This window comes from Saimiri boliviensis, chromosome 19, assembly GCF_048565385.1.
Source record: "Saimiri boliviensis isolate mSaiBol1 chromosome 19, mSaiBol1.pri, whole genome shotgun sequence".
Taxonomy (NCBI): Eukaryota; Metazoa; Chordata; class Mammalia; order Primates; family Cebidae; genus Saimiri; species Saimiri boliviensis.
Window position 1 is genome coordinate 45,024,356 of NC_133467.1, and position 60,948 is coordinate 45,085,303.

General features: G+C 44.9%; 1 protein-coding gene and 1 long non-coding RNA gene across 2 annotated transcripts; both read right to left on the reverse strand.

Annotated features, from left to right (window-relative positions):
• Window positions 1–12,537: 12,537 nt before the first annotated feature.
• On the reverse strand, window positions 12,538–17,663 carry LOC141582283 (uncharacterized). The gene is made up of 4 exons (XR_012515118.1): window positions 17,607–17,663; window positions 16,207–16,256; window positions 15,684–15,708; window positions 12,538–12,588 (listed from the first exon to the last, which is right to left on the reverse strand). It is a non-coding gene; the product is annotated as an uncharacterized LOC141582283 (long non-coding RNA).
• Window positions 17,664–18,077: 414 nt separating this feature from the next.
• Window positions 18,078–49,798, reverse strand: LOC141582188 (uncharacterized). Its single transcript, XM_074389761.1, has 8 exons — window positions 49,623–49,798; window positions 49,395–49,528; window positions 28,702–28,797; window positions 26,268–26,402; window positions 22,919–23,053; window positions 20,516–20,565; window positions 19,796–19,820; window positions 18,078–18,172 (listed from the first exon to the last, which is right to left on the reverse strand). The coding sequence occupies exons 1-8, from the start codon at window positions 49,796–49,798 to the stop codon at window positions 18,078–18,080; spliced, it is 846 nt and encodes a 281-aa protein (XP_074245862.1).
• Window positions 49,799–60,948: the final 11,150 nt, after the last annotated feature.

Sequence of the window (60,948 nt, forward strand, 5' to 3'; positions counted from 1 at the left end):
AGCTGTGCAGAAGAATCTAGCTACATCACGACCACCTGTCAGGTGACCACCAGAAGCTACTCTTTGTGCCACCACAGGGAGCTCAAGCTGGACAACTACCCTTAAGTGTCTGGTCTGACCCTCAAGTTCATCCCTACTGATCATGTCATCTCTCAGCCAACCTGAAGCATTTCAAGAACACACCTCTGTTCACTGTCTTACTAATTGTTGGTGGGGAACCTGCCATCAACACACAGAAACATGGAGAAGACAAGAAACAAAGCTGTTCCTCTGTCCCTGCTTTTAGACTGATGGCCGATATTCAGGCGAGCCATGAAGTCAGAGCCCATCTCCACCTTCAGGTGAGGATTGAACATTCCGTGATGGTGCAGAACTCACTCTCCTGATGTTGCACCTTGGTTTCCCCTCCACCTTCATGGCTTTGCTGCCCTCACTCCTTCCTTCTATTCCCCTAAATCATGTTTCCTGGCAGGCCCAGGCAAGGCCACAGCCTGCTCTCTCTCTCACAGAGAAAGCTGGGCAGCTGTCTATGAATTCTTAGAGCCTCAATGTTGCTAACGCTAATCTCAACCTTGAATCACTCACAGCAGAAAGCCCACTGGGTGTCAAACAACAACATCAACAAAAACAACAAAATGTAACAAAAGCAAAGAATTTTCTAGGGATTAAAGATGAATAGGAGGCCTGGATAATGAGGAGATGGCTTCTGAAGTTAGTGAGAAACATTTTAAAATCACAAATGCCTCAGTGTTTTAAAATGTGGGATAAATACTCATCCCTACACAGCTAACAAATCCAATTTATAGTAAATTAGGTTCCACCAAATGCATATTCCTAGAAGAAACTCAAGCTATACTTTGGCTCTGCAGATACTCATATTTAACCAAAGCCCACTGCTTTCCCTTGTTGTTTGCAAGGGCCTTCAGAGGAAAGCAAGGACATTTCTCAAGAGTGGGTGCAACGGGGACCTCATGGAGCCTCTGCAGTTCCACAGCCATGTATCTTTTTCTAAACCTGCAAGGCATGACCACTGTCCATCCTCCTAGAAAGGCAAGTACTCACCCTGCCTCTCAGGCCGCGCACAAACCACGTGGCTGTCTTTTCTCTGCTATGTTCTTGAGCCTAGCACACAGAAACCAGGACTAGGCTGAGAAAGAAAAGGCTGAACCTCCACATATCCCTAACACTCTCTATTCTTGGCCACATTAACCGATGGGCAGTATAAGGCCTCAATGAAGAAAGTTGGGGTGATTTCACCCTAACCCTGCTTGCAGGCTCCACTCTTCTCAGTTTCCCAACAGAACTGGCCATAGCATGAGGCTGTACCAGAGCCTAAATGCACAGAGTGGAGCCCCGTCCAATCTCCCTGCTCAAGATGGGCTATGGATGATCAATTCTGAGGGCTTTGGTGGAAAAGGCTTGTGAAGAATGAAAATGGCTAGAGTGATCCACTCCAGTGACAGGAGGAAACAGGAAAGCCTGTAATTGGATGAGGTTTATTTGAAAACCAAGCACAGCAGGAAATCGGGAATGAAATAATTAAAATAAGCAGGGATCCTCACACCATTTTATTCTTTTACTGCACCTTGAGAATTGGCCTGGGCATGGACAGAACATTTTCTGGGTTAAGTAAACCGTCTTTTGCATGCAATCAACTACACACATTGGAAGCTCCCAAGTTGACCTTTTCCTGTGACTATAGTAAGAATACAGTGCTGATAAAAATCCCTGTACAGAATGTGAATACTAGACAATCTGGGAATCTGTTATGTATGGAAACCAAAACACACACCCTGAGACACACTGAGCATGGCACTGCATGAATTCACAAAAGACCTGGGCCGGTCCCATGCACAGGATCCCACCCCATGTTCAGAGAACGCAGGTGCACCCAGGGACTGCAGAATGTGACTGCTGTCCATTATCTGGTAAAAATCATTTCTCCCATGGCTGCCTACGTCCACTTTCACAACAGAAAGCTCAAATCAGCCTGCCTGTCTACAGAAAAGCCAGCGACACATTGCCACATTCCTCATCTGGATTACTCACCGCTATGACAGGGGTTCCCCAACACTTACCGGCTTGCTGCAGTGCCACAGCTTCCTGTAATGACAGAGAATAAATTGTTATGAGCATCAGACCATGCAGTGTCCTGACTTTCCTGCACTCAAAAAATCCCAAAGAACAGAGCACACCAACTCATGCTAAAGACAAGGTTTCTTGGACGATGTTTCTTTCCAACAATATTGCTTGGACACTAAGTGATTGGTGTCCCAAAAAGAAAACAGACTTGCTAAGGCAAAAAGCTTGTGACCACACAGTGTGTGGTCGATGCTGTCATTTTCTCCCACTGTCTTAAATCGAGTCTCAGTCAAGAAAGGACTCTCACTGAAATCACCCTCAACCAAGGGAATTTTGTAAGTCATCTACAGTTTATATGGCAAAATTATTATATCCTATATAAGATTCTCTAATCCCAACTGTTCCACTCAGACACATCCTGTGGCCTGACAGTCACATCCCAGTTTACCTGGTCCTCTGCAGCGTCCATGGAGGTGTCTTCCTGCTGAAGAGCAGGCCCTAGAAGGATGCAAAGTGACCATCAGCAACTTGGAGGAATTGCTCGTTGACAATTCAGAGACATGCATGATTTGGGTGAGGGAAGAGGGTGGCAGGCAAATTTCAGGAGCAGAAAAGAAAGGGAATCAGGGCCTTTGGGTTTGTAGCTCCAGGCCACCACAAGGTGAAACAGTCCATCTCAAACATGGCACACCACCCAGGGCAGGCAATGTTACCCTGCAGCTTCTCAGGACTATCTGACCTGAGCCATCTTGCCTTCCCTTCTTCATCCCTTGCAAAGTCCTGTCCTCTCACAGGTGGTGCTGCTCTGGCCATCACCCACCTACAAGATTGTGTACTTGATAAGTAACAACCTTGCTTCACAGACAATATTATAATCAGGCCAACATATGCTATGGTATTTATTTTTTTGCTTACTTGATTATTTATATTTCCTTTCCAATAATTTTTATAAGATAATAGTGCTATAGTATTTACTTATCCTAAGTAAAAAGTTAAACCAAAATATGAAAATGCTCAAAGATCCTATCATTTCAAGAATATCCCTAATCAGCATGTGGTATTTGTCTTTCCACTCTTTATTTTCATCGCGTCATGTGTTTTACATAAGGTCTGTGGCTGATCATACACACAAAGGCTCCAGGACTGGGACAGCCTTTCTTGAGTAGCACAAGGTGGGATGCTGATCCTCACTAACCCAGCTGTGCAGAAGAGTCTAGCTACACAAGGACCACCTGTCAGCTGAATGCCAGAAGCTACTCTTTGTGCCACCACAGGGAGATCAAGCCAGGCAACTACCCTCAAGTGTCTGGCATGACCCTCAAGTTCGTCCCGACTGATCATGTCGTCTCTGGGCCAAGCTGTGCATTTCAAGAACACACCTCTGTTCACTGTCTCACTAATTGTTGGTGGGGAACCTGCCATCAACACACAGAAACATGGAGAAGACAAGAAACAAAGCTGCTCCTCTGTCCCTGCTTTTAGAATGATGGCCGATATTCAGGCCAGCCATGAAGTCACAGCCCATCTCCACCTTCAGATGAGGCTTGAACATTCCAGTCATGCCCATGTGATGGTGTAGAACTCAACTCTCCTGATGTTGCACCTTGGTTTCCCCTCCACCTTCATGGCTTTGCTGCCCTCACTCCTTCCTTCTATTCCCCTAAATCATGTTTCCTGGCAGGCTCAGGCTAGGCCACAGCCTGCTCTCTCTCTTTCTCACAGAGAAAGCTGGGCAGCTGTCTATGAATTCTTAGAGCCTCAATGTTGCTAACGCTCATCTCAACCTTGAATCACTCAGCAGAAAGCTTACTGGGTGCCAAACAACAACATCAAAAACAACAACAACAAACAACAAAATGTAACAAAAGCAAAGAATTTTCTAGGGATTAAAGAGGAATAGGAGGACTGGGTAATGAGGAGATGGTTTCTGAGGTTAGTGAGAAACATTTTAAAATCACAAATGCCTCAGGGTTTTAAAATGTGGAATACTTTTTCCTACACAGCTATCAAATCCAATTTATATAAAATAAGTTTCCACCAAATGCATATTCCTAGAAGAAACTCAAGCTATACTTTGGCTCTGCAGATGCTCATATTTAACCAAAGCCCACTGCTTTCCCTTGTTGTTTGTAAGGGTCTTCAGAGGAAAGCAAGGACATTTCTCGAGAGTGGGTGCAACGGAGACGTCATGGAGACTCTGTGGTTCCACAGTCATGTTTCTTTTTCTAAACTTGCAAGGCATGACGACCGTCCATCTGGCAAGGAAGGCAAGTACTCACCCTGCCTCTCAGACCGTGCACAAACCACGTGGCTGTCTTTTCTCTTTGCTGTGTTCCTGAGCCGAGCACACAGCAACCAGGACTAGGCTGAGTGAGGAAAGGCTGGAACTCCACATATCCCTGGCACTCTCTATTCTTGGCCACATTAGCCGATGGGCAGTATGAGGTCTCAATGAAGAAAGTGGGGGTGATTTCACCGTAATCCTGTTTGCAGGCCCTCTCTTCTCAGTTTCCCACCAGAACTGGCCATAGCATGAGGCTGTACCATAGTCTAAATGCACAGTGAGGAGCCCTGCCTACTCTCCCTGCTCAATATGGGCTGTGGACAATTAATCAATTCTGAGGGCTTTGGTGGAAAAGGATTGTGAAGAATGAAAATGGCTAGAGTGAGCCACTCCAGTGACAGGAGGAAACAGGAAAGCCTGTAAATGGATGAGGTTTATTTGAAAACCAAGCAAAGCAGGAAATTGGGAATGAAAAAAATTAAAATAAGCAGGGATCCTCCCACCATTCTGTTCTTTTGGTATGCCTTGAGAATTGGCCTGGGCATGGACAGAACATTTTCTGGGTTAAAGTGTCTTTTGCATGCAATCAAATGCACACATCGTAAGCTCCCAAGTTGATCTTTTCCTGTAACTATAGTAAGAATACAGTGCTGATAAAATCCCTGTGGAGAACGTGAATACTAGAAAATCTGGGGATCTATATGTATGGAAACCAAAACACACACCCCGAGACACAGTGACCATGGTTCTGAATGAATTCACAGAAGACCTGGGCCCGTCCCATGCACAGGATCCCACCCCACATTCAGAGAACACAGGTGCACCCAGGGACTGTAGAATGGGACCGTTGTTCCTTATCTCATAAAATCATTTCTTCCATGGCTGCCTACGTCTGCTTTCACAACAGAAAGCTCAACTCAGCCTGCCTGTCTACAGAAAAGCCAGCGACACAGTGCCACATTCCTCATCTTCTGGATTACTCACCGCTATGACAGGGGTTCCCCAACACTTACCGGCTTGCTGCAGTGCCACAGCTTCCTGTAATGACAGAAAATAAATTGTTATGAGCATCAGACCATGCTGTGTCCTGAGTTTTCTGCAGTCAAAGAAACTCAAAAGAACAGAGCACACTGACTCATGATGAAGACAAGTTTTCTTGAACGATGTTTCTTTCCAACAATGTCACTTGGACATTAAGTGATTTTTGTCCCAAAACACACTTGCTAAGGCAAAAAGCTTGTGACCACACAGTGTGTGGTCCATGCTGTCATTTTTCTTCCACTGTCTTAAATCGAGTCTTAGTCAAGAAGGAACTCTCACTTAAAACTCGCTCGACCAAGGGAATTCTGTAAGTCACCTACAGTTTATATGGCAAAATTCTCATATATTTTATATAAAATTCTCTGATCCCAATTCAAGAAGATAAAGTCAAGAAAGCAACTGTTCCATTCAGACACATCCTGTGGCCTGACAATCACATCCCAGTTTACCTGGTCCTCTGCAGCGTCCATGGAGGTGTCTTCCTGCTGAAGAGCAGGCCCTGGAAGGATGCAAAGTGACCATCAGCAACTTGGCAGCATTGCTCGTTGACAATTCAGGGACATGCCATGATTTGGGTGAGGGAGGATGGTGGCAGGAAAATTACAGGAGCAGAAAAGAAAGAAAATCAGGGCCTTTGGGTTTGTAGCTCCAGGCCACCACAATGTAAAACAGTCCATCTCAAACATGGCACACCACCCAGGGCAGGAGATGTTTCCCTGCAGCTTCTCAGGACCATCTGACCTGAGCCATCTTGCCCTCCCTTCTTCATCCCTTGCAAAGTCATTTCCTGTCACAATTCACAAGTAGTGCTGGTCTGGCCGTCACCCCACCTACAAGATTGTATACTTGATAAGTAACAACCTTTCTTTCAGAGAAATATTACATTCTGGGCAACATATGCTATGGTATTTAACAATTTACTTACTTACTTATTTATTTATATTTCCTTTCTAACAATCTTTATTTTATAAGATAATAGTGCTATTATATTTACTACTCCTAAGTAAAAATTAAGCCAAAATATGAAAATGCTCAATGATTCTATCACTTCAAGAATATCCCTAATCAGCATGTGATATTTGTCTTTCCAGATTTTATTTTCATCACTTCGTGTGTGTTACACGGGGTCTGTTGCTGATCATACTCACACAGGCTCCAGGACTGGGACAGCCCTTCTTGAGTGGCACAAGGTGGATGCTGATCCGCTCTAACCCAGCTGTGCAGAGAAATCTAGCTACACAAGGACCACTGTCAGATGACCGCCAGAAGGTATTCATTCTGCCACCACAGTGAGATCAAGCCAGGCAACTACCCTCAAGTGTCTGGCCTAACCCTCAACTTCATCCCTGCTGATCATGTCCTCTCTGGGCCTAGTTGAACATTTCAGGAACACACTCCTGTTCACTGTCTCATTACTTTCCACTGGTGCCCCTAAGATCAACACACAGAAACATGGAGAAGAAAAGACACAAAGCAACTCCTTTTTCCAGGCTTTTAGGATGATGTCCACCATTAAGGCCAGCCATGAAGTCGGAGCTCAACTCTGCCTTCACCTGCGGCTGGAACATTCTGGCAGTGCCCAGATGATGGTGTAGAACTCACTCTCCTGATGTTGCACCTTGGTTTCCCCTCCACCTTCATGGCTTGCTGCCCTCACTCCTTCCTTCTGTTCTTCTAAATCATCTTTCCTGGCAGGCTCAGGCAAGGCCACAGCCTGCTCTCTCTCTTTGTCACAGAGAAAGCTGGGCAGCTGTCTATGAATTCTTAGAGCCTCAATGTTGCTAACGCTCATCTCAACCTTGAATCACTCACAGCAGAAAGCCCACTGGGTATCAAACAACATCATCAAAAACAACAACAAAATGTAACAAAAGCAGAGAATCTTCTAGGGATTAAACAAGAATAGGGGAATGAGGTAATGAGGAGATGGCTTCTGAGGTTAATGAGAAACACTTTAAAATCACAAATGCCTCAGTGTTTTAAAATGTGAGGTAAGTACTGACACCTACATAGCTATCAAATTTGATTTAAATACAGTATGTTTCCACTAATTGCATGTTCCAAGAAAAAACACAATTTATAATTTGGCTCAGCAGATATTCATATTTAAACAAAACCCACTGCTTTCTCTTGTCTGCATGGACCTTCAGAGGAAAGCAAGAACATTTCTCAAGAGTGGATTCAATGGGAACCTCATGGAGCCTCTGCGGTTCCACAGCCATGCTTCTTTTTCTAAACCTGCATGGGATGACCACCTCCATCCTGCTAGGAAGGCAAGTGCTCGCCCTGTCTCTCAGACCATGTGCAAACTACGTAGCTGTCTTTTTGCTGTGTTCCTGAGCCGAGCACACAGCAACCAAGACTAGGCTGAGGGACAAAAGGCTGGAACCCCACATATCCCTGGCACTCTCTATTCTTGGCCACATTAGCCGATGGGCAGTATAAGGCCTCAGTGAAGAAAGTTGGGGTGATTTCACCCTATCACTGCTTGAAGGCTTTTCTCTTCTCAGTTTCCCACTAGAACTGGCCATAGCATGAGGCTGTACCAGGGTCTAAATGCATAGAAAAGAGCCCTGGCCCACTCTCCCTGCTGAAGATGGGCTATGGACAATCAATTCTGAGGGCTTTGGTGGAAAAGGCTTGTGAAGAATGGAAATGGCTAGAGTGAGCCACTCCAGTGACAGGAGGAAACAGGAAAGCCTGTAAATGGATGAGGTTTACTTGAAAACCAAGCACAGCAGGGAATTTTCAATGAAAAAAATAAAATGAGCAGAGATCCTCACACAGTTCTGTTCTTTTGGTACGCCTTGAGAATTGGCCTGGGCATGGACGGAACATTTTTCTGGGTTAATTAAAGTGTCTTTTGCATGCAATCGACTGCACACATTGTTAAGTTCCCAAGTTGACTTTTTCCTGTGCCTATAATAAGAATGGACTGCAGATAAAATCCCTGTGGAGAAGGTGAATACTAGACAATCTGGGGATCTGTATGTATGGAAACCAAAACACATATCCCAAGACACAGTGACCATGGCTCTGCATGAATTCCAAAAAGACCTGGGCCAGTCCCATGCACAGGATCCCACCCCACGTTCAGAGAACGCAGGTGCACTGTAAGACTGCAGAATGTGACCATTGTCCTTTATCTGGTAAAATCATTTCTCCCATGGCTGCCTACATCCGCTTTCACAACAGGAAGCTCAACTCAGCCTGCTTGTCTACAGAAAAGCCAGTGACAAGAGTGCCACATTCCTCATCTTCTGGATTACTCACCACTATGACAGGGGTTCCCCAACACTTACCGGCTTGCTGCAGTGCCACAGCTTCCTGTAATGACAGAAAATAAATTGTTATGAGCATCAGACCATGTTGTATTCTGACTTTACTGCACTCAAAGAAACCCAAAAGAAGAACAGAGCATACTGACTCATGCTAAAGACAAGGTTTCTTGCACGATGTTTCTTTCCAACAATGTTGCATGGACATTAAGTGATTTTTGTCCCAAAAAGAAAACAGACTTGCTAAGGCAAAAAGCTTGTGACCACACAGTGTGTGGTTGATGCTGTCATTTTCTCCCACCGTCTTAAATCGAGTCTCAGTCAAGAACAGACTCTCACTCAAAACTCTCTCAACCAAGGGAATTCTGTAAGTCATCTACAGTTTATATGGCAAAATTCTCATATCTTATATAAGATTCTCTAATCCCAATTGAAGAAGATAAAGTCAAGAAAGCAACTGTTCCACTCAGACACATCCTGTGGCCTGACAATCATATCCCATTGTACCTCATCCTCCGCAGCATCCACGGAAGTGTCTTCCTGCTGAAGAGCAGGCCCTAGAAGGATGCAAAGTGACCATCAGCAACTTGGTGGCATTGTTCATTGACAATTCAGGGACATGCCATGATTTGGGTGAGGGAGGAGGGTGGAAGAAAAATGACAGGAGCAGAAAAGAAAGAAAATTAGGGCCTTTGGGTTTGTAGCTCTAGGCCACCACAATGTAAAATAGTCCATCTCAAACATGGCACACCACCCAGGGCAGGCACTGCTTTCCTGCAGCTTCTCAGGACCATCTGACCTGAGCCATCTTGCCCTCCCTTCTTCATCCCTCGCAAAGTCATTTTCTCTCACAATTCACAAGTGGTGCTGCTCTGGCCATCACCCCACCTACAAGATTGTGTACTTGATAAGGAACAACCTTGCTTCAGAGACAATATTACATTCTGGCCAACATATGGTACAGTATTTATTTATATATTCATTTACTTATTCATATTTCCTTTCTAACAATTTTATTTTGTAAGATAATAGTGCTATTGTATTTACTAATCCTAAGTAAAAAGTTAATCTGAAATATGAAAATGCTCAATGATCCTATCACTTCAAGAATATCCCTAATCAGCATGTGGTATTTGTCTTTCCACTCTTTATTTCATCAGCTCATGGGTGTTCCAAGGGGTGTGTGGCTGATCATTCTGTTCTTTTTGTACACAGGCTCCAAGACTGGAACCTTTCTTGAGTGGCACAAGGTGAGACAGTGATCCTTTCTAACCCAGCTGTGCTGAAGAATCTAGCTACACAAGGATGACCAGTCAGGTCACCGCCAGAAGCTACTCTTTGTGCCACCACAGGGAGATCAAGCCAGGCAACTACCCTCAAGTGTCTGGCATGACCCTCAAGTTTGTCCCTACTGATCATGTCGTCTCTGGGCCAAGCTGTCCATTTCAAGAACACACTTCTGTTCACTGTCTCACTAATTATTGGCCGGGACTCTGCCATCAACACACAGAAACATGGAGAAGACAAGACACAAAGCTGCTCCTCTGTCCCTGCTTTTAGAATGATGGCTGAAATTCAGACTGGCCACAAAGTCAGAGCCCATCTCCGCCTTCAGATGAGGATTGAACATTCCGGCAGGGTCCAGGTGATGGTGTAGAACTCACTCTCCTGATGTTGCACCTTGGCCTCCCCTCCACCTTCATGGCTTTGCTGCCCTCACTCCTTCCTTCTATTCCTCTAAATCATGTTTCCTGGCAGGCTCAGGCCAAGGCCACAGCCTGCTCTCTCCCTTTCTCACAGAGAAAGCTGGGCAGCTGTCTATGAATTCTTAGAGCCTCAATGTTGCTGACGCTCATCTCAACCTTGAATCACTCACAGCAGAAAGCCCACTGGGTGTCAAACAACAACATCCACAATAACAACAACAACAACAACACGTAACGAAAGCAAAGGATTTTCTACGGATTAAAGAGGAATAGGGAAATGAGGTAATGAGGAGATGGCTTCTGAGGTTAGTGAGAAACATTTTAAAATCACAAATGCCTCAGGGTTTTAAAATGTAGAGTAAATACTTATCCCTACACAGCTATCAAATCCAATTTACAGAAAATAAGTTTCCACCAAATGCATATTCCTAGAAGAAACTCAAGCTATACTTTGGCTCTGCAGATACTCATATTTAACCAAAGCCCACTGCTTCCCCTTGTTGTTTGCAAGGGCCTTCAGAGGAAAGCACGAACATTTCTCAAGAGTGCGTGCAATGGGTACCTCATGGAGCCTCTGCGGTTCCACAGCCATGTTTCTTTTTCTAAACCTGCAAGGCATGACCACCGTCCATCCTGATAGGAAGGTAAGTGCTCACCCTGCCTCTCAGACCCTCTGCAAACCACATGGCTGTCACTTCTCTTTCCTGTGTTTCTGAGCTGAGCAGAGCAACCAGGACTAGGCTGAGGGAGAAAAGTCTGGACCTCCACATATCCCTGGCACTCTCAATTCTTGGCCACATTAGCCGATGGGCAGTATAAGGTCTCAATGAAGAAAGTTGGGGTGAATGCACCCTCACCCTGCTTGCAGGCTCCACTCTTCCCCATTTCTCACCAGAACTGGCCATAGCATGAGGCTGTACCATGGTCTAACTGCACAGAAATGAGCCCCGGCCCACTCTCCCTGCTCAAGATGGGCTGTGGACAATCAATCAATTCTGAGGGCTTTGGTGGAAAAGGCTTGAGAAGAATGGAAATGGCTGGAGTGAGCCACTCCAGTGACAGGAGGAAACAGAAAAGCCTGTAAATGGATGAGGTTTATTTGAAAACCAAGCACAGCAGGAAATTGGGAATGAAAAAATTAAAATGAGCGGAGATCCTCACATCATTCTGTTCTTTTCGTATGCCTTGAGAATTGGCCTGGGCATGGACAGAACATTTTCTGGGTTAATTAAAGTGTCTTTTGCATGCAATCAACTGCACACATCATAAGCTCCCAAGTTGACCTTTTTCTGTGACTATAGTAAGAATACGGTGCTGATAAAATCCCTGTAAAGAACACGAACACCAGAAAATCAGGAGATCTATATGTATGGAAACCAAAACACACACCCCGAGACACACTGACCATGGCTCTGCATGAATTCACAAAAGACCTGGGCCGGTCCCATGCACAGGATCCCACCCCACATTCAGAGAACACAGGTGCACCCAGGGACTGTAGAATGGGACCGTTGTTCCTTATCTCATAATATCATTTCTTCCATGGCTGCCTACATCCGCTTTCACAACAGGAAGCTCAACTCAGCCTGCCTGTCTACAGACAAGCCAGAGACACAGTGCCACATTCCTCATCTTCTGGATTACTCACCGCTATGACAGGGGTTCCCCAACACTTACCGGCTTGCTGCAGTGCCACAGCTTCCTGTAATGACAGAAACTTAATTGTTATGAGCATCAGACCATGCTGTGTCCTGAGTTTTCTGCAGTCAAAGAAACCCAAAAGAACAGAGCACACCGACTCATGCTGAAGACAAGGTTTCTTGGACGATGTTTCTTTCCAACAATATTGCTTGGCCATTAAGTGATTTTTGTCCCAAAAAGAAAACGGACTTACTAAGGCAAAAAGCTTGTGACCACACAGTGTGTGGTTCATGCTGTCATTTTCTCTCACTGTCTTAAATCGAGTCTCTGTCAAGAAGAGACTGTCGCTCAAAACTCCCCTAACCAAGGAAATTCTGTAAATCTTCTGCCATTTATATGGCAAAAATCTCATATCTTATATAAGATTTTCTGATCCTAATTCTCGAAGACAAAGTCAAGAAAGTAACTGTTTCACTGAGACCCCTTAGATTCATATCCCATTTTACCTGGTTCTCTGCAGAGTCCCCAGAAGGTTCTTCCTGCTGAACAGCAGGCCCTACAAGGATGCAAAGTGACCATCAGCTCCTTGATGGTGTTGCTCATTAACAATTCAGGGGGCCGGGCGCAGTGGCTCAAGACTGTTATCCCAGCACTTTGGGAGGCCGAGGCAGGTGGATCATGAGGTCAAGAGATCGAGACCATCCTGGTCAACATGGTGAAACCCCGTCTCTACTAAAAATACAAAAAATTAGCTGGGCATGGTGGTGTGTGCCTGTAATCCCAGCTACTCAGGAGGCTGAGGCAGGAGAATTGACTGAACCCAGGAGGCAGAGGTTGCGGTGAGCCGAGATTGCGCCATTGCACTCCAGCCTGGGTAACAAGAGTGAAACTCTGTCTCAAAAAAAAAAAAAAAACAATTCAGGGGCATGCCATGATGTGGGTGAAGAAGGAGGGTCACAGGGAAAGGACAAGAGCAGAAAAGAAAGGGAATCAGAGCCTTTGGGTTTGTAGCTCCAGGCCACCACAATGTGAAATAGTCCATCTCAAACATGGCACACCACCCAGGGCAGGTGATGTTTCCCAGCAGCTTCTCAGGGCTCCTCCTTTCTAATCTGAACTGAGCCATCTTGCCCTCCCTTATTCATTTCTTCCAAAGTCATTTCCTCCCACAATTCACAAGTAGTGTGACTCTGGCTATGACTCCATCTCTAACGTTTTGTACTTGATAAGGAACAACCTTGATTCAGAGGCAATACGACATTCTGGCCAACATATGCTATGGTATTTATTTATTTATTTATACTTTCTAACAATTTTTAAGAGATAACAGTGATATATTTATTAATCCTTATTAAAAAGTTAAAACAAAATATGAAAATATTCAACGATCCTATCATTTGAAGAAAACCCCTACTTAGCATGTAATATTTGTCTTTCCACTCTTTATTTCCATCAACTCATGTGTGTTACATGAGGTCCGTTGCTGATCATACTCACACTGGTTCCAGGACTAGGACAGCCTTTCGTGAGGGGCAGAAGGTGGGACACTGATCCTCTCTAACCCAGCTGTGCAGAAGAATCTAGCTACACAAGGACCACCTGTCAGGTGACTGCCAGAAGTTATTCTTTGTCACCACAGGGAGATCAAGCCGGGCAACTACCCTAAAGTGTCTGGCCTAACCCTCAAGTTCACCCCTGCTGATCGTTGATTTCTGGGCTAAGTTGAACATTTCATAAACTCACTCCATTTCACTGTCTCAGTAATTTCTGGTGGTGCCCCTGCATCAACACACAGAAACATGGAGAAGACAAGAAACAAAGTAGCTCCTCTTTTGAGGCTTTTAGGAAGATGCCCACCATTCAGGCCCGCCATGAAGTCGGATCTCACCTCCGCCTTCAGATGAGGTTTGAACATTCCGGCTGTGCTCAGGTGATGGTGTAGAACTCACCCTCCTAATGTTGCACCTTTGTTTCCCCTCCACCTTCATGGCTTTGCTGCCCTCACGCCTTCCTTCTATTTCTCTAAATCATTTTTCTTGGCAGACCCAGGCCAAGGCCGTAGTCTGCTCTCTCTCTCATAGAGCAACCTGCGCAGCTGTCTATGAATTTTTAGAGCCATAATGTTGCTAACTCTGATCTCAAGCTTTAATCACTCACAGCAGAAAGCCCACTGTGTACCAAACAACAATAACAACAACAACAACAACAACAAAAAAAAAACAGCAAAGAATATTCTAGAGATTAAAGAGGACTAGGGGAATTGGGTTATGAGGAGATGGCTTCTGAGGTTAACGTAAAACATTTTACAATCACAGAAGCCTCAGTGTTTTAAAATGTAGGATAGGTACTGACACCCATACAACCATCAAAGTCGATTTATATACAATAAGTTTCCACCAAATGTATACTCCAAGAAAAGAACTCAAGCTATACTTTGGCTCAGTTGATATTCATATTTAAAGAAAACCCACTGCTTTGACTGGTTTTTCCAAGCGCCTTCAGAGGTAAACAAGAACCTTTGTCAAGAGTGGGTTCAACGGGGACCTCACAGAGCCTCTGCAGTTCCACAGCCATATTTGTTTTGCCCCACCTGAAATGCATGCCCACCCTTCATCTTACTAGGATGGCAAGTGCTCACCCGGCCTCTCATACCCAGTGCACACCACGTGGTTCTCCTCTCACGCTGCTGTGTTTCTGTGCTGACAACACAGGAACCACAACTCGGCTGAGGTGGAAAATGCCGGAACTCCACAAGACCTCGGCACAATCTATTCTGGGCCACATTAGCTGATGGGGAGTATGAGGCCTCAGTGAAGAAAGTTGGGGTGATTTCACCCTAACCCTGACTGCAGGCTCCTCTGTTCTGAGTTTCCCACCAGAACTGGCCATAGCATGAGGCTGTACCAGGGTCTAAATGCAGAGAAAGGAGCCCTGGCCCATGTTCCCTACTCAAGATGAGCTACGGATGATCAATTCCGAGGGCTTTGGTAGAAAAGGATTGTGAAGAACAGAAATGGCTAGAGTGAGCCATTGCAATGCCAGGAGGAAATAGGAAGGCCTATAAACACGTGAGGTTTATTTGAAAACCAAGCACAGCAGGGATTAGTAAATGAAAAAAATACAGTTAGCAGAGACCCTGACACAGTTCTGTTCTTTTGGTTCACCTTGAGAATTGGCCTGGGTGTTGATGGAACTTCTTTTGGGTTAATTAAAGTATCCTTTGCATGCAATCAACTGCATACATTGTAAGCTTACAAGTTTTTTCCTTGCTGATAGTAAGACTACGATGGTGATGAAAATCCCTGTGGAGAATGTGAACACTAGGAAATCTGGGGATATGTATATATGGAAACCAGCACACACACTCCGAGACACAGTGACCATGGCACCGCATGAATTCTCAAAACCTGGGCCAGCCCCGTGCACAGGATCCCACTCCACCTGCAGAGAATGCAGTTGCTCCCAGGGACTGCAGAATGTGGCCGTTGTTCCTTATCTGGAAAAATCAATTCTCCCATCGCTGCCTAATTCGTCATTCACAACAGGAAGCTCAACTCAGTCTGCCTGTCTACAGGAAAACCAGTGAGACAGTGCCACATTCCTCATCTTCTGGATTACTCATCAGTATGACATTAGTTCCCCGATACTTACCCGCTTGCTGCAGTCCCACACCTTCCTGTAATGACAGAAAATAAATTGCTGTGAGCATCAGACCATGCTGTGTCCTGACTTTCCTGCACTTGGTGACATTAAAACACTAGACGGAAACCAGTGTTCAATCAGAGAAATCCAAAATAAGAACAGAGCACACCGACTCATGCTAAAGACAAGTTTTTCTTGGACGATGTTTCCTTCCAACCATGTTTCTTGGCCATTAAGTGATTTTTGTCCCAAAAAGAAAACAGACTTGCTAAGGCAAAAGACTTGAGACCACACAGTGTGTGGTTGATGCTGTAATTTTCTCCCACTCTCTTAAATCAAGTCTCAGTCAAGAAGAGACTCTCGCTCAAAACTCCCCCAACCAAGGAAATTCTGTAAGTCATCTACAATTTATATGGTAAAATCCTCCTATCTTATATAAGATTCTCTGATCCTAATTCGAGAAGATAAAGTCAAGCAAGCAAGTGTTTCACTCAGACACAATATCTGGCCCAACATTCATATCCCATTATACCTGGTCCTCTGCAGCATCCCCAGAAGTGTCTTCCTGCTGAAGAGCAGGCCCTAGGAGGATAAAAAGCGACCGTCAGCACCTTGATGTTGTTGCTCATTAGCAATTCAGGGGCATGCCATGATGTGGGGTAGGAGGAGGGTGGCAGGAAAAGGACAGGAGCAGAAACAGGAATCAGGGCCTTTGGGTCTGTAGCTCCAGGCCACCACCACATGAAAGAGTCCATCGCAAACACAGCACATGACACTGGGCAGGCTATTTTTCCCTGCAGCTTCTCAGGTCTACTCCTTTCTAAGCTGACCTTAGCCATCTTGCCATCCCTTCTTCATCGCATTCAAAGTCATTTCCACCCGCAATCCACAGGTCGTGGTGCTCTGGCTGTGACTCTGCTCACCCTGCCCCTGGGAAGACTCCTTTGTTCTCTTCTCATTGCTGTGTTTCTGAGCTGAGCACACAGCAACCATGACTAGGCTGAGGGAAAAAAGGCCCAAACTCTGCATGACCTGGGCACTATCTATTCTGGGCCACATTAGCTGCTGGGCAGTATCAGGCCCCAGTGAAGAACGCTGTTGTGATTTCAACCTAACCCTGCCTTCAGGCTCCTGCCTTATCACTTTCCCAACAGAACTGGCCACAGCATGAGGCTGTACCGGGGTCTAAATGCACAGAAAGGAGTCCCAGCCCACTCTCCCTGCTCAAGATGGGCCACGGATGATTGATTCTGAGGGCTTTGGTATAAAAGGCCTGTGAAGAATGGAAATGGCTAGAGTGAGCCACTGCAATGCCAGGAGGAAATAGGAAGGCCTGTAAACAGGTGAGGTTTATTTGAAAACCAAATAGAGTAGGGAATCGTGAATGAAAAAAATAAAATTGGCAGAGATCCTGACACAGCTCTGTTCTTTTGGTATGCCTTTGGAATCAGCCTTGTTGTTGACAGAATTTCTTTTAGGTTAATTAAAGTGTCCTTTGCATGCAATCAAGTGCACACATCATAAGCTTACAAGTTGATTTTTTCCTGTACCTATACTAAGACTGCAACAGTGATGAGAATCCCTGTGGAGAATGTGAACACTAGCAAATCTGGGGATGTGTATGTACAGAAACCAACACACACACTCCAAGACACAGTGACCATGGCACCACATGAATTCACAAAGATGTGGGCCATCCCCACGGACAAGATCCCACCCCACCTTCAGAGAATGCAGTTGCTCACAGGGACTGCAGAATGTGGCCATCGTGTCTTATCTGGAAAAATCATTTCTCCCATCACTGTCTAAGTCCTCATTTACAACAGGAAGCTCAACTCAGGCTGCCTGTCTACAGGAAAGCCAGTGAGACACTGCCACATTCCTCATCTTCTGGATTACTCATCAGTATGACATTGGTTCCCCAATACTTACCTGCTTGCTGCAGTCCTGCAGCTTCCTGTAATGACAGAAAATAAATTGCTGTGAGCATCAGACCATGCTGTGTCCTGACTTGCCTGCACTTGGTGACATTAAAAAACAAGATGGAAACCGGTGTTGAACCAATGAAACCAAAAAGAACAGGGCAAACCGACTCATGCTAAGGACAAGGTTTTTTTGGCTGATGTTTCCTTCCAACAACATTGCTTGGCCATTAAGTGATTTTTGTTGCAAAAGAAAACAGACGAGGTAAAGCAAAAACTTGCGACCTCACAGTGTGTGGTTGATGCTATCATTTTCTCCCACTGTTAAATCGATTCTCAGTCAAGAAGGGACTGTCACTCAAAACTCCTCCAACAAGAGAAATTCTGTAAGTCACGTACAGTTTATACGGTAAAATTCTCACATCTTATATAAGATTCTCTGATTCCAATTCAAGAAGATAAAGTCAAGAAAGCAACTGTTTCACTCAGACACATCCTGTGGCCGGTCATGCATATCCCATTTTACCTGGCCCTCTGCAGCGTTCACGGAAGTGTCTTCCTGCTGAAGAGCAGTCCCTAGAAGGATGCAAAGTGACCATCAGCACCTTGGTGGTGTTGCTCATTAACTACTCAGCGGCCTGCCATAGTGTTGGTGAAGGAGGGAAAGGGCAGGAGCAGAAAGAAAGGGAATCTGGGCCTTTGGGTTTGTAGCTCCAGACCACCACAGTATTAAATAGCCACAGAACAGCACACATGGTAGGCTGTGCTTCCCTGTAGCTTCTCAGGGCTCTTCCTTTCTAATCTGACCTAAGCTATTTTGCCCTCCTTTCTTCATCCCTTATAGGGTCATTTTCTCCTAGAATCCACAAATGGTGCTGCTCTGGCTATTGCCCCATCTGAAAGATTTTGTACTTGATAAGGGACTACCTTGTTTCAGATAGAATATCAAATTCTAGCCAACATTTGCTATTGTATTTATTAACCCTTTGTTTTAAAAGTTAAGCCAAAAGTTGGTAAGTCAATTAGCCTATCATTTAAAGATAACCCCTACTCAGCTGGTGATATTTGTGTTTTTACCTTTATTTTCATCACCACTTGGGCGTGATATGGGGTCCATTGCTGCTGATGCTCACACTGGTTCCAGGACTGGGACAGCCCTTCACGAGTGGCAGCAGGTGGGGCGCTGATCCCCTCTAACCTAGCTGTGCAGTAGAATCCAGCAGAGGAGGTTGGCATCAGGCTAACAGCCAAAGTTCTCCTTGAGATCTTGTTGGGTGCTGTGTCTTGGGTATGTGTACTATTGAATTAGAGCATTTCTAGTTTTCATGATGACGATGTCACTAAATACAACAGGATATGTCCCTATGTGTTCTCCTTTTTTCACCAGCAACTAAGAAATAGCCCATCACTTAAGACCAATGACCTGGCAGCTGTCTCTGTGTGTTTCATATTAATGACCACACCAAAGTCCACTGTACAATGAACCTACTCACACTCTGGGTCACCTGACCATTGAGAACATTCTACTGTGATTCACAGTGCTTGAGATCTTTATAGGCCAACATACCTCCACAAACACGCATAGATGCTAGGATCTTCTGACAAGTGACACCAGGGCCATGTGATAACTTCAAACTAGCAGCCCAGAGCATCAATCTCCCACCTATTCCCGAGTTTATCTTTGCCATTTCCATTTAGGTGAGCAAAAGTTTAAAAAAAATCATCTCTACATCATCTTCATATGAGGACTGGGGATATTAAACTCACCTTCAGCTACAGCTATGGTGGAGAATGAATGGATTGATTTATGGAAAAATAGAGTGGTGATTAAGTTTTGTTTTTAGAATATTAATCTTTGTGTTGTGCTTTGCACATGAGAACATGTTTTCTTGGGTAAAGCACACAAACTCGCAGGGACAGTCACAATCACTCCGCATTGACTCTATCCTCCATACTTCCCAACCCCGATGCACACCAACCACCCTCTTCTATCTAAATGCACTGTTCCTTCCAGGCACTAGAGTAGATGGTCCCATTTCTTGACTGGATTCTACAATTTTTAAGGCAAAACTGCTTGAAACTCATTTCTGGCAGGAAATTCAAAACAGAGTGGCTCTCCAGAAAAAGGGGGCAAGGAAGTGTCACCTTTCTCAACACTAGAATTTTTCCTTAGCATCAGGGTGATCCCAGAATACGTACTGCTTGTCTGTGTGGCTGTATCCACCTGCATTTAGAGAATAAATAAAAACAGTGTAAGGCTAAGACCATGCTGTGTCCTGTATGCATTGGGTTTTTCTTTCTTTTCTTTTCTTTTCTTGAGATGGAGTCTCACTCTATCACCCACGCTGGAGTGCAGTGTCAGAAACTAGGCTCACTGCAACCTCTGACTCCTGGGCTCGAGTGAACCTGCTGTGCCTCAGCCTCCCCAGTAGTTGAGATGAGAGCTGCTGGTCACCATGCCTGGCTAATTTCTCTATTTTTAGTAGAGATTGGGTTTCACCATATAGATCTTTTCTTTACTTGTTGGCATTAGAAAAGCATATGGGGAAAAAAGAAAAGCATATGGGAGACAGTGGTTGAGGCAATGACTGCAAATTAAAGCCTACAACATAATACTGGAAAGGCACAAGATTTTTAGGCAAGTTTCAAGACTGTTTTGGTTGTACAGTTACAATTATTTAAGAAGAATGATTTCCCCTAAAAAAAAATGCTTGCTGCCATACAGTTCCTAACTGAAGGTGTTATCTAAGAATGTCATCTGAGGTCATTTCTTACCTGGTAATGAACCCTCACATTTTCCCACTAAAAAATTCTGTAAGTCATCTATAATGTACTTGTTAAGATTTTCATATGTCAAATCAAATAAAATTTTTAAAAAGCAAGAGTAACAAAATTTCCATCTTAGACAAAAGAACTTACCATGTGAATGCCTGGGGTAGCCTCAGATGAAGGCTCCTGCTTATTGTGATCTAGGAAACACAGAGTAACTGTCAGCATGTCTGTTCCACTGAAGGAATCCCTTAGGCAACCTGGGGTGTTGGGGACAGGGGGCCGGTGTGTGTGAAGGAGGTAGGTTAAGAACAGAAACTTGGCTGCCACTGGGACACCATTCTTGGTGAAGAGGGAAGGCAAATAAGACCATCAGGAAAGCCACAGATCAGGGCCTGGTTCTCTGGCCCCCTCACCACTGTGAAGTAGGCAGTGTTCACACAGGGCGACACACAAATGCGCTGGTGATTCCAGGACAGTGTCCCATCATCCCCCTGTGCATTTTGAGGCCTGGTAAATGTCCATTTTTTTTTGTTCTTGAAATGTTATGTCATTCATCTTTCCTGGATCTACATATGTTCCTCCTGCACTTATCATCCATTTTATTGGCTTTAAAATCATTATTGTGGCCAAAATACATAATATTTATTATTTTGATAATCAAGTGCACACTTCAGTGGCATTAGTGCCATTCACAATTCTGTGCAGTAAACTAAAAATAATCCATATCCAGATGTCTGACTTTCCACCTTAGGAAACTAGAGAAAAAAGTGTAGTGTAATGTAAACCAGACAACCCCCCTCCCCCAAAATATAGCAGTAGTTGCAGAAATCAATGTAATAGAATTAATTTAAAAAGAACACAAAACCAAAAGGTGCTTCTTAGAAAAGATCAATATAATTGGTAAACTTCCAGCCAGGCTAATCACAAAGAAAAGACAGACGACACAATTTACAAATAATATAACTAATATTCCTGATGATCCCATGAACATTAAGAAAATAACAACAGAATAAATTCAACAAATCTATGCCTGCAATTTTTTTTAGTGTAGGAGTGAAACTTTATTAAAAACGTTTACAGAAGGATTGACAGGAAGCGCAGTACCCTTGGAAGAGAACCAAGCAGGCCACTGGCGAGTTTCAAGTGTCTTCGCCAGGCGTCCCCAAACTACAGCCCGCGGGCCACATGGGGCCCCCTGAGGCCATTTATCTGGCCCCCCCGCCGCACTTCAGGAAGGGGCACCTCTTTCACTGATGGTCAGTGAGAGGAGCACAGTATGTGGCGGCCCTCCAATGGTCTGAGGGACAGTGAACTGGCCCTCTGTGTAAAAAGTTTGGGGATGCCTGCTCTATGCCCACAGATTTTCTAGCTTAGATGAAATGGACAAATGCCTTCAAAGGAAGCAACTACCATAACCACCCAAAGGAGAGATAGATAGTCTGGGTAGGCTTCGATTTATTACAGAATTAAATCGCTAAGTAATACCTTTAAGAAAACATGCCCATACAATTTTACGGTTGAATTCTACCTAACTCTCACAATGGAAAATATAGTCTTACCAGCAAGTGATCAAAATTCTACATATTTACACAGCTGAATTTAAAAATTATGTTCATCATAAAATGTGCCCAAGAATGTGGGCAGCTTTATTCATAATTGTCCAGATTGGAAGGAGCAGCTGAGATGGTCTTCAGGAGGTAAATGAACCAACTGACACTGTTCGACAAACCCAGTAAGATATTATTCACTGACAACAAATTTTAAGCTGTTAAGTTTCAAAAAGATATACAAGATCTTACATGTATATTGCTAAGTAAAGTAAGTTAGTCATGAGGAGGTACATACTCTATGATTCCACCTCTATAAAATTCTGGAAAAGGAAACCTATGCAGGCAGTAAAATCATCCATGGTTTTCAGGAATCATAAGGAAAAAAGACAGGAATTAATAGGTACAGCATTGGTTATGCTTAGGATGTGAAATTATTCTGCCAGGGTAACAAAGCACATTGTGAGTTTGTCAGAACCCATAGACCAGGCAACACAGAACGAACCTTGATGCTAATCCTAGACTATTACTAATAAGAATGTATCACTATTGGTATAGTCATTGTCACAAGTGTTATCACACTCACATAAGATGTCATCACAAAAACGAACCTGAGGAAGGTGAGTATATGGAAATTTTATGTACCACTTCCTCCATTTTTAGGTTAATTCAAAACAGTTTCAAGTGATATCCATTATTTTACAAACCTGGCAACATTGTCTCAGAAAAACATTCTTTTTACTTAATGTTTAACAATCAGCAAAATGTCTACAAGTTGAACTCAGGTGTTCTTTATTATTAAAAGTAAACCCAAATCAGAAATAAAAAAAATACACCTTTACTCCTGTAGTTGTAGCACTAGTTATTGACTTGATACATGTAAATTTGCACACATAAAATAAAGAATATAGTGTAGCAATTTTATAATTGTCTGAAATGAGAGACACTGAAGAATCTAGAAATCGTATCATGAATGAACTGAGTGACTGAATTTCCATTATACCTTCCATTGGTGCAACTCTAGGGCGCATACACCAGGGAAGCCAGCAACAGAAAATTCCCTTCTTAGGCTTGCAGTGACGGATAGTGGATTCTTCACTGATCCCTGGATCCACTCTCCCATCGTGGATGGAACATGCTGGGAAATGAATTTAAATAAAGATAGCTGTTGATATCTTGCTGCAGAAGATCAAATAAATGAGCATTTACTTATTCACAGCTTAAATGTTTAATCCCATTGTTCATCTTCTGCAGAGCAAAGCCCCCTGAATCTGAGTTGTGCTTCAGAAAGAACTTGCACTGCGGGTTTCACTTATAACTGCAGGCAAATACCTGTACTGAGATGAGACATTACAGAAAGGTAGTATATTGGAGTGACCAAGAGCATAGGGTCCGGTACATAAGATCTGAGCTCAAGGCCTTTTGAGAAGCTGCTCAAAACTGAGGAAGTCCTATAGACCCCTTTGTGCCTCCACTCCCTGGTCTGAATGGGGAAATGTTGATAATGGCCTATGTTATGTTAAAAGGGTAAAAATAGTGATGTTGACATAAAGCCTTAAGAAGGTGAGTGCTTTCTAAGTGCCATAAAGTGCTCAACTATTTTGTGTCTGGAAGAATAAGCCAAGCCCTTGATAGTGGTAAACACAGAGAAGGCACCTGGGGGACTCCAGGACAGTGGAGGGTAAAATTCTCTTCATTCTTGACATGGGTCCATGTTTTAGAAATTGTGAAAAATTTATGTTCTTTCCTGTGATGTCCACATCAGCCCAGAGAGATGGGCAGAGCAGGAGCTGCCACCCAGAGTTGACAGTTCAAGAAAGTGAAATAAAGAGATTTGAAGCAACCTGCCTTGAGTCACGACACTGATGAATGATAGATTTTGGACAAGTATTTGGTTTGTTTTCTGGGGACAGAGATCCCTGAACACCTGAGGCCTCTAAATCACAACCTGGACCCTGAACCTGGAGCATTTACCACACCCTTTCTGAATTCTCCAGCACAAAGGGCTCTTCAGGAAGGCTAATGTCCTGGAAGAGGTGGCTGAGTCCAGAGAAGAGCTCAACTCTTTAAGCAAAACTCCTGTTTCTTGGTTTTAACTCCTAGGCTAAAATACGGCACTGTCCTACAAACAAAGCCTTTTCGGGGAACAAATTCAAATGTCTGTTCATCCAGAGCCTAGAACCATCAGCTGTCTGGCAATGAGCACCCCTCCATGATCAACTGACCACACAAAGGGACTGAATTCTGCTTGACTCTCAAGCCAGTTCAGAACTTAGGATATTCCAAACAAAATACCACCTGATGGCCGTGCCAAGAATAAACTTTCCTTCAACTGAATAAGCAATTAATGGGAATTAACTGAAAATGTGGCACCCAAGTTGGTGTTTCAGTGGTTTCTTCAGTATCTAGTCTATGGAAGTCAAAAAAAACCAAAAACCAAAAAACAAACAAACAAAAAAACGCCAGGCACAGTGGCTCAGGCCTGTAATCCCAGCACTTTGGGAGGCCAAGGTTGGTAGATCACAATGTCAGGAGATCGAGACCAGCCTGGCCAATATAGTTAAACTCCGTTTCTACTCAAAATACAAAAGGTTTTCCGGGAGTGGTGGTGGGTGCCTGAAATCTGAGCAATTTGGGAGGCTAAGACAGGTGGATCATGAGGTCAGAGTTCAAGACCAGCCTGGCCAAGATGGTAAAACCACATCTCTACCAAAAATACAAAAAAAGGCCAGGCGTGGTGGCTCATGCCTGTAATCCCAGCACTTTGGGAGGCCAAGGTGGGCGGATCACGAGGTCGGGAGATCAAGGGCCATCCTGGCCAACATGGTGAAACTTCATCTCTATTAAAAATGCAAAAATTAGTGGGGCTTGGTGGCAGAATCCTGTAGTCCCAGCTACTCAGGAGGGTGAGGCAGGAGAATCATTTAAACCTGGGAGGCAGAGGTTGCAGTGAGCCGAGATTGGGCCACTGCACTCCAGCCTGGCAACAAAGAGAGACTCCATCTCAAAAACAAAATGAAACAAAACAAAACAACAACAACAACAAATTAGTCAGGCATGGTGGCACACTCCTGTAATACCAGCTACTCGGGAAGCTAAGAGAGATAACTGCTTAAACCTGGGAGGAGGAGGTTGCAGTGAGCCAAGATCACACCACTGCACTCCAGCCTGGGCGATAGAGTGAGACTCCATCTCAAACACACACACACACCCCTAATACCCCCAAATACTGGTAGAAACCAAACTTTTCCTCTAGTGATCTAGGAAACACAGACTGTCCATATGTTGGTTCCACCAAAAAAAATCCCTTAGGCAACCTTGGGTGTTGGGGACAGGGGGCTGGTGTCTGTCAAGGAGATAGGTTAAGAACAGAAACTTAGCATCCATGGTTGTCAGGAGTCCTCAGAAGACAGGCATTAATAGGTGCAGCACAGGTCATGTTTAGGACATAAAACTATTTTGTCAGGGAGATAAATGACATCATGAGATTGTCAAAACCCACAGACAGGACAACACGGAGTGAAAGTAGATGCTAACTCTGGAGTTCCGTTAGTAAGAATGTATAACTATTGGTTCAGCTGTAACATTGTAACAAGTGTTATCACATTCACTTAAGATGTGATCACAAAAGAAAACTGAGGAAGGTGAGTATATGGAAATTTCCTGTACTACTTCTCTCATTTTTAGGTTAATTCAAAACAGTTTGAACTGACATCCATCAATTAAAATACCTGGCAACACTGTCTCAGGAAAAGGTCCTTTTTACTTGATGTTTAACAATCAGCAAAATGTCTACAAGTTGCACTGAGATGTGCTTTACTATTAAAAGGAAATCCAGTCCTGGAATGGAAATGCACTTTTATTCCTGTAGCTGTAGTACTAGTAAGTGTCTTTTTTTTTTCTTTTTTTTTTTTAAAACTGAGTCTTGCTCTGTCGCCCAGCCTGCAGTTCAGTGGCATGATCTAGGCTCACTGGAACTCGGGAAGAGGCTTCCTGGGTTCAAGCGATTCTTCTGCCTAAGCCTTTCGAGCAGCTGGGAATACAGGCATACACAACCACACCCAGCTAGATTTTTTTTTTTTTCTTGTATTTTTAGTAGAGACAAGGTTTCACCTTATCAGCCAGGCTGGTCTCGAACTCCTGACTTCATGATCCACCCTCCTCAGCCTCCCAAAGTGCTAGGATTATAAGCATGAGCCACTGGGCCCAGACTAGTGATTATCTTAATACATTTAAATTTGCACACATGACATAAAGAATATAGCATAGCAATTTTATAATTTTCTTAAACATGAGACACTGAAGAATCTAGAAATCATATCACGAATGAATTGAATGAATTTCCACAATACCTTCCATTGATGCAACTCTACGGCGTAAACGGATGGGAGGCCAGTGACGAAGGATTCTCTTCTTAGGGCTGTGGCAGCAGACAGTGGATTTTCCGGTGAACCCAGGATCCATTCCCTGTTCCTCAATGGAACATGCTAAGAAAGGAATTAAAATGAAGACAGTTGTTGATATCTTGCTGCAGAAGATCAGAGAAGCTGCACATATAACTGTACAAGCATTACCTGTATTGAGATGAGACATTACAGAAAGGTAGTATATTGGAGTGACCAAGAGCATAGGGTCTGGTACATAAGATCTGAGCTCAAGGCCTTTTGAGAAGCTGCTCAAACCTGAGGAAATTCTATAGACCCCTTTGTGCCTCCACTCCCTGGTCTGCATGGGGAAATCTTGGTAATGGCCTATGTTATGCTAAAAGGGTAAAAATAGTGACATGGACATAAAGCCTTAAGAAGGTGAGTGCTTTCTAAGTGCCATAAAGTGTTCAACTATTTTATGTCTGGAAGAATAAGCCAAGCCCTTGGTATTGGTAAATATAGAGCAGGCACTTGGGGAACTGCCACCCAGAGCTGACAGTTTAAGGAAGTAAAATAAAGAGATTGGAAGCGACCTGTGTAGAGTCATGACACTGATGAAAGATAGATCTGGGACAAGTATTTGGTTGGTTTTCTCGGGACAGAGATTCCTGAACAACTAAGGCCTCTAAATCATGGCCTGGACCCTGAACCTGGAGCTCTTTCCACTCCCCTTCCCAATCCTTCTGCACCAAGGACTCTTCAGGAAGGCTGATGTCCTAGAAGAGGTGGCTGAGTCCAGAGAAGAGCTCAAGTCATTAAACAAAACTCCTGTCTCTAGGTTTTAACTCCTGGGCTAAAATATGGCACTTTTCTGCAAACAAACCTTTCTGAGGAACAAATTTAAATGTCTGTTCATCCTACCCAGGGCCCAGAACCATCAGCTGCCTGGCAGTGAGCACCCCTCCATAACCAACTGACCACCCCAAGGTACCAAGTTCTGCTTGGCTCTCAAGCTAGTTCAGATCTCAGGACATTCCAAACCAATTGCCACCTAATGGCTGTGCCAAGAATCAACTTCCTTTCAACTAACCAACCTTGCACAAGCAGTTAATGGGAATTAACTGAAAATGTGGCCACCCAAGTTGGTTTTTCAGTGATTTAGTGAATTAAATATTTAACCCCCAATGTCTCACTGGCTATTGTTCTGCACAACGATCTGAGCAGCCTGGACTAAGGACTGCCTGAGAGTAGGCAGTGTCTCAAGAAAATATATTGAAATAATGTAGAAGTCACACATGATGAAAAGAGTACTCAAACTTATTTAGACATAGTGTTCAGCCATGGGTTGACATTAGAGGAATGTAAACAGAAAATTTAGCAGCTTCAACAGAAAGATACATGGCTCTTACTATCAGCATGAGATGTTTTCTGTTCATAGGAAACAATTCATAGTTATCAAAAAGGCTGTGGGGTGGAGGAAGGAAGTTAAAGCTGCTGCTGAAACTTTGAAGAAGACAGTTATCCTAGCCAAGTAAAAAGATCAAGGTTTTCAAGGGGAAGAGAAACAGAAGGCAATGATATGTGACCTGTAAAACATCTATAAAGGGATGTGGTACAAGTTGAAATTCTGAGGCATAAATCTGAGAAGTTTTAAAAAGAAACAGATTTGAGAATGAAAAATTATTACCTCTTGTAATCTCATTGAGAACAAATTATTGTCTTAAGAATAGTTTTTTAACTAAAAGTTTAGTTTTGCATTAGTGTATTTTTAATATTATAGCTAATTTTAATAAGACCTTATGAACCAATTTATCTAATGCCAGGCAGTTTTCACTGCAAGGTAAAATTCTCATAAATCTTACATGACTTCTAATAATGTTTCCTATTTCTTAACTTTTTATGTCCTTTTGATTGGATTTATCTTTAAAAAAATTTTTAAATTAAAAGAATTCCTCAAAACTTCTAAATTAGGCAAAAGTGTTTCCCATCATGAAATTTATTTGTATTTTCTAAATATCTCCTATTTTAAACTGCTCTAATATTTGTTTTCAGATTTTGACATCTGTATTCAGAAGACTTTGGTGTTTCATGGAATGTCTCATACTGTATTTGGTATCAAGATCCTGATGAAGGCGGTGTTATTGTGTGTCTTCTCTATCTACTCTATGGAAGCATGTGTACCAAAAAAAAAAAAAAAATGGCATGGGAAACAGTACTTATTCCTAGAGAAAAATATATATAAAATATCTTGATAGAATCAAAAATATAAACTGAGTAATAAAACTCTAAAACATATTTATAAACCTGTAGACAAATAGGAATTGGGGAAATTTTTAAAAATCAGAATGACATTTAACATACAGGAAAACTGGCCCACCTAAAGAAATTACAGTCAGGAGACAGAAATGAACATACATACCTCTGAGACAACAGTTAGAAACATTCCCCATCTTGCGAGCCAGAGAAAATTTCCAAGTTGCTTTTACCTGCCAACCTTTGATTGCCAGAATAGCACCTGAAATCAAAGGCAAGACCTACATCATCAGATCACCTTAGCAACAGATCACCATAGAATTTTTGCAAACATACATGTCACAATAAGGGGCGCAACTGCTTGATCTAGACCAGACCATTTTCACATGGACAGGGGGGTCACTTGGACTGCATGTTTCATTTCAAAACTGAATCCCAGACCCACAACATTATTCTGTGTGTATGAAATAAACATTAAAGGAAAAAAAAGATCTGCCTCCCAATATATATTTGATGGTGAAAATTTCAGGGTGAAGAGAGGAAAACCTAATTCACTGAGAATAAGGGGAGATTCCATGTTTGATATGAAATGTCATTCCTACCCATTTCTACTATTCTTGAGTCACCACAGTCCTAGGTTCAACAATTTTAAACTAGCTCCAAATTAAATTTAAAATGTATAAGTTCAGTTTTAAAGTTAATCTCTGATAATGTAATTCTTAGTAATTGTATAAAAGCTTTTCTACTACATATATAACACCTTCTTTTTTCTCTGTGTGCAACTAAGTTTGCATACTGATTTCTGAATCTCAAGTTTATCTAGAGATTTCTCTGACATATACATACATATATATATATATATATATATATACGTATATGTATATATACGTATATATATATGGCAGGATATTCATTGACAGATGAATAAGAAATTGGCACTGTGTGTTCAGCATGGGTTGTTTGAAAATATATAAAGAATGCTTTTCTAAATGGAGAGTTCTGATAACCTCAAACTCCAGGATCAAATATGCATTCTGGTTCATCAGTGAACACCTGATCACACACATTCCTATGCTCTGGCCATGGGAATTAGCACTTTGAAGGCAATTGAAAAACTCCCAAAACATAATAGAAATAAAATTTTTGGAAAATGAGAATTGTAATTTTTTTTTAAAAAGGTTGATATGATATGAGGCTACCCATTATGATATGAAATGAGGCTAAGCATGGTGGCTCACACCTGTAATCCCAGAACTTTGAAAGGCCAAGGCAGGCAGATCACCTGAGGTCGGGAGTTCGAGACCAGGCTGGCCAACATTGGGAAACCTCATCTCTACTAAAAATAAACACACACATACACACACACACACACACACACACACACACACACAATTTAGCTGGGTGTGGTGGCAAGTACCTGTAATCCCAGCTATTTCAGAGGCTGAGGCAGGAGAACAGCTTGAACCCAGAAGGCGAAGGTTTCTGTGAACAGAGATCCCGCCCCTGCACTCCAGCCTGGGCAACAGTACAAGACTGTCTCAAAGAAAAAAAAAATAGATGTAAAATAATGCAGTATAAATTTCCATCAGTGTTGATTCATCATATGTTTTAAAAATTATTAAATCAAATGGGTCATAGATTAGGTTAAAAAAAAAAAACCTGCATTGATATACTTTTTTTTTTTTTTTTTTTTTTTTTTTTTTTTTTTTTTTGAGATAGAGTCTCACTCTGTCACCCAGGCTGGAGTGCAATGGTGCGATCTCAGTTCACTGCAACCTCCACCTCCTGGGTTCAAGCGATTCTTCTGCCTCAGCTTCCTGATTAGCTGGGTTTACAGGTGTGTGCCACCACATCTGGCTAATTTTTGTATTTTTAGTAGAGATGGGGTTTCACCATGTTGGTCAGGCTGGTCTTGAACTCCTGACCTCGTGATCTACCCACCTCAGCCTCCCAAAGTGCTGGGATTACAGGTGTGAGCCACCATGCACGGCCAATACTGAAATTTTTTTTCAGAGATTATCTCACTGAGGGGATGGTTAACAGGATTTGGGAAGGAACATACCTGTGAAAATAGAGAATTTTAATTATCAACAACTGAATAGAAAAATGGGGTGTGCATTTATAAATATACACTTTTGTGTGTGTGAGAGAGAAAACTTAATTAAAAATCTAGACAACAGATTTATATCTCTTAATGCCAAAATGGGAAGGAAATTTTTAAAAACAGAATATATTAGGAAGAATACAAAAGAATGAGCATAAGGCTTTCCTTCCTGCTGCCACCTGAGTGTTCACAGTATATGAAAATAAATGAGTCTTTTACATTGACAGTCAAAGCCCTTTTACAAAGTTTTGTCTTGGTGTCAGTGCTACATGATCGTTCAATTAATAAATCTAGAAAGATGTGCAGAAACTTCATTGTTGTTACTTCCAGACGCAGAAGCTGGTAGGCTGCAGAAGAGGGAAAGACAAGTCCAGATTTCAGTGTGCATTCTTCTGTACCTAGTGAATGACCTGCAAGTGTGTTATTCCTGATGTCTTTACTGTGATTTTTTTTAAACAAAAAACTAATACCCCAAATGCTGGTAGAAAACAAACATTTCAATTTGCTAATGCTTCACAGGGACAGGAATTCAGGCAAAACACAGAAAAGATAGCTTATTGGTGCATGTTGATGCCTGGAGACTGCAGAGAAGTCTCACGGACTGGGATGGAATCCACAACAGGGGATTGATCATCTGGACGTGACGTCATGCTCAGGTCCACAGAGGAACTTGGGCTTGGCTGGAGAACTTACCAGACTTCCCAGCAGCAGGCAGTCTCGGGACACTCAGACACTGGCGCGTGTCCCAAGTGAAGCAGGCAGATGCTCATGGCATTTTTAACATAATTTTAGAAGTTACACAACATCACTTCGACATCATCTGCCAGTGAAAAGTAAGCACTAGTGTCAAGTCTGGTTAACCAGTGAGTGAGAGCACAGACTCCACTTCTCAAAAGGAGAATAGCATGAAAACTGCAAACATGTTTTAAAAGCCACATGCATATTCCAGTTTAAAAATCCCAAAATACCTCTCAAATATGTGAAAAAGGGCCTGTCATTTTATGGCACAGGCCAAGGGTAAGATAACTGTGGGTTTTACTTCTGCAACAGCCACTGTAAGTTGACTGACAAGTACATACAAACATTCAGGGAAACTAACCAGTGTTACAGGATAACAGGTAACAAAAGGTAGTTTAGACCTGAAATGTTGCTCTATGAACAAACCGTTTCATCCACTCTGTTAACTTAAACAATCACATGATGTATGAATTTGGAAATGGAGAGGGGGCTTTTTCCCTCTACTTTAGATTCACAAGTTTAAGTGAAGGCTTGCTATGTGGGTAAATCATGTGTTGCTGAGGCTTGGTATTGGACCTAATTGAACTAAAGAGCTTCTGCTCAGCAAGAAACTTTATTTCTTATAAAAGGTTACACACGGCCCACAAAGGGGCCATCCCACAGGCTGGGAAGCATGTCTCCCACCAAGGGAAGAGCCTGGCACAGCACATGGAAGGGAGTCGGGGCAGGAGCTTTACTCTGGATAATCTGGCTAAATAGAAACTTTCGGCAGGTTACAGGAGGAGCTATGAATATTCATGACAGTGGTCCTGATGCACATGTACAGACCAAACATGCATGTAACATATGACCCATGGTCGCTTTGAGGTAAAGACAGTGTTTAAATGTATTACAATTAGGCTCTCTACCTCAAAAGGTCTTTTCGGGACACAAGGCACACAAGTGCACAGCCTCTATCAACTGGCCACAGCCAGTCCGTGGTGGGTAGTCTCTTCATACAAGAACGTTACTAAAAACAATCTCCTGTCCCATCAGAGCTGTAGTTATGGCTGCTAGAACACGGGTTAGGGGCCAGTTAGTCAGTGTCTGGTGCTGAGCTATCATGGTTTTAACGGTGCTTATTTAGCTGCTAAAGAAAAAGAAAACCCTGTGGCAGTCAGAACAGTTTATTCCTTAAGTTTAGGGGTGTGGGACTCAACCCTTGCCTGGTGTTTACAATTTGGTACCTTGATGTCACAAAGCTTCCATTCTGTCAGTCTTATGATGTCTATTGGAGCATTCATACAGCACAGTTGTGTCTAAAACATGAAAGAAAAGGGGCACACCGAGGCATCAGATTGCCCATCCTATCATGGCCTGATACCCAGCACTGAGCCAGTGAGGAGCAAAGGCCTAGGGCAGGCTGGACTGAGTGGTCCACAGGAGCCTCATTTAGAGAGCCGACTGCCTCAACTCATGGCCCCACAGCCCAACTTCACTAACAAGTCAGTCGCTCCATCTGGAAAATCTGACAGCCTGTCCCATTTTTAGTGCCCTCAGTTTAAGCACCTCTCTGTCAAACCATCAAGAAAACGCTGGCTTCTGAAGATGCGTGGACAGCCTAGTGCATACACTGGACACTCAATAAATGCCAAGGGCAGCTACCTCCTTGGTGTCCAATGAGGACAACTGTCATGATCTTGACAGTGCAGCGTGAGTCCCAGACAAATTCCTTCTTCCCAAAATGTAGAGCAGGGGGGACCAATGTGGGGTGCAGGGACTCTTCAGTCACCTCTCCTCCTGAGCCACCAGCCAGGACAGGTGGCCTGGATGGCACCGTCTTTGCATAGTCCTCTTTTCCTGGAGGCTTCTTCCCCCAAGACGCCACCTGAGCCACCCACTGGCGAACACAGACATCCCTCTCCCCATTCTGTGCCAAAAAATGGAGACCCAGAAATCTCCTCTCACACTCATGTGGAACCATGACCAGGACCTGCCTCTGACACCCTTAGAAGTCACAGAACCCTCTGACGTGGGTGGGTAGGTGTCAGGGCATGGCTAAGTTTTGTCAGAAACTGGGCACTGGGGGAGTCAGCACCCCAAGGCTGCCTTCTGCACACAAGCCCAGTCTTCTGCTCTGAGGGTCCTGGGCCCCAAACAGCCCCAGCGGAGCAGTTGCCACATGGGGCACCCCCTGCAGTGACTGAATCAGATGTGTCTCCACCTTCGCAAGGCAGCCAAGCCAAGCCTCTGTAGCAGAGTCCAAGGGGAGCTTAAGGAGTGAGCACAAAAAAGGCCTGAGGGTCTCCTGGGGTGGAAGGTGAAGGGAAGAGAGCTGGGAGCCTCTAGAGAAGGTTCCAGCCCAACACAGACTAGGGGTCAGACAAGCCCAGGGCACAACCCGGGTGATCCTAGCCATCTTCATGGGAGGCAGCCCAGGTGTTCATCAGGGCCATCCTCACTGAGGCCAGCCCAGGTGTTCAAAGTTACCTTCACTGGGACCAGCCCAGGTGTTAAAAGTTGTCCACATTGCCTTCAGCCCAGATGTTCACAGCTATCCTCAGTTGTCCTGATCTAGGTGTTCATCATTGTCCTCATGGAGGCCCTGCTTAGGTGTCAATAGCTGTCCTCACTGGACCCAGCCAAGGTGTGCACAGCCGACCACATCAAGGTCAGCCCAGGTGTTCAATGCTGTTCCCATTGGGCCCAGCCCAGGTCTTCACTCCGTCCTAATCAGGGCCAGCCCAGTTACTCACAGCCATCCTCACTGGGCAAAACCCGGTATTTATAGCCATCCTCATCAGCTCTGCTGAGGTGTTCTCAACCATCTTCAGCCCAGTTTTGGTGATCGCAGCTGTTCTAACAATGGCCAGCCCAGGTGATCAGAGCGAGCCTCACTGGGCTAAGCACAGGTGTTCACAGCTGTCCTCAGTGGAGCCAACACAGGTCCTCACGGCCATCCTCCTCTGAGCCAGGCCAGCTATTGACAGTCCTCCTCATGGGGACCTAGCCCAGGCGTTAACAGCTGTCTTTACTGCGGCCAGCCTAAACGTGGACTGCTGTCCTCAGTGGGCCAAGCTTCGATGATTACAGCCATCCTCTCCAGGGCTAAGTGTTCACTGTCATGCTCACAGGCTCCAAGACCAGGCGTTAACAGCTGTTCTCATTGTGCCTTGCCTCGGTGCTCACCACAGCTGTCCTCATCAGGACAAGTGTTCGCTGCCATCATCTGTTCCCAGTTCAGGTGTTAATCGTCTTCCTTAATAGTCCTGGCACAGTTGTTTATAGTGGTCCTCACTGGGGAGAGTCCAACTGTTCAGACCCATTTACCTGAGGACCTGCCCAGGTGTTTCCAGCTGGCCTTAATGAATCAAGTTTAAGTTTTCAAAGAGGTCCTCACGAGGGCCAGGTTAGGTGGTCACAGCCATCCACATGACGTCAGCTGAGGTGTTCACAGCTATCCTCACTGGTGGCAGCCAAGGTGTTCACAATCATAATTGGTACCAGCCAAGGTATTATATAGTCACTCTCACTGGGCCTGGCAAGGTGCTCATAGCCATCTTCATCTGAGCCAAATCAGGTTTCCACTACTGTCTACACTTGGCCCAGCCCAGCTGTTCAAAGCTAGCTTCATTGGGAGCAGCCCAGGTGTTCATAGCTGTTCGCATCTGGGCCTTTACAGGTGTTCACAGTGGTCTTCATTAAGGCCAGCCTACGTGGTCACAGCCATCCACATTGGCAGCAGCCTCGATATTCAGAGTCATCCTCATCAGAACTAGTCAATTTGTTCACAACTGTGGTAATCGGGGCTAGCCAAGGTATTACTGGCCACCCTCATAGAGGCCATCCAATGTGTTCCAAGCCCTTCTGCTAGGGGTCAGCCCAGGCTTTCATGACCATCCTCTCTGGGCAAAGTCCAGGTTTTCATAGATATCCTCATTATTCCCAAGCCAGAAGTTCCCAGCTCTTAACTGGGTCCAGCCTAAGCATTCACAGTCGTCCTCAGCTGACCCAATTCCAGGGTTTCTAGTCATTTTCACTGGGCCCAGCCCAGGTGTTTATAGTGGTCCTTTTCGGGGCAAGTCCAAGTGTTCATAGCCATCTTATTGTGCCCTGCTCAAGTACTCACAGCCATCCTTACGGGAGCCAGCCTAGGCGTTCATAGTAGACCTTGTCAGGGACACCTTAGACATTCACATTTTTGCTCTCTGAATCTAGCCAAGGTATAATATTAGGGCTACCCTCATGAGGACAGCCCAGGTGATCACATCTGTCCTCATTGGGGCAGGCTCAGGTATTCACAGCCATCCTCAGTTAGGTCCAATCCAGGTTTTCAGAGCTGTTTTCTTTGGGCCCAGCTCAGGTTTTCTTTTTTGTTTGTTTGTTTTCTTTTTCTTTTTTTTTTTTTTTTTTTGAGACTGAATCTCGCTCTGTCACCCAGGCTGGAGTGCAGTGGTACAATCTCAGGTCACTACAACCTCCGCCTCCCGGGTTCAAGTGATTCTCCTGCCTCAGCCTCCTGAGTAGCTGGAATTACAGGCATGTGCCACCATGCGAAGCTATATTTTTGTACTTTTAGTAGAGACAGGGTTTCACCATATTGGCCAGGTTGGTCTTGAACTCCTGACCTTGTGATCTGCCTGCCTCTGCCTCCCAAAGTGCTGGAATTACAGGCATGAGCCACCGTGCCCAGCCTCCAGCTCAAGTTTTCACAGCGGTCCTCACTACAGCTAGTCCAGGTATCAACAGCTGTCCTCACTTGGCCTAGCCCAGGTGGTCATCGCTGTTCTTATTGGGCTCAAGAGAGGTATTCACAGTTGTCCTCACCAGGGCCAGCCCATGTGTTGATAGCCATCCTGGTCTGGGTGAATGTCACAGTTTACAGTCATCCTTATCACACAACCGTACAGAACCATTCATGTTGGGCCTAGCCCAGGTGTTCACAGCCATTCTCAGTGGAGCCATAACCAAATGGAAAAAATAAGGGAGCCACAACACACACCCAAAACAACAGACAGTCAACACATTATTCAAAAGCACACCAAAGACACAACCATTGAGAAACAGGGGTATTCATGTGCAAAGAACTGAAACAGGACCCTTGTGTTGCACAGAACCCAATAAATCAACACACAATAAACTGAACACTTAAGTCAAATCCTGAGGCCAGAAAACTCCAAGGAAAACACACTGAGTATTTAGTTGGGGGCAACTTGAATGCGAGCACCCAAGCTGCAACAAAAACAAATTATGAAAAATATACCCACAGACAGTTCAACAGCCTCGCCATCTTCCTCTTTCCCCTCACAGGACCCAGAAATCACCGCTTTAAGAAGCAAGATACATGGTGAATGAAGAAAGGAAAGAGGGAAAAAAAAAAGAAAATATAAACACCTGAAACTAAGGACAACTTTAGGGACTCTGCAAAAGAGGCAAAACAATAAACCCAATGAGAAGGCCTCCTACAGACGGGGAGAACATTATGAAAAATCAGGTCTCTGAAAGGAACCCTTAACTAACATACACAAGAAACAAGGGATACTGAGCCACAAGATAAAACCCAATCCACAAGTCAGAAGTGCCCAAAGGAACAGTAGGGGCATTGCTGAAGAGAAGACATAAAACTGACTCACAGGGAAAAGAAAATTTTCTCCACATCACTAGTCATCCCCCAAGAAATCAAAGCGACACTCACATGCCCTACTGAGGGCAAACCTCACTGAGAATAAGTATTACCCAAAAGGCAATGCAAGTTTTTCAAGGCAGGGGCCAGGATAGACTTGCAGAAAGAAAAACTCTACTTCACTCTTGTGGGCAGTGTAAAGTATTATATATGCTGTGGAAAAATAAAGTAGGAGGTTTCTCACAAAGTTGAAACTACAAATACCAGTTCATTTAGCCACCTCAGCACTGGGTAGAAATTTACAGAAAAGGAAACCAGTCCCTAAGGAGATGTCTGCCTTCCTCTGTTTCATGAAGCATTTGCTCACAAGAGCCAAGGAATGGGGTCAGCCTACCTGTTCATTCCCCAGGCGGAGGGACGCAGAAACTGCAGGATGTATGCACACGGAGTACCCTTCAGTCATTGAACTTCAGAACATCACCTCACTTCTGGCAAGGCAGAGAAACGAGGACACTGGGTCAAACAAAATGAGACAGGCAGAGAAAGACAAACAAGGCATGTCAAATCTAAACAAGTTCATCTCCCAGAATCAGCGACTTCAATGGTGTCTACCTGAGGCTGCGGGGGAGGGCTACCAATCACTAGAGAGTCACGCTTAAATGAGAGGCATGAATTCTGGTTGTACTGTCACACAGCAGGGTAAACTGGCATTAACAACCACCTAGCATCCACTCCTAACAGCGGGAAGGGAAGATGTGAATGCTCAGGTGTTCATGGCCATCCCACCAGCTCCAGATGAGGTATTCACTGCTGTCCTCACTGTGCTCAGTCAAGGTGTTCACAGCCATCCTCACAGGGACAACCAGATATTCACAGCTGTTCTACTGTGGCCCAGGCTTGCTGTTCACAGCCTTCCTAATCAGGGTCAGCCAGTGATCACAGCTGTCCTCAGTAGGCCCACCTCAGGTGATCACAGGTGTCCTTACTAGGTCTCCAAAAAGTCTTCCTTGCCATCCTCACTGAGGCCAGTCCAAGTGTTCACAGCTGTACTCACGGGGCCGAGCCCAGGAGTTCACAACAGTCCTCATCAGGGCAGATGAGGTTTTCAAACCTGTCTGCGCTGGCACAGCCCATGGTTCACAGCTGTTCTCACTGGCTCGGTCCAGTTGCTCACAGCCGTCTAAGAGTGGGCAGCCCAGGTGTTCACAGCTGTCCTCATTGGAGCCCACAGGTGCTCAGAGCTGTTCTCATCTGAGCCAGCCCAGGAACTTACATTCCTTCTTATGGGGATGCGGCGCAGGGCTCAATAGCTCTCCTTCTTGGGCCAAGCCCAGATATTCACAGCTGTCTGAATTGGGTTGAGCCAAGATTTTCATAGCCATCCAAACCGGGGCCAGCCTAGTTGTTCACTGACAGGCTTATAGGTTCCCAGACCAAGTGTAAATAGCTTTCCTTCTTACGTCCAGCTCAGGTGTTCACAGTCTCCTTCCCTCAGGACCCACCAGGTGCCACTGGAAGCTTTTAGGTGACTTGGGTTGCATCCTGGGGAAGAAACAGCTCCTGTTCCCAGTGCTGATTGCTGAGGTGGGAGCTTCTATAGAGTTTCTTCACTGTGTCTTCTCTAGTGTTTTTCTTTTCAAAGTGAGTGTAGAAGGTTTCGTTTTCTTCTCCAGCAAGGTGGAGAACCCTGGAGGACACCAGGTGGAATGAAATCAGCATGCACAGAAAGAAAGATGGCATGTGGGATGTAACAAGGTCAATCTCCTAGATGCAGAAACTTCAATGGTGGCTACCTGAGGCTGCGTGGGAGGATTCCAAATGGGTACAAAATCAGAACTAGATGAGAGATGTGATTTCTGGTTACACTGTTGCACAGCAGGGTGGACTGGTTTCTTTTTTCAGCTTAAAACCTTGTTTTCTGAAAGACTTCTTTTTGTTGTGATTAAGGGGTTCACCTGCCAGCTAGTTACATGGCTACAGAGCAGGACACTGAAGCTTGGGTCCCAAAGACATCTCACACTGAGGCAGTGAACCCAGTTACAGTCAAGTACTTCTTCCATCCCAAAAGGATTGATGTGTACAATTTGTCTGGGCCCAAGGAAAACAGCTATGAATAACTGGGCTGGGCCTAATGAGAACAGCTGTGAAGGCCTGGAGTGGGCCCGAAGTGGATAACTGCAAACACTTTAAAAAGAAAACAAACAAAAAGTAATAATTCCCAAATGCAATAGAAAGGTAATGTGAAAGAGCACTTAAATGCTTCTCACAACCAAGTTCACTATTAGGATGTGAAAGCTTTTACTGAAGAAAGATGTACTTCTATTCAGCCATCTGTGCTTTTCCCTGGACCCTTTACCATAAGTAGGTACAGCATGAGATCTAAGGCCATGAGATGCGGGGTTTCTCTCTTAGAAACTAACCAACCTATGAAATAAAACATAAGGTCATCCTTCAATGTGTGAAACACAGTAAAGCAGCATTGAAAAATAATGTTCTTTTAGAGGAAAGATCTGAACAAATATTTCCAAGAGCTAAAAAAAATCATAAAAAATACTGAAAATAATTACTATTAGCAAATCCCTAGGAATTATGAATGACCGTTCTCAACATTCTAGTCATTTGAACCCAACTACCAATTTCAAGAAGAATGGTAGAGACAATCTTTTTATAGGTTCTTGGTGATGGAATTAGTCTGGAGTTAAAGACCAAAAATGATTATCACCAGGGAAACAGTGGAGCCAAACTCAAAATATACAGCAGCCTTAAATCTAAAGAGTAATGAGGTGAAATGCCTTCCAGAAGTTCTCAGACACATTGCACTGCAGCTTGCTTTCCATCGAAGATTCAAAAGGGACACTGCATGTGGTAGGACATGCTGTCCTCTGGATTGTCTGTGTCATCATCCTCTAAAAGTAATGACTAATAAGGAATAATAAAACTTAAGTTAGAAGTATGTACACAGACTTCACAGAAAGCCTTGACAGATGTACTCGTGAGCACCCACATTGCTTTCTTGGAATGCTCATGTATGCTCAAACATGACAACAACTACACATATTCAGTTTCAATACTTCCTAGCTGGTATAATTATGAACGCATCATGTCTTTGAGCCTCTGATCAATTAGGAAAAATCAGTCTAATACCAGGATCTCCTCAACAGGTAAGTGCAACACAACATAAATGAGAAACTTTCAGTATCACTGACTGCCATATCATAAGCTATTATCACATTATTTAAAATTTCTGAGATCGAGCCTATACATTACTTTCTTGTTTTTAGAGACAGGGTCTTGTTCTGATCCCCATGCTGGAAGGCAGTGGTGCAATCACAGCTGACTGCAGCAGCCCCTGAACTCCTGGGCTCAAGCAATCTTCTTCCTTCCAACTCTTAAGCAGCTGGGACTACAGGGACATGCCAACCACACCTGGTCAGTTTTTTAATTTTTCTGTAGAGATAAGGTCTCACTATGTTGCCCAGGCTGGAACATACTTCAAAAATACGATGTTAGTAATTTTATATAACTTAATTTGAGAGTAGCTCTGGAGTTCAAAAATCACATTAGGTCAAGTTCATCTGTTATACAGGCAGCTTATCACAACAGCAGATTTATTGAAATGTGTGACCATGAACAGCATGTCTATACAGATTTCAGAAACTACTAGAGTACTTCTAAGTTATGTCTAGTTTTAGCAAACTCTAAAAGTAATAAAAATGTTTGAAACAATTTTCAGACAATACACATACACATCTATACACATCTATCACACCCAACAGGACAAAGGAAGGGATTCCCCTCAGGGAGCCCAGGCTGCATAGAGACTGCTGGAAGACTGCATTCATGGAACAAGTTGTGCCACCTTCCTCAGCCCCATACACCTTGAACTGCACACACATTCCACTGAGGCAGGTACTGGGAAAGAGAGGAATAGTAATAGCACAGGAAGAGGAATTAGCATCTCTGCCACAGGCACATTTTCACTATAGCTTTAGGGGATGTCTGAGAGAGAAAACAGAGATACTCCCAGATTTACTCATGCAGTATGTGCTGAAAGTTGTGCTAGCAAAACCTGTGTTCACCAAGTACTCCTTCAAACACCAATACAATTACAAAATGCTGTCTCAATGTTTCTCTTTCATTCATAAAATGTTTGGCACATATTGGGTGTGTAGTTTATGTAATCACTTGAGTTTGATTCAACAAGTATTTATTAAGGGCTTACTATGAGGTAGGCACTGTGCCAGGGATACAAGAGAGACAAGAGATGTGCATGGATCCTGATCTCAGGGAGCTTACACAATCTAGTAGGGTAAGCAGGCATAATAAAGTAAATATACTGAAATATATTTACAAATTAAGATTGTACTCTGAACGAAAGAAACAGAAGTCTATGAAGTGGTTACCAGAAAGTGGTTATCCTCACCAGTCTGGACAGTTAAAGGCGGCTCATATTGTAATCCCCTTCCATTCAGAGAGGTAAAATTCCTCTACTCAATGACTTCTAGTAAACATACATGAAAAAGATTAAATATCCTATCACGTCACTTGCATGTGTTGAAGTAATGTAGACCCCAGTACAGTGCTTTTGGGTATAAACCCAGAAAAGATATCTGGGATAAAGCTGAACACAACAGTTCTCCAAGCAAAAAAATACATATATATTGTAACTAGACACCTGGAAATGCTATCCCTACAAGATCTTGGTTCTCATGCCATAAGCAGAATCACTTCATCTAAACACATCAAATATAAGTACTCATGTAATAACCAACCAGCTTACAAAAACCTGTATGTCTTTTAGATCTCCAGGAATTGCTAAATACTGCACACTTTTCATCATCATCAGACATACGCTTAGTTCTAACACTGAAATTTATGTGTGGTCTGAAACAGAATTGAAAAAAAAATATTACAAAGTAAGAAAAACTGGGCTGGGTGCGGTGGCTCACGCTTGTAATCCCAGCACTTTGGAAGGCTAAGGGGGGTGGATCAGGAGGTCAAGAGATCGAGACCATCCTGGCCAACATGGTGAAACCCCATCTCCACTAAAAATACAAAAATTAGCCAGGTGTGGTGTCATGTGCCCGTGGTCCCAGCTACTCGGGAGGCTGAGGTGGAAGAATCGCTTGAAACCAGGAAGCGGAGGTTGCAGTGAGCTGGGATTGCGCCACTGTACTCCACCCTGGTGACAGAACAAGACTCCGTCTCAAAAAAAAAAAAAAAAGGAAAAAAGAAAGAAAGAAAGGAAAACTGGTTTGTAACACAGACAAAAATGTAAGTATTTATCCAACACAAATGTTTTCTTCATTATCTATAATCCCTGACTTGAAAAAATATTAACTGTTCCTTTAAATCTGTTTGTTAAATAAATGCATGAAAAGCTAAACCATAGCATAAAATAAACAGTATGAAACTAAAGTATTGGCCAGGAACAGTGGCTCACGCCTGTAATCGTAGGACTTTGGGAGGCCAAGGCAGGTGATCACAAGGCCTGACCAACGTGGGGAAACCCTGTCTCCACTAAAAATACAAAAATTAGTTGGGTGTGGTGGCTTGTGCCTGTAATCCCAACTACTCAGGAGGCTTAGGCAGGAGAATCACTTGAACCCAGAAAGTGAAGGTTGCAGTGAGCCAAGATCACGCCACTGCACTCCAGCCTGGGCAACAGAGCAAGACTCTGTCTCAAAAGTAAATAAATAAATAAATAAATAAATAAGAAACTAAAGTATTACGAACTAATTGTTTTAAAGACAAAATCATTCCCAATTTATGTTCCCTCACATTTCTAAATTTTGCAAGTGCTGCTTCTTCTATCTACGAAAAGTGTTTCCACTTCATTTCCCGCAAGTGTTTATGTTACATAACACTCAACTCTGACCTACAAAGAGTAAGTCTGACTTCCTGTGATGTTAGAGGAGAAAGCGAAAGGCAGGTTGAAATGCATCCTCCCGTCCCTGGTCTGGTATTGCAGGGCATGCACAACTTACATCCCTCTTGCAGATTTCAATGTATACTGAGCTGTTCATTGCTGCATCTCTGGGCTCACATTCTTCTCATTGCCGGAATGGAATAACCTTCCTCTCCTTGTTTCACTTGGCTTGATAGCTTTTCAGGCTCTCCTTTACATTTCACCACCAGGCCTTAGGTGGACATCAGAACTCAACTGGACATCCCATCTACAAGTGGATACAGGGCCCCAGGAGGATGTCTGGCCCCAGGTTGACACCCAGGCTCCAGGTTAACACCTGGCCTAAGGTGAACAGGATATGGGTTCACACCTAGGCCTCCAGTAAAAACCAGGCCCCATGGGGATTATTAGGCCTCAGGTAGACACAAGGCCCCAGGTGGACCCTTGGGCCTCAGGTGAATATCTATGCCCCAGCTGAACATCAGTCAACAGGTGGATGCCCAAGCCCTTGGTGAACACCAAACAACAAATTAACATCAGACCCAGAGAGACATTTGACCCCATGTGGATACCTAGGTAGTCTGGTAAACATCAGGCTCCAGATAAACACCAGGCCACAGAAAGGTAATAGGCCACACCTAAACACCCAGGCTTCAGGTGGGTATCAAGCCCAGCTAAATGCCAGGCCCCCAATGGATGTTGAATTCACGTGCCAGGCTGACACCCAGGTCCCAGTTACACACCAGGTCATAGGGGCACATCAGGCCCCAAGAGGATACCCAAGCCCCAACTAGGTATCAGGCCACAGGTAAACACTCAGGCCCCATGTGCACATGTGGCACCAGGTGAATAGCCAGTCCCACTGTGGACATAGGCCCCCAGGTGAATATCAGGCTTAAGGCTGACACCTGGGCCCCAGGTTTACATGAGGACTCAAGTGGACACTTCACTCCAAATGGACATCAGACCCCAAGTGAAATTCAGACCTAGATGGATACCTAGGCTCCAAGTGGACATCTAGTCCCCAGATAAGCACAAGACCCCAGGTAGACTTCAGTCCCTAAGGTGACACCCAGGCTTCAGGTGGACACCAGGCTCGTGGTGGAAATTAACACAAAAACTGACACCTAGGAACTCGGTAAACACCGGGGCACATCTAAATTATTAGGGTCCAGGTAAAAACCCACACCCCAGGTCGACACCAGGCCCCAGATGAACATCAGGCCCCAGGGTGACACCAGGCCTCATGTGGTACCTAGGTGCCTGGTGAACAACAGGCTGCAGATTGAATCCAAAGCCACAGCAGGGTTACAGACTCAGGCCCCAGGTGGGAATCAAAACCCCCTGGTAAACCAGGCTCCAAGCAGACATTAGGGCCAAGCACAACACCTGGCCCCAGGTGAACAACAGGCCTAAGGTAGCTATCAGGCCCCAAGGGAACACTAGACTCAAGGTGTACATCAGGCACCATATCCCAGTTGACACCAAGTCACACAGGCCCCAGATAGACACCAAATCTCAAGATGGAAATCAGGCCCTAGGTAAACAGAAGGCCCCAGGTGAACATCAGGCCCCAGGTAGACATCAGACCCAAGATAAATACTCATCCCCAGGTAAACACCAGACCCCAGGCAGATTATAGGTCCCAGAAAGATACCCAGGCCCCAAAGAGAAATCAGTCCCTAGATGAACTCTGGTCTGCAGGTGGACATCAGACTGGGTATCCACCTGGGATATGGTGTTCACTGGGAGGCTATATCCACCTTGAGACTATTATTATTCTGTGGCCTGGTATTCACCTGAGCCCTGAGAATCAATCTGATGCCTGATATCCACCTGGGACCTACATAACCACCAGGGGTCTGGTGGTCACTTGAGGCTTGATGTCAACCTGTAGTATAGGTCTCCACCAGAGGCCTAATGTCCACCTGAGGTCTGGGGTTCACCTGGGGCTTGGTGTTCACCTGGAGCCTTCGTGTTCACCTGGATCCTGGTATCCATCCAAAGCCTGGGGTCTGCCTGGGGCATTACTATGTCCACTTGAAGACCAGGTACCCAACTAGGGCCTGATTTTCACCTAAGGCCTTATAGCCACATGAGGCCTGGGTATACCCCTGAAGCCTTGGTATCCTCCTTGTGCCTGAGTCCATCTGGGACATTCTGTCCAACTGAGGCCTGGGTATAAACCCTGGTGCCTGATGTATATTTCAAGTCCAGGGTGCACCTGAGACCTGATGGCCACCTGAGGCCATATATCCACCTGGAGCCAGGGTGTCCACTTGGGGTCTAATGTTTACCAGGAGGAACACAAGTATTCACCTGGGGCCTCATGTATACCTGATGCCCAGGTATGAGCACGGGGCATGAGCATCCACCTGGGCCTGATGTTCAACTGGAGCCTGGTGTCCACCTGGAACCTATTTGTCAACTGGGAACTTGATGTCCACCTTGTGCCTGATGTCCATTTGGAAACTGGAATCCACCTGGGAACTGGTATACACCTAAGACATAGTGTCAACATGGTGTTTAATATCCAACATTCACCTAGGACTGTCCACTTAAGATCTGATGTCTGCCTGGAACCCAGGTCTCCACTTGGGTCATGAATATTGACTGAGGCCTGGATTCTCACTTGGGGCCTTACGTCTACCCAGAAGGGGCACAATGCACTCTACCCTATTCCTAGGAAAAGTTTGTGGAGAGTTGCCGTACAACCACCCCTCACAGTTCAGGAACATGCCCTCCTAAAGACACCATTCAGGAAAGTGACTTGGCCCAGGTCACTGTTTGTGGCATGAAGATCTGAAGGCAGCACTGGAAGACAGAGATGCAGCTGCAGTCGCCCCAGCTCCCCTCCACCAAGTAGCACCCCAGGTTGCTGGCCACTTCTAAATCAGGTGCCGGAATTGGGGCCCTGGAACTCACAGTTCCACATGGCTAGGAGGCCTCACAATCATGGTGGAAGGTGAAAGGTGCATCTCACATGGCGGCAGACAAGAGACAGAGTGAGAGAGCCAAGTGAAAGGGATTTCCTCTTATAAAACCATCAGGTCTCATGAGACTTATTCACTACCATGAAAACAGTATGGGAGAAACTACCCCCACGATTTAATTATCTCCCACCAGGTCCATCCCACAACATGTGGTAATTATGGGAGTACAAGTCAAGATGTGATTTGGGAGGGGACACAGAGCCAAACCATATCACCTTCTATGCACATCTCTGAACTAGGTACATAAAACTCAAGCAGTGGCTCAAGCATGTCACATTGTTCAGAGGAACTGGGGCTGCTCACCCAGCACAGTAAGACTAGCTATCCACATCAAGGTTTTGCAGGAGGAGAAAGGAAGGCATTTATTTGCAGGGCACCAAGCAAGGAGAATCAGGCAGCTCATGCTCAAGTTCCAACCACCCAGTTGGCTTACAGGGAAAGATTTTTAAAGGTGGGAGGCAGAGGCGACAGGCAAAGCCATAAATCAATACATGAAGCCTCAGCCGGGCGCGGTGGCTCAAGCCTGTAATCCCAGCACTTTGGGAGGCTGAGGCAGGTGGATCACGAGGTCAAGAGATCGAGACCATCTCGATCAACATGGTGAAACCCCATCTCTACTAAAAATACAAAAAATTAGCTGGGCATGGTGGCGCATGCCTGTAATCCCAGCTACTCAGGAGGCTGAGGCAGGAGAGTTGCCTGAACCCAGGAGGCGGAGGTTGCGGTGAGCCGAGATCGCGCCATTGCACTCCAGCCTGGGTAACAAGAGCGAAACTCCGTCTCAAAAAAAAAAAAAAAAAAAAAAAAAAAAAAAAAAAAAAAAAAAAAGATTTTCTGATTTGTGATTAGTTAAGGAGGTGAAGCTTTGTCTAAAAATATGGGGTCTGCAGAAAAGAATGTTCACTCTGGCCTGTGAGTGTGGCTTCCTCCAGATCCCTCAGGAAGAAATTTAGAACAAGAACTCCAATCACAGAGTTTAGTCCTCATTTCCTTTTTATCGGAGGTCTATGTGCTAGTTGATCGGTTTAATGGGAGTCTAGGTTTCTGAAAAACAACTCAAGGACACACACTAAGATGTTATGTTTAGATTCTATAGGGAGTGATTTGGGTTGACTGTGTCCCCATCCAAATCTCATCTTGACTTGTAGCTCCCGTAATTCCCATGTGTCATGGGAGGGATCTGGTGAGAGATAATTGAATCATACTAATTGAATCAGGTGTCCCCAATGGTAGTGAATAAGTCCTACGAGATCTGATGGTTTTATCAATGCGAGTTCCCCTGCACAAGCTCTCTTGCCTGACGTCATGTAAGATGTGACTTTGCTTCTCATTTACCTTCTGCCATGATTGTGAGGCCTCCACAGCCATGTGGAACTGTGAGTCCATTAAACCCCTTTTCTTTTAAATTACCCACTCTTGGGTATGTCTTTATTAGTAGCATGAGAACAGAATGATACAGGGAACAAAAACATTTCTTGACTCTAACTTCCTTGGCTATTGTTTTAAGCTACAATGACCTTATTGTTTGCAAAGTTGCTGGTTTACTTCTCAGGACTAGCTAGGTACCTGGAATTTCTTTGAAGGAACTCAAAGAAAGATTTTTTCTGTTTTCATGCTGGGGTAGGGGAGTGACACTCAGCAAGTCCCTAAGAGTGGTACCTGATACATCTTAGTTACAATATTGCTAGGGAGCATATGACCCAGCAATCCCACTGCTGATGTACACTCCAAAGAAAAGACATTAGCATGTCAAAGAGGCATCTCACTCTGATGTTTGTTTGCAGCACTGTTTACAATAATTAAGATTTGGAAGCAACCCAGGTGTCCATCAACAGATGAATGGATAAAGAAAATGTGGTATATGTACACAATGGAGCACTATTCAGCCATAAAAAAGAATGAGATCCAGTCATTTGTAACTACACGGATGGAAGTGGAGATCATTATGTTAAGTAAAATAAGCCAGGCACAGAAAGACAAACATCACATGTTTTCACTTCATGGGATGTAAAAATCAAAACAATTGAACTCATGGACATACATATGGTTACCAGAAGCTGGAAGGGTGGAGGGGGGGTATGGTGGGGGACAAGGATCTTGGGTAGCTAGGAATGGTTAATAGGTTAAAAAAAGTTAAAAAGAATGCATAAGACCTACTATTTGGTAGCACAACAGGGTGGCTATAGTCAATAATAACCCGTATATTTTACAATAACTTAAAGAGTGTAATTGGATTGTTTGTAACTCAGAGAATAAACACTTGAGGGGATAGATATCCTGTTCTCCATGATGAGCTTATTTCATAAGATCTTTCCCTCTGATTCCTTAGTTTGGATGAATTATATAATATAATCATAATAATTATACAATATATGTATATTACATATATTATGTATAAATATATTAATAGTACAGGCCAGGTGCGGTGGCTCAAGCCTGTAATCCCAGCACTTTGGGAGGCCAAGGCGGGTGGATCACGAGGTCCAGAGATCGAGACCATCCTGGTCAACATGGTGAAACCCTATCTCTACTAAAAATACAAAAAACTAGCTGGGCGTGGTGGCGCGTGCCTGTAATCCCAGCTACTTAGGAGGCTGAGGCAGGAGAATTGCCTGAGCCCAGGAGGCAGAGGTTGCGGTGAGCTGAGATCACGCCATTGCACTCCAGCCTGGGTAACAAGAGCGAAACTCTGTCTCAAAAAAAAAAGTACATATACTATAACCTATATTATACATGTGCCATAATAGAATATAATATATATTATGTAATATGTCCTATTATATATTATTTTCATAAATATTTATATTAACACCATATAAAATAATTTATATATGAATATATACATATATGACTATACAAATTTATGCCTGTATCAAAACATCTCATGTACCCCACAAGTAGGTACACCAACCATGTACCTACAAAAATAACAAATAAAAAACATTTAAAAAGATTACTAGGGAAGTAGGGTCCATACAAGATGGTGATAATATATGTTAGCAAATGCTAAATGCCAAAGGCATGGCACTCACAAGTGCTTCAGGGACTGTGAAACTACCCCCAGGCGACAAGTTAAGCCAAAAGGCGCGCGCACACACACACACACACACACACACACACACACACACACACGATCCTGATTGTGATGCGGGCTTGCAGGAAAAAAATGCCCAAATTTCCCTGGCAGTTGAACCAAACAGTGGAGAGGTGATTGCTGAGCTCTTTGGATAAGAGGTTTTGAGCAGCATTGCCTGCTTTTGTTCCTGATTGCTGCGAGAATTTTCGCATGTATCTTTTCTCTGCTTCTGGGAATTGGAGGCCTCTGAGCTGGTAAGCAGTCTCTCTGTCACAAGAGGGGACAAGAAACTGGGGACCCGGGAAAGGAGGGTGCTGTAAGGAAGAGCTAGCCTGCTTCAGCCACGTTTGTTGTTCCTTCTTTATTGGCACACTTTTGGGAGCAGCAGATAAAGACTGGCAAGCGTCTAACCTGCCTACGGAATAGTCTGAGACCCACCTTGCTGCTTGCTTCTTTTTCTTCCCAAGACAGACCTTGGTTGCACTGTGTATTCCATCAGCTCCTGGGAGACAGACAGGTGAGGACTAGGAAAGGTGACTGCTGACTCCAAGCAAATGTGTTGCTCTTGAGACCTGGGGCAGGGGAGAGAGAGGTCTGTCTGGGCAGACTCAGCAGAGGTCGGCACAAGGACTGGCTGTTGACAGTCTGCGAATTTGTAGCTCACACCTGTGCCCAAGAGCCCTCTCCCTCCCATCCGTGGGGGCCCCGCCACATCTTCTCAGGTCCTGGGGGAATGGGATCCATGGTGGGTGGACGATGCCCTGCGGCAGCCGTGCCTCCTGGATGTCGCCAGGGGCAGTCACGCAGAATCCTCCCCCCCCACCCCACAAAGTTTTGACCATTGACTCCTCCACCTCGGCTCCCCACTTTCCCTCCTGGGCTCAGGTTCTGATAGCAACCCTAGGGTGTGGGTTCCTGGGACGAAGCAGTGAAGGCAGCAGGCGCTGGATTGAGTCGTCCTCTGCCAAGGAGCAGTTTACTGGAGTTAATGTAGGCAGCTCCTTTGGGAAGGGAAGGAAGGAGCACCGTCTGCTCGCCCCCGCGTGTCTGCCTGTGTGTGCTGTGCAAGGGCGTGCGTGCGTGCTTGTGTGTGTGCGCACGGCCAAGGCGTTCCTCAGGTTGTGCAGCTTTGAAACCTAAGGAGCCACTGGAGTGGCGGAGGGTGGTGGTGGGGGCTCCACCGCAGGCGGCCCAGGTGAGCCCAGAAGCCCGGCTCCTGAACTCGGGCGCAGGCAGAGCGGGGACGGTATTGCGGCGATCGCCAAGGTCCCGGGGCCAGAGCTGCAGGGATGAGACCAGAGCTGCAGGGAGTTTCTAAGCAGGCAACTCCGGCAGGCCTCGGCCATTGGGCTCCGGGGCTCAGCGAGGCAGCCGCGCACAAGGGCTGAGCCCTAGCGGCCAGCGGGATCAGGGGAGGTAGAGAAGCGCGGGGTGCAGGGGGTGCTGGGCACACGTCCCCAGACGGAAGCAGAGAACGAGGACAGGAAGGCCGAGCCCAGATCGCGCTCTGAGTGGACGAGGGGTCTCGTGCTGGTACCGGAGGGCGCGTGGGGAGCGGCCCGGGGGCGCTGTGGCAGCCAGGATGCCACCATGGGAAAGCGGCTGCCGGCTGAGGGTGTGAGCAAGAGGCTGAGGGCTGCCAGCTCCGTTCTGAGCCGCCCCCTCCCTGCGGGCATAGGAGGAAGCCCCCCGAGCGGTGCGGAGGTGCCTCACCGCGGGGCTGCGGGGTGTCGGTGTCGGCCCAGCGAAAGGTGAGTGCCGCCGCAGGGTCGTCCGCTCACCCGCTTACCGCTGTTCCCTCGCCTCCCTTCTTCCTTAGGTCCTCGCCCCTCTCCAGGGTGCCCGAAATTCCGGGTGTTGCGGGCCCCGGTGTTGGTGTTCGGACTCAAGAGGGCAATCGGCAGACGACTCCGGTACCTGTTGGCTCCAGCACCGGGCACCTTGGGGGCCGCCCCGACCACCTTGCCCTCCATGCGGTAGTCCTGGGTTCTGTCCATCTCGGCCTCAGCGCGGACTGCTACCCTACCTGGGCGCCTGCTCCTTGCTGCCACCCACCCGGGGTCCTGGGGCGCTGGGATGCAAGGTGTAACTCGACAGGCCTCTGCAGTCCGGCTGGGACCTAGTCCCTGAGCTCCAAGCAGCTGATGAGTCTGGCGCCCAGGCAGGGGTGGGCTCCGTCTTCGCTGGACAGTCTGGGTTTGCCTGGGTGCGGTCTCCCCCGACTAGAGCAAATCGGAGACTTGGTCGGAAGGCGCCTAAGCAGCAAAAGGTAGTTCTGGGATGGCCTCAGAGCGAGGGAGAGCGTGGGACTTCCCAACCTGATGGGCTAGGGCACTGAGAGCAGGGGCTTGTGTCCTAGCCTTCGTCCACATGCGCCACGGCCACCACCCCACCATTTCCCACTGCTCTTTTTTCTTGGATGAGGCTTGTGTGAGGAAGGTGCCTTTGTTCCATTTGGGTCGAAGCCCTTAGCTCCTGGGTGAAGCAGTGCCTGCAGTTCCCTCTGTGCCAAGACTGGGGCACCAGCCACCCCCAGGCCCTGAGCCGGTTTTCTGCAAAAAAGGAGCCTTTCTTGGGCTCAGAGACCAGCAGCTTAGCGCCAGCTGTGTGTGGCTGGAAGTCTGTTTAGTGGTAATAACTACATTCTAAAGTGACCCACAGTAACCTCTGCAACAGAGTTGAGATGACCTTCCCAGAAATAATGGGTAGATTTCTGCTCTGCATGTGTTCAGACACATGCAACATTTGCGCACATGTGAGAACTCATGAGCTCCTAGGAGTTTCAGGTTCTGCATCTTTAACTGCTGGCTTTTGATGAAAAAGGAAAATTATTTTTCAATTTGGACATCAGAGCTTTGGAAAGGAATTTAAAGCCATTTGGTGTGAAACTGTCTTGAGGCTAGAACAAGGTGTGTCTTTCATAGATGCCAGATTCCAGCTCTCCTCCTTGGCTTGTTCGTGGTTTCATTTCATTTTTGTGGGGTAGGAGGAAGTGTTGGAAGAAGAATGTGGAGTCTTGATTTTTATCTACCATGAAACACCCAGGTCTGCAGTGAACTGAAGAAACAGAGCCCCTCCACTGGGCTTCCACCAGGGCAGGCCACTGCAGACACACAGCCCAGGGCATCATTGGGGCTTTGGTCAGGGACCCCACCAATGCCTGAGGAACTAGCAGTTATGCAGTTCCTGGACCCCAGGAATGAATCCTAAACTGAGCGTGGTGACAGAACCGCAAGGCTGAGAGGTCTGGGATTACAGGCACCTGCCACCACGCCCAGCTAATATTTGCATTTTTAGTAGAGACGGTTTCACCATGTTGACCAGGCTGGTCTTGAACTCCTGACCTCAGGTGATCTGCCCACCTTGGCCTCCAAAAGTGCTGGGATTACAGGTGTGAGCCACTGAGCCTGGCCTCATTTTTGTATTTTTAATAGGGATGGGACTTCACCATGTTCGCCAGGCTGGTCTCGAATCCCTGACTTCAAGTGACTCACCTGCCTTGGCTTCTCAAACTGCTGGAATTACAGGCATGAGCCACCATGCCCAACTGAGAAAGATATCACTGATGAGCTATATTTAGGCTGAACCAGAATGACATGAAGTGATAAGATGGAGAAATACCTGTGGAAAAACTGCCAGGGCATGGAAACAGCCAGTACAAAAGCCTCAAAGCAGAATGAACTGGGCTCACTGGAGAAGGAAGGAGGCTGGTGTGGCAGGAGATGAGTTCAGAGAGCTGGGGCCTACCTCATACGGGCCACCCTGCGGAGTTTGGGTTTGATACTGAATTTAATAGAAACCACTGAAGGGTTTTAAACAGGTGAGTGATGTGACTTAGTCTATATTTTCTAAAGATCATGCTGTCTCCACTCCCATTCTGCCTTTACTACCTTGGTATAATAAAGTAAGTCTTTATCCATCAGAGTGTAAAATAAAATGTAGTGTTTAAGGGTAACAGATAAAAAATGCTTTGGTGACCTTAATTTGGTGACTTCTAATGTACCAGTTAAGTGCAGATACAAACAAAACTGCAATCATAGTATGATTTCAGTTTTGGTTAAAAACATGGTACAGAAGAACAATGGGAATAAATGGGCCAAAAATGTTAACAATGCTTGTCCAAAGGTGTTGGCATTAAGAGTGAGTTTACAGTTTTGCAAATGAGCACACATTTCTTTTATAATCAGAAGAAGATTTGTTTTAAAATGTAGACACCAGGCTGGGCACGGCAGTTCATGCCTGTAATCCTGGCACTTTGGGAGGCCAAGATAGGTGAATTACCTGAGGTCCAGGAGTTCAAGACCAGCTTAGCCAACATGGTGAAACCACATCTCTACTAAAAATATAAAAAAATTAGTTGAGGATGGTGGTGGGCGCCTGTAATCCCAGCTCCTTGGGAGGCTGAGGCAGGAGAATTGCTTGAACCAGGGAGGCAGAGTTTGTAGCGAGCCAAGATTGTGCTGCTGCACTCCAGCCTGGGCAACAGAGAAAGACACTGTCTCAAAAAAATTAAATAAATAAAATGTAGACACTGATGATTGCCAATGCCTTGAATACAGTGTTGGGAGACTATATCTACTAAACACTTTCCCCCTACCATCTTATTTTGGAAATTTTAATCTAAAAATCCCATAAAAACCCTAGAAGAAAACTTAGGCAATACCATTCAGGACACAGGCATAAGCAAGGACTTCATGACTAAAACACCAAAAGCATTGGCAACAAAAGCCAAATAGACAAATGGGATCAAATTAAACTGAAGAGCTTCTGCAAAGCAAAAGAAACAATCATTAGAATGAACCAGTAACAAACAGAATGGGAAAAAATTGTTGTAATCTACCCATCTGACAAAGGGCTAATATACAAAATCTACAAAGAACTAAAACAAATTTACAAGAAAAACAACCCCACAAAAAGTGGGCGAAGGATATGAACAGACACTTTTCAAAAGCAGACATTTATATAGCAAACAAACATGAAAAAATGCTCATCATCACTTGTCATTAGAAATTCAAATCAAAACCACATTGAGATACCATCTCACACCAGTTAGAATGGCGATCATTAAAAAAAAAAAACTGGAGACAACAGATGCTGGAGAAGATGTGGAAAAACAAACACTTTTACACTGTTGGTGGGAGTGTAAATTGGATCAACCATTGTGGAAGACAGTGTGGTGATTCCTCAAGGATCTAGAAATAGAAACAACATTTGACCCAGCAATCCCATTACTGGCGTATACCCAAAGGATTATAAATCATCCTATTATAAAGACATAGGCACACGTATGTTCACTGTGGCACTGTTTACAATAGCAAAGACTTGGAACCAACCCAAATGCCCATCAATGATAAACTGGATAAAGAAAATGTGGCACATATACGCCATGGAATACTATGCAGCAATAAAAAAGGATGAGTGCATGTCTTTTCTAGTGACACGGATGAAGCTGGAAACCATCATTCTCTGCAAACTGACACAAGAACAGAAAACCAAACACCACATGTTCTCACTCATAAGTGGGTATTGAACAATGGGAACACATGGACACAGGGTGGGAAACATCATACACTGGGGCTTGTTTGGGCATGGAGAGGGCTAGAGGAGGGAAAGCAGGTGATGGGGGGGATTGGGGATATAACATCAGGAGAGATACCTAATATAGGTGACGGGGGGACAGATGCAGCAAACCACCATGGCATGTGTATGCCTATGTAACAATCCTGCATGACCTGCACATGCACTCCATAACTTAAAAGTATAATTTTTTGAAAAAGCAATTGAAACTGAGACATTAAAAAAAACTTTATTCACTCCTTTAAAATAATAATAAACCCATTACATGTTAACATAATTTAATTTTTAAATAAAATATAAATTTCCTCAAAGTAAAAAAAAAATCATTTCCAACTTCAAGTTTATTGCAGGCAAAAAGGTGTGATGAGAATTTCATCAACTTTCTTCATCATATATCAAAATGATAATATGATTTATTCCAAAATATTTTGTATAGAGTCTCATTTTATGACACTGGTATTTTTTCCTTTACTTGGAAATGTAAGGCTTTTGTTAGCTCTGTTTGTTTGTTTCTTTGTTTTTGAGATGCAGTTTGGCTCCTGTCATCCAGTCTGGAGTGCAGTGGTGCCTGCTCTGCTCACCGCAATCTCCAGCTCCTAGGTGCAGGCAACTCTGCCTCAGCCTCCTAAGTAGCATGCCTGGCTAATTTTTGTATTTTTAGCGGAGATGGAATTTCACCATGTTGGCCAGGCTGACCCCAAATTCCTGTGCTCACCCAGCTCAGCTTCCCAAAGTGCTGAGATTACAAGTGTGAGCCACTACGCCCAGCTTCAGCCTTTAAAACAAGAAAGGAAAGCTGGACACGGTGGCTTGCACTTGTAATCCCAGCACTTTGGGAGGCAGAGGTGGGCAGATGACTTGAGCTCAGGAGTTTGAGACCTACCTGGGCAACATGGCGAAACCCCACTTATGTAGATAAAATACAAAAACCCACCAGTTGTGGTGGTGTGTGCCTAGTCCCAGTTACTCTAGAGGCTGAGGTGGGAGGATTGCTTGAACCTGCAGAGTCAAGGCTGCAATGAGCTGTGATTAAACCACCGTACTACAGCCTGAGGTTGCAGTGAATCATGCTTGCACCACTGTACCACAAACTGGGTGACAGCAAAACTTTGTCCCCCCAAAAAAAATTGCAGTGAAAACAAAATTTGCCATCTTAATTTTTGTAACTATATGTTTCACTAGTGGTATGCATATTTACATTATTATAAAAAAGACCTTCAGACTTACATATTTCAAATCTAAAACTCAAGCACATCAACATTTGCCCATTTTATTTTCTCTCTAGTCCTGGACAAACATGCTTCCACTTTCTGTTTCTGTGTGTTTCACTACTGAAAATATGTGTTAGTTGGTTACTCACTTCTTTCAGTTAACATAATATTCTCAAGGCTTATCCTTGTAGAATGTGACAAAATTTCTTTTTAAGGCTGACTAGCATTCTATATATTAGAGACAGGGTCTCATTCTTGCCTAGGCTAGAGTGCAATGGTATGATCTCTGCTCACTGCAACCTCCACCTCCCGAGTTCAAGCAATTCTGTTTCAGCCTCCTGAGTAGCTGGGATTGCAGGTGCCTGCCACTATGCCTGGCTAATTTTTGCACTGTTAGTAGAGACAGGGTTTCACCACGTTGACAAAGCTGGTCTCCAACTCCCGACCTCAAATGATCTACCCGCGTCAACCACCCAAAGTGCTGGGATTATATGTATGAGTCACCATGCCCAGCCTTGTTATTTTTGAGACACGATCTCACTGTCACCCACGCTGGAATGCAATGGAGTGATCAAAGCTTACTGCAGCCTCAACCTCTTAGACTCAACAGATCCTCCCACCTTAGCCTCCTAAATTGATGGGACTTTTCTATTTTTCAAGTTAAAGGGATTTTTGGCCAGGCACGGTGGCTTACACATGTAATCCCAGCACTTTAGGAGGCCAAGGTGGGTGGATTATCTGAGGATAGAGTTTGAGACCAGACTGACCAACATGATGAAACCTCATCTCTACTAAAAATACAAATATTAACCGGGAGTTATGGCAGGTCCCTGTAATCCCAGGGACTCAGGGGTCTAAGGCAGGAGAATCACTTGAACCCATGAGGTGGAGGTTGCAGTGAGGTGAGATTTCACCACAGCACTCAGCCTGAGCAACAGAATAAGACTCTATCTCAAAAAAATAAAAAATCAGCTGAGAGTGGTGGCACATGCCTGCAATCCCAGCTATTTGGGAGGCTGAGGCAGAAGAACTGCTTGAACCAGGGAGGCAGAGGTTGCAGTGAACTGAGATTGCATCATTGAACTCCAGCATGGATGACAAGAGCAAAAATCAAAAAAGAAAAAAATCAAAGCATACCGCTACAAAAATACTAACAAATCACGAAGGAAGACAAAGAGAGGAACAAAGAAACTACAAAACAGTCAGAAAACAATTAATGAACTTATAATAGTAAGTCTTTATCTATAAAAATTACTTTAAAAGTAAATAGAATAAGCTGGGCATGGTGGCTCATGCCTGTAATCCCAGCACTTTGGGAGGTCGAGGCAGGTGATCACAAGGTCAAGAGATTGAGACCATCCTGTCGAACACAATGAAAACCTAACTTTACTAAAAATACAAAAAATTAGCCTGGCGTGGTGGCACATGTCTGTAGGCCCAGCTACTTGGGAGGCTGAGGCAGGAAAATTGCTTGAACCTGAGAGGCAGAGGTTGTGGAGAGCCAAGATCATGCCATTGCACTCCAGCCTGGACAAGAAGAGTGAAACTCTGTCTCAAAAAAGAAAAAAAAAAAAAAGAAAGAAAAAGGAAAAGGAAATAGATTAAGCCCACTAATCGAAAGACACAAAATAGCAGAAGAAAGAAAGAAACAATTCTCAACAATATGTGGCTTACAAGAGACTCACTTTTGCCTTAAGGACATACTTAGACTAAAAATGAAATAATAGAAAAAGATAGTTTGGTGCGGTGGCTCTCACATGTAATCCCAACACTTTGGAGAGCTGAGGCAAGCAGATCACTTGAGGTCAGGAGTTCAAGATCAGTCTGGCCAACACACTGAAACCTTGTCTCTACTAAAAATACAAAAAATATTAGCCAGGTATGGTGGTAGGTACCTGTAGTCTCAGCTACTCAGGAGGCTGAGGCAGGAAAATCTCTTTGAGTTCAGGAGGCAGAGATTGCAGCAAGCCCAGATTGTGCCACTGTACTGTAGCCTAGGCAACAGAGTAAGACTCTGTCTCAAAAAAAAAAGGAAAAAGAAAAGATATTCCACACAAATTATAGGCAAAAGAGGACAGGGCAGGTATACCTATTGCAGACAATTAGATTTTGGTCAGATTTTGTCATAAGAGACAAGATCACTATATAATAATAAAGAGAGCAATTCATGAAGAGGTTATCACAATTGTAAAATATATGACAACATTGAAGAACCTAATATATAAAGCAAATATTAACAAAACTGATGGTAGAAACTTACCGCAGTATAGGAACAGCAGGGGACTATTATATTACACTTTCAACACTAGATAGTCCATCCAAACAGAAATTAAGTAGGGAAACAGTAGATGTGAATCAACTATAGATCAAATAGACCCAATAGGCATTATTTCACTCAACAGCAGAATACATTCTTCTCAAGAGCACAAGAACTTTCTCCAACACAGATCATACATTGGGCCATAAAATGAGTCTTAACAAATTTTTAAAGTTTGAAATTGCCAAGCATGGTGGCAGGCACCTGTAATCCCAGCTACTTGGGAGGCTGAGGCAGAATTGCTTGAACCCAGGAATTGGATGTTGCAGTGAGCTGATATCATGCCAGTGTGCCCCAGCATAGGTGACAGAATGAGACTCCACTTCAAAAATAAACAAATAAACAAATGGAATGATAGAATGTGTGGTTATTTGCCTCTTAATATTTTAAAATCAAACATTTAACACTGTAATTCCGCTTTGTACCAGAATTCATCAGAAACAATCTTTTTAGCTCCATGATTTTATTTTTAAATTTAGCTGAACATTATAGCAAAACTAAAATTTACAGTTTTCTCCTGCCTTCCCTGAAGAAAAGCCCAGGGAGTATTTTTGTTTTGTTTTGAGACAAGTGGCCAGGCACAATGGCTCATGCCTGTAATCCCAGCACTTTGGGAGGCAGAGGCAGGAGGATCACTTGAAGTCAGGAGTTTGATACCACCCTGGTCAACATGGTAAAACCCCATCTCTACTCAAAATACAAAAAAAAAAAAAAGCTAGCTGTTATGATGCACACCTGTAACCCCAGATGCTCAGGAGGCTGAGGCAGAGGCATGGCTGGGGTTTCACACTCTGTGGAGTTGGCAAGAGCCTGGGACAAGTGGGAGCCCCACCCCTTCACAGTTGGTGGGGGGGGGAGCTCCCCAGGTGTAGCTGCAGCCACCCAAGTCATGGCTGCAGACCTGGGCCTCCCTGTGCTCTTAGGGGGCTGGAAGCTGGCAGAGGCCCCACCCTCCTGGGTGCAGCTGGCCTCCCAAGTCAGAGCTGCAGACCCAAGCCTCACTCAATGAAGCAGGCAGGAGCCCGTGTCAAAACCGCAGTTGTAGACCCAGGTATCTCTGCATTCTTGGGGGCCTGGGAAGGTCCCCTGCTCTTGCAGACTGAGAAGTGCCTGCTCCTGCTGCCTGGCTTCTCCCCGCTGTGAGCATCCACTCTGACCTCAGAGCAAGTTCAAACCTGAGCCTGGGCACTGTCACAGCCTGACTGGGTGTGCACATGCTTAGGGCAGTGCTGACACACCAGACCCCTGCCAACTAGGCCCCTTCCAGACTCTGGGCACTAAAGAGCATAAGAGGGAAGCTGAGAGGGGCTGAGAGCAGCTTCACACTGTCCTGAGGGCATCCCCTGGCACCTACAGCCTGGGCTCCAATTTCAGAAGGCATACAGGTTCCTGGGTGGAAGGGGGCAGGTCCCTGGTGAGGCTCTACCTTCAGGCCAATGAGGGCATGAAGGCTGAGAGATGGGCTGCCAGTCACATGGATTGGAAAAAAAACTTGTGGTCCCTTTTTCAGGCCCACCCATGGTCACCCATGGATCAATCAGCATGCCTTTTCTCCCCTTTGAGGCCCATAAAAGCCCCAGGCTCAGCTGGAGATGAGCAGACATTGGAATGACCAGCTGCAGAGAGAAGCTACCCACTCCAGGGCCTCCTCTCTATTGAGAGCTGAACACACATGAGGACCACCCTGCCTGCAGAGAGGGACTACCCATTCCAGGGCCTCCTCTAAGCTGTTTTGCCACTCAATAAAGCTCCTCTCTCCTTGCTCGCCCTCTACCTGTCCACATACCCCATTCTTCCTGGACACAGGACAAGAACTCAGGACCTGCCAAATGGCAGAGCTGAAAGAGCTATTAACAGAAACAAGGTTGAAACACACTCCTTGCTTGTCATATTGCTGGCCCTTTTGGGAGCCCAGATCTGGGAGCTCCCTGAGCAAGGGCTGTGACTCCCTCTTTGGGGCCCTGCCATTCCTGGAGTCTCCACACTTTTGGACAGCACCATGTTCCCCAGTGGCAACTGTAGAAGTTGCTTGTGGAGCACCTGATCCAGCTGTAGCCTCGTAAAGAGCGGGCACCTGTGCTGGCACCTAGAGCTACCCACCTCACTGTAGCAGCTGGCATGCCTGACTCTGTGCAGCAGCTGGACCCCATGCTCAGTTGCTCACACACTCCTCACTGCTCCACATCTGGCTCACCCTTGGCAGGTATCTGGGACAAGTGGGATGGCAGGCATGGGATCCAGGCTGATAGCATAAGCCAAGTGCAGCCTGCCAGGCTGAATGGATGGAATGAGTCCATCTGGCCTGAGCAAAACTTGGGAAAAGGTGCCATCAGCCACAGAGGTTTCCACCCAAAAAAGCAACACCCCAAGGATCCTGTAACATCATCACCCACAGGTCATGCCCTGTCACCAGACAGGTTACCACACTGCCACCCCAACTAGGATGGCCACCTGTCCAGGTTTTAACACTGAGAGTTTCATATCCCAGAGAACCCTTCAGATATGACCTAACTGGGATGGCTGGTCACCTTACCCCCTCCCCTGCCACCTTGAGGTGGACAAATACTAATGAATCACCCTCTCTGAGCACTTGCCTGTGTGAACAGCCTGCCACCATTCCCACAACTCACGGTCAGTCAGGGGCAGAAGGAATGGTGATAAAAGCTACTTGAGACCCGAGGGTTTATCCAGATGTCAAGAAGAAAGAAGGAATAGATGCCTTGGGCATTTGTTTTTGATTTGTTTGTTTGCATCCTCAATATATTCTCCTTCTCTGTAGAACATCACTCTCATGTTCCTTTGTGAAACAAATGACTCCCGATCTCAATCCATCCAGGTGGAGCTGATGCAACCCTGTGACTCCAGAGTGGGCTCACCACCCCTGCCC

Coding starts and splice junctions, on each gene's coding strand:
- LOC141582188 (XM_074389761.1), bottom strand. CDS start 49,798: ATGGTCAAAACTTTGTGGGGTGGGGGGGGAGGATTCTGCGTGACTGCC. Junction 23,054..26,267: donor TAGAGTTGCATCAATGGAAG/GTATTGTGGAAA, acceptor TTCATTTCCCAG/CATGTTCCATCCACGATGGG. Junction 18,173..19,795: donor TACAGCCACACAGACAAGCA/GTACGTATTCTG, acceptor GCATCCTTCTAG/GGACTGCTCTTCAGCAGGAA.